This window comes from Ziziphus jujuba, chromosome 4 (genome assembly GCF_031755915.1).
Source record: "Ziziphus jujuba cultivar Dongzao chromosome 4, ASM3175591v1".
NCBI lineage: Eukaryota > Viridiplantae > Streptophyta > Magnoliopsida > Rosales > Rhamnaceae > Ziziphus > Ziziphus jujuba.
Window position 1 is genome coordinate 252,991 of NC_083382.1, and position 72,089 is coordinate 325,079.

The 72,089-nt window shown below is 33.2% G+C and overlaps 2 pseudogenes; both read left to right on the forward strand.

The window, feature by feature from the left end:
- Positions 1–5,263: 5,263 nt before the first annotated feature.
- Positions 5,264–53,243, forward strand: LOC125422197 (photosystem I P700 chlorophyll a apoprotein A1-like; annotated as a pseudogene).
- A 175-nt stretch (positions 53,244–53,418) lies between these two features.
- Positions 53,419–60,072, forward strand: LOC125421800 (photosystem I P700 chlorophyll a apoprotein A2-like; annotated as a pseudogene).
- Positions 60,073–72,089: the final 12,017 nt, after the last annotated feature.

Genomic DNA, 72,089 nt, shown 5'->3' on the forward strand with positions numbered 1-72,089 from the left:
ATATTAAATAGCAACATGAAGCAAAATAGTTAATCTATTCATTTAATTTATTTGTATTTCGATTTTAAATTAATTATTTTTTAAATTAATAAAAATTTTCATAAAATGTATTATTTTGTACTTTAAAAGGATTAGCCAATGCTTTTAACATAAAAAAATGTCGCTTATTGTCTTAATTTTTGGAATTCTATTTAATTTTTTGTCTGATTCATATGTATACAGATATTAAATATATTAATTAGTAATATGAAGTACAACAATTAATCTATTTGTCTAATTTGTTTGTGCTTCAATTTTAAATTAATAAGAGTTTGACAAAATTAAAATTTTATAATTTAAAATCATTAGACGACGCTTGTAACATCAAAAGCACTTTCTATTGTCTTAATTTTTAGAATTTTATTTAATTTTAACTTTTATTCATATACATATAAATATTAAATATATTAATTAGCAATATGATGCAAAATAATTATTCTATGCATTTAATTTATTTATGTGTCAATTTTAAATTAATGATTTTTTAATTTAACAAAATGGTTGATAAATTTAGTTATTTTAAAATAGAAAACAATCAGGCATTGCTCTTAACATCAAAAGTGTCACTGTTAAGTTATTTATTTGTGTTTTAATTATTTTTATTTTTTATTTTATGTATATAAATATCAAATATATTAATTAGCAATACGAAGCAAAATGATTAATATATTTATTTAATATTTTTGTGTTTTATTTTTTAATTAGTTATTTTGTGAACTAATAAAATTTTAGCAAAATTAATTATTTTTTAATTTAAAAGAGCTAGACGATGTAAAATTTAATAAAATTTTTGAAATTGTATTTAATTTTTTGTTTTATTTATATGTATGTAAATATTTGTTAAATATATTAATTTGTAATATGAAGTAAAATAAGAAGAGTTAAATAGTCGGGTTAGCTGCTTTTCTGGGTTTCTACTTTCTTTTACCTTTGTCACCGTCAACGAGCACATATCACTGATATTTCTTCCATTTTTGATCATCAGTCATACTGGATTCACTAATGATGAGAACCCACCCGTACCTATACAATCAACTACTCGCTGAAGTGCTGATCCTATGCAATTGAAGACCGAATCAATTACTAGGGTTCAAGCGAAAAGGTTTAAGAAAAATCTTGTTAGCTTCATACAAAATGTAATTAAATCTCAAGAAGGCGTATTAATATCAGAAGATTCTAAGCTCGTGTTGAGTATCCAAGTTATAAAGGCAGAAATGGACCCAAGAAGCTGTTTGCAACATTTGAGGACTCCTGACAGTAAGGGGTGAGCTTGTTGGCCTATGAATGTGTTTGAGCTCATCAAGAGGCCATGAAATCATACCAGGATAGAAGCAAGGGCATCCAAGTATGTCATTAGCGTCCAAGCTTCTACATTAGCTGGATTTAGCTAGTTTGGCGTTGGGAAGGAGCTTACTTGCATTCCAAGCAAGCTTTGATAATTTCAATCAATGATAATGTGTGGGAACCAGTTCTAGTCCTACCAGGCATCCTACATGGCATGTTGAATCAGATTTGGAGCCTAAATTAGCTAGAGATTGGACAAGTACAGCTTATTTGAAAAATTAGTCAACTACTTTCCAAATATGAAATTTAACTATTATTTTGGGAAATAGTTTTTAATTTTTAATTTTTATTTAATTATTTACTCGAAAAATTAATTTAGGAAGGTTGAATTTTAATATTTGTGATTGTAAATTAATTAATTCCTCTTTAAAAGTTAAGGAATCAATTAATACAAATTAGATTAGGAAAGACATATAACATTCGGCCACATCTTTTGTTTAGTTTTATTGGCTGATTTTCACCTATGTTTTAGGATTTTGATTTTGTCACTTTAGCCTATTTAAAGGCTTATTTCTCAATAAATGACACTACATTATTCATTCAAAAAAATTACTATGAAAAGGATTTCTTTTTGTTTTCTTAAAACATCTAAAATACTGAATAAAGAGCGAGTGTTTAAGTTTGAATTATCAATAGGACAATCCATAACCTATTGTGACGTCTTCGACATATACCAAAGTTTTTAATCGCAGGATGATTAGAAAATCTGAACTTAATTTTTATCCAAACTAATATAATACGGGTTTAGGAGTGAGTCGACCCAGGTTTGTATCATTTGGTATCGGAGCTAAATTTTGTTTAGGTTTGATTTATCATATTTGCTTTGTTTTATTTTTGTGTTATTCTACAATTTTAACATTAGGTTAAGATTGTTTCTACCCATACATGTGCTGCATATTAAAAAAAAAATTAAATCTTCAAAGCCTAATTAGGGTTTCTTTTTGTTTAGTTAAATTTTTGTTTGCTTCCTAGTTTGTTGGTTGGTTTCGTATGTTAGTTCTTAGTAATTTGGTATATTGTTGATTTTTCTTTGCTGTTTTTAATTGTAATTAGTTGCACTTATATATTAAAAAAAAATAAAAAGGAATTTCGGAAAACATATTGCAAAACCTTAAATTTTTTCAATTTGTTTTGTTTGGAAGGTGTATTCAAATTTGAGAAATTGCTAGGCATTGGAGTTGCATTTTTTTGGTGATTGTGCTGCTGGAAGTTGTGTGATATTATTCGGTTTGTGATATAAAAAAAAAAAAAGCCGAAGTTAAAAAAAAATTGCACAAAAGGCCGGTTTTGAGAATTGCAAATTTGAGTTTGTTTGAATTTGGGAAAAAATCAATTGTGATAGTTGGATTTGTTGTTTATTCAATATTGGTTGTTGGATATTGGAATATTGGTGTTAATTGATTGGATTAAAATTGGTTTAAGGATTTGAAACAAAAACCTAAATTATGAGAACTACAACCAACATCTATCTCATATTTTGTTTGAATTGTGTTCTTGTTAATTTTTTGAACCCTTTTCTAAATTTTATCCTTGAATTATGGTCTTTTAATATTTTGGTTTGATTCCTTATTGAATATGAAAATTGCTTTAATACTTTTCCTTGTTTTTGGATAGTAAAGCCGAAAATTAGGTTTTCTAATTCACTAGGAATTTGCTTGCTTCTTCCTTCTATTTATTGATAGGTTTAATTAGGACATACTTGTAATTTAGTTGCTGATTTTAAGTGTGTTTTATTAGAATTTTGAGATAATATTTGGAGTGAAAAAAGGCAAGAGAATGTGAGCTTATAACAGGGTTAAAAGCCAAAACTAGTGTGAAACATGAGTGAACGAGACCTTATTTGAGTGATACACATGAAGGAGTGAACTTGGTGAGATTTCTTGCATTATTTTACTAACATGATATTCATGATTACAAAGAGGAGGTGATTCTTTAAGAGAACTTGGAGAGGATTCTATGGGGTTCAAAGGAGAGTCTAGAGCATCAGGGAGTTATGCAGAACCTACTAACATGCAGGTGGTGTTGGAGCAATTGTAAAGGATGAATGCTCTGTTTGATCAATTCAATCAAAGGATGGACAAGTTTGAGTACCAATAGAGAAGGCCAAACCCTAGGATGGAACCACAAGGAGGACGTGGTTGAGGAAGAGGAGACCGTGGACGTTATCGGGAGGAAATTGAAGAAGAAGACTTTAGAGACAATTTTGAGGAGGATTTCAAAGACATATTTGCACTCCAAGGAAGGCAAATGTGTGGTAGGCACAACGAGGAGGATGATGATTTAGGTAATATCAAGGTTAGTATACCACCATTTTTGGGAAAGAGTGATGCGGAAGCTTGATGATTTAGGTAATATCAAGGTTAGTATACCACCATTTTTGGGAAAGAGTGATGCAGAAGCTTACTTGGAATGGGAAGAACGTATGGAGATGATTTTTCATTGCCATAACTATTCAGAGGCAAAAAAGGTTAGCTTAACAGCCTTAGATTTGGGATATTATGCTTTACAGTGGTGGAACAATGAGCAAAATATCCTAAAAGAGAGTTAGTGACGAGTTAGAAACAACTTAGAGATAAATGAAAGGAGCAATGAGGAAAAGATTCGTACCAAGCCATTATAATAGGATGTTGCATTAGAGATTACAATCTTTATCTCAAGGAAACAGGTTGATAGAGGATTATTACAAGGAGATGAAAATGCTCATGATGAGGTTGTGTTTGAATAAAGACTGAGAGGTAACAATGGCTAGGTTTCTTGGAGGGCTTAATCGAGAGATTGCAAACTAAGTGAATCTACAACAATATATGGTGTTGGAAGAGATGCTACAAGCAGCGATCAAAATTGAGCACCAACTCAAGAGGAGGGGTAGTAACACATGGCATGGAGGAGCTTTAAATAGTTGGAGGACCAGTTCAACTAGTTGAAGAAGCAATCCTGCATTCGAGCCAAGACCAAAGTCGAAGCAAGAGGAAAGAAGTGCCGTTTGGCCAAGGAGACACAACTAGGTTGAACCTGTATAAGCACCAAAACCAAAAGGTAAGGATGATCCTAAACCATCTATAGCTCATGATATTGTGTGTTTTAAATGTCAAGACCGTGGACATATTGCCAACCAATGTCCAAATAGAAGAATAATGGTGTTGAAGGATAATGGAGAGCTGAAATTAGACAATGAGGAGTTAGAAGCTGAGATTGAGCACAATGAGGACAAATCTGAAGAAGAATAGCATGATGAACCTGTGACTTACAAGGCTTCAAGGGTTGAGTTAAGTTTTTTGGTACATAGAGTCTTGACCATGTATAAGGATGAAAAGTAAGTGTAACGGGAAAATATTTTCTACACACTCTTGTGGTGGAGAAATTAGGGTTAACAACAATCAAACATCCAAAACTATATAGACTTCAATGGCTTAATGACAGTGGAAAGATGGTAAATAAACAAGCCAAGATAAAGTTTAGTATTGATAACTATGTGAATGTGGTTTTATGTGATGTTGTACCTATGCATGTAGGACATATTTTATTGGGAAGACCGTGGAAATTTGACAAGAATACTATACACTATAATCGGAAAAATTCCATTATGTTCCTATTTAAAAGTAAGAAAGTTAAGCTTAAGCCATTGACACCAAGGGAGGTGTTTAGAAATCATGTGCAAATACAAGAAAGAAGGGAGGCCGAATAGCAAAAGGAGAAGACCATCATGCCACCCACAACTTCAATAAGCAAATAAGAGGGCAAGGCCGAGCCGCATCACTTAGGTAAGCTTTCTAAACCCGAGAGTGAGAAGCAAAAGGAAGAGAAGAAAAAGATCAACTTTTATCTTAGTCAAGGTGAGGTTAAAAAGGAATTTTTAATTAAGAAACCTATGCTAGTCATGATGTATAAAGTTACATTTTTAAATCATCTAGCTAACCCTGAAGAGCCTGCATTGCCGAGCTCTATTTCTTCTCTTTTGCAAGAGTTTGATGACATTTTTCTAAAGGAGATTCCTAGTAGTTTACTACCTATTCAAGGAATTGAACACCAAATAGATTTCATCCCCGAAGCCACAATTCCTAATAAGCCTGCATACAAAAGTAATCCCGATGAGACAAAGGAGCTTCAATGCCAGGTAAGTAAATTGCTAAACAAAGATTACATTAGAGAAAGCATGAGTCAATGTGCTATACCTTGATTGTTAATGCCTAAGAAAGATTGATCTTGGAGAATGTGTGTTGATTGTAGGGCCATTAACAACATAACTATCAAGTATAGGCATCCTATTCCTAGATGAGATGATATGCTTGATGAATTATATGGTGCTTACATGTTTTTGAAGATTGACCTTAGGAATGGGTATCATCAAATACGAATGAACGAGGGAGATGAATGGAAGATTGCATTTAAGAGAAAACATGGTTTGTATGTGTGGTTAGTAATGCCTTTTAGATTAACTAATGCACCTAGTACTTTCATGAGATTAATGAACCATGATATGCACCAATTCATTGGAAAATTTATGGTTATTTATTTTTTATGATATTCTTGTATATAGTAGGAATTTAGATAACATGTAGAACACCTTAGATTAGTTTTAGAAGTACTTAGGAAAGAAGGATTGTTTGCTAATCTCAAAAAGTGTAATTTTTGTCAAGATGAGCTTGTGTTTCTAACATTTGTTATGAGTGTTGCAGGAATCAAGGTTGACCAATCCAAGGTCAAAGCAATCCAAGATTGGCTGAAACCTATTACTATTACCCAGTAAGAAGTTTTCATGGTTTGGCTAGTTTTTACAAGAGAATTGTCAAGGACTTTAGTACTATTGCAGCACCATTTATTGAAATAATCAAGAAGAGTGGGATTCCAATGGGAAGAGACACAACAAAAGTCTTTTAACTTGTTGAAAGAAAAATTAACCAATGCTCCTCTATTGATTTTACCTAATTTTTCTAAGACTTTTGAGATTGAATGTATGCTTCAGGTGTAGGTATTGGAGCATGTTGATGCAGGAAGGAAAACCTATAACATACTTTAGTGAGAAGATGAATGGGGCAGCATTGAATTATCCAACCTAGGACAAAGAGATGTATGCTTTAGTTTGAGCTTTGGAGACATGGCAACATTACTTGATGCCAAAGAAATTTAGGATTAACACAGATCATGAATCTTTGAAGCATATTAAAGGCCAAAATAAGCTTAATTGATGGCATGGAAGGTGGATTGAATTCATTGAGACTTTTCCTTATGTCATACGCTATAAGAAAGTTAAAGAAAATGTGGTAGTTGATACTTTATCCCGAAGGTATGTTTTATTTTCAACCTCAGATGCTAAATTGTTTGGTTTTGAACAAGTACGGAAATTTATGAGCATGATATTGACTTTGGTAAAATATATAGAAATTGTGCTAAAACATGGTTATAGTAAATTCTATATATTTTATGGGTACTTGTTTAAGGAAAGTCAACTTTGTGTGCCTTGTTATAGCACTAGGAAATTACTTGTTAAGGAAGGTCACGGTGGGGGTTTAAAGGAACACTTTGGTGTAGCAAAAACTTTGTCCATATTACAATAATAGTTTTATTGGCCGAACATGAGGAGAGATGTAAAGAGGATTTGTGAGAGGTATATCACGTGTAGAAAGTTAAAATCTAAGCTAAAACCACATGGTTTGTATATGCCATTACCTATTCCTTCTTATCCTTGGGTAGATTTATCTATGGATTTTGTATTGGGGTTACCTAGGTTAAGGATGGGTAAGAACTCTATTTTTGTGGTTGTTGATGATTTTCTAAGATGGCACATTTCATAGAATGTAATAGGATTGATGATGCATCTCATGTAGCTAATTTGCTCTTTAAGGAAGTAGTGAGACTTCATGGCATGCTTAGGACTATTGTTTCAGAAAAGGATGCTAAGTTTTTAAGTTATTTTTGGAAAACATTATGGGCTAAGTTAGGTACTAAAAATTTTATTTTTCACTACTTGTCATCCACAGACTGATGGATAAAATGAAGTACCTAACTTTTCAGTACCTACTTGTCATCCACTTTTCCAAATATGAAATTTGATTTTTGTTTTAGGAAATAGTCTTTTATTTACTGGGCAAATTAATTTAGTGAAGGCTAAATTTTAATATTTGTGATTGTAAATTAATTCATTCCTTTTTAAAAGTTAAGAAATTAATTAATACAAATTATATTAGAAAAGACATGTAAAATTCAGCCACACCTTTTGTTAACTTTTATTGGCCGGTTTTTGCATATTGTTTTAGGGTTTCGATTTTGTCACTTTAGCTTATTTAAAGGTTTATTTCTCAATAAATGACACTACGTTATTCATTCAAAACAATTACTGTGAAAAAGATTTCTCTTTTCTCTCTTTAGAACACCTAGAACACGGAATAGAGAGTGAGTGTTTTGGTTTGACCTATCAAGAGGACAATCTAGAACCTATTGTGGCATCTTTGACATATACCAAGATTTTTAATCATAGATTGATTAGGGGTTAAGGTGGCCATTAGAATCTGAACTTAATTTTGACCCGGGCTAATATAATATGGGTTTAAGAGCAAGTCGACTTAGGTTCATTTCAACTGGTGAGTTATATTTTTCACCCACTTTTTGTTTTTTTGTTTTTGTTTTTGTTTTTGTTTTTTTTTTTTTTGGTTAAGTTACTGTCATTGCTGGGTTTCTTAGTGTGTTTGTTGTTGGTTTACTGGGTTGCTGTTTTGCTGGATTGTAAGTTACTGCTTGCTGTATTACTGTGTTACACGGGTTGTAGGTGGAAAAAACTTCAGTCATGGGTTTTTTTTCAAATTTAACCGGAGGTTTTTCAAAAAATTTTTAGGGTTGATATTTTGTTTGTGATTTTTCTTGGGATTAGGGTTTTTGTCACAATTGTGTTTAGAATTAGAGTTTTATTCTTGATTTTGCATTGGGCTTAGGTTTTCATTTTGATTTTGGTCATCATTGTGCAGTGGTTTGGGTTAGCACAGCAATCGAAGTTTGCTCAATTGGGTGATCAACTTGGCCTCAAGTTGTGTTTGGGTTTGGTTACTGGGATTGTGTTGGATTTGGCATCATTGAAAAATGTACCCTTAATTTTATTTTATTGGTTGATAATATGAAATTAAATTATTATATGAGTCTGAATTGGATAAAAATATTCATTTTGTATATTTTTATTATATGTTTATAATTTTAAATTAAAGCGATAGTTGTTATAATATGCACGGGAAATTTGAGTTGTAATTGTTTCCATGGAGGAGTTAAAATTGGTAGGATTGAAATCTCATGATTTTCATACATTGATGCAACAACTTTTGCCTCTTGCAATTTGCTCAATCCTTCCTAAAAATGTGAGACATACAATTGCAAGACTTTGTTTTTGCTTTAATGCCATTTGCAAGAAGTCCATCATTCTTATTGAATTGTACATAATCCAAAATGATATTGGTAGAACTTTGTGCCGGCTAGAGAAATTCTTCCCACCATCATTTTTCAATGTAATGGTTCATCTAACTTGCATTTAGTATGAGAGATTAGATTGTGTGGACCAATACATTTCAAGCAAATGCACCCATTTGAGAAGTATATTAAAGTATTAAAAGGTTATGTTTGGAACAAAAATTGCCCAGAAAGTTATATTGTTGAGAGCTATATTTGTGAGGAAGTGATTAAGTTTTGTATTGAATATAAAAAATGATTAGATGTAATTGGAAACATCATTGGTAGGTATCAAAAACTAAATGATGAGGATGATGTTGGTGCCCTGTTAAGGGTGGAAAGACCCAATCAATTAACCAACAACTTTAGGAACAAGTCCACCTATGTGTACTATCGAATGTCCAGGAGGTGGAACCGTACATGAGATACATATATCCATGTTAAAGTATAAATTAGTAATTATTTTGAATATATTTATTAAATAAAAAAACTTTTGTTTTTTTTAGAATTCATTTGGAAGCCTCGATGTTAAGAAAAAAAATCAAGGAAAAAAAGCAAAATGGTTTCAAGATGAACACAAACGTACATTTATATATTGGTTACATGATAAGGTAAGTTCAAAATAAACTGTTAATATTAAGGTTTTAACTTTAGGTTTAGTGAGTAAATAATGTATAATTGTATTTCCATTTACTAGATTGAACAAATGCAAAGTCAACCAAATCATATAGTTTTCGAAACATTAAGATAGAATGTACATGGTTCGCAATGGTTGGTAATGAAACATGAAGGATATGAGATTAAAGGAGTTCGATTCAACACTTTGGATAAGGATAATAAGCGAGTCACCTAGAATTGTGGGGTAAAGGTAGTTGCTAAAAGTGAGCATTTTGCTAGTGCTAAGAACAATAATCTTATTTTAGCTGAGATGACATACTATGGGGCAATAATAGAATTATGGGATGTCAATTACATTGTGTTTCGAATTCTCGTATTCAAGTGTGATTTGGTTGACAATAGTGGTGTGAAAGTTGATGAGATGGGCTTTATATGTATTAACTTAAATAAATTGGATATAAATCTGACCCATTCATTATGGCTTCACAAGTTCAACAAGTAGTTTATGTTGAGAATAAACTTGATTCTAGATCCACTACAACATGGTACTTTTGTTGACGATGAATTGGTTGTAGAAGATAGTCTTAGAGATTCTACGATGGTTCACAACCATTTGACTTTCAGTTGACAAGTGTGGTTGAATGTGATAATGAGGAAGAATGTGATAATGGTTATGTTCGTAATGATTGTGAGGGGATATGGCAAAAAAGCATACCATCTACTAAACAAATTTGTAATTAGATTCATTAACTTATATTTAAATAATTATATTTGATTTTTTGTTCCATTGTCATTATATGTTTTCCATTGTTATTATATTTTTTTGTTAATTATGTGTACATTCACAAATGCTTAATTTGCTTAATTAATTTTTTTGTTATTGTTGTCAATTAATTTGTGCAAAATTTAGTTGTGCTTATTTAATTTATGAATTTTTTTTTATTATTGTTTTAATTTATTTTTTATTCTTATCCTTTTGATGTAGATTTATGAACCCATTTGATTAACACGCCCTCCCATATAATGATGATGATAGATCATCATCAAGTAACGAGGTCGACCATATTTTGAGACACTTGAAGTATTTAAGCATCCACCTAAAATGTATCAATTCATAGTCCTAAAGATGTTGAATAGATTTTTAAAATAGAGATTGACAGAAGAGTTCAATATATATTTATAAGTATTTATCAAATGCACAAAAGTTAAGTACTTATATAATTATTTTGTCATTAATTACTCAAAAATATATTTAATTATTTAATTTTCTAATATGTATATGTGTTTATAATTTTGCAAAAACTAAGAAGAAAGTCGAATAAGCATCCCCATAGAATGGATGTGTTGGGATATGCAAGATTGTAAAAAACTATGGTATGTTTTCTATTTTTACTTCCATTTAACTATATATGAATTTTTTATTTTAATCACATGGTATTAGTAAAATTTACATGTAACTTTTGCAGTAAATTGAAAGAGGCACCTAAGAATACATAGAACGTGAGGATCTATGGACATGGACACGCATGGGGAAATATGAAAAATATGAAAATGAAGAAATAGAAATTTTAGTGGGAAAAAAACTGTGAGTATTTTTATTTACATAAAAATGTATAATTGTAATGTTTAACTATTACTTTTTATCAAATATGATTAATTTTATAGTTTATATATTTTTATGATTGAAATATGGATATTTTTGTTTAGTTTTTTAACTTGATATTTTTATTCATTTACATAATTTTGATTAATTTTATTATTATTGTTGCCATGCAAAATATATTAATTTTTAGTTCAATATTGTAATTAAATATTCATGCAATCATTTAATATATAATGTAAGCATAATTAATTATTTTTTACCACTATATATTGTTATGACTGAAATATAGATATTTTTGTTTAGTTTTCAATTTTATATTTTTATTCATTCACTTAATTATGCTTAAATTTATTATTATTGTTGCCATGCATAATATATTAATATTTAGTTAAATATTGTAATTTCTTAATTATCTAATCATTTAATATACATTGTAGAATGTCCTAAGGAAGAAGGCAAAGGAAGGAGAAATTGAGTCTTTACCTCAGATGATATACTAACACAAGCTTTGGGGATCGATGAGTATGAAGATGAGCTTAGGGGTAGAGGCAAAGGTTATACAATGACTAATTTTTTTCACACACCTAAGTAAAGTTCACAAAAAAAGGATAAGTCCGAGAAGAGTGAGAGAATTACCAAGCTAAAACTAGTTGCTAATGGTCTTTTGGGGATCATTCAAAAGAAAGGCAACATTCAAAAGATTAGTGAGTTAGCATCTGCATGTGGTATTAACCTACAGCTTCAGCCTTATACACCTAGACAACAATCTACGCATGGAAAGGCATTGCACTCTTGTTCTCATACTTGGTCATCACATGGAGACTATGTAGTACATGACAACCATTTTGCCGATCTAAGGCCCTCATCTACTACTAAGCTTGATGCTCCTCCTATTTATCCATCATCTTTGACATCTTCAAAGGTATTATAAAAAAATATATATTTAAATTTAAATTTAGCATTAATATATATGTCTAAATACTAATATTTATATTCATTTTTTTTATGTTTATGTTTGACTTTGTTATCATTATTGCTACAAGAAGTATATATATATATATGTATATATTTCTATATTAATTAGTTATTCTAACTTTGTTTCTAATGCAGAATGTTAAATGCAATATTGCATAAGGCAGTGTTAAAAATATAGTAGTACGTGGTACTTTGGTTCCTTCTATCCCATTGGATGTGTGCCATGATGTTATGCTAGGTGATCGAAATTTGAAAGTCACTGTTGATGAGGTGATTGATGAATTTGCCCCTTTACCTATATCATCATATGATATTGGATGTGTCAGCGATGTAGAAGAGGCATTTATTGCATGGTCTAGACATCTTATTGTACAGTTTGATGCAACTGTATATGATAATTTATATGCATGTGTGAATAATAATTTTTTTTTCTTGTTATACTAGTATTTTATTGGTTAATATTTGTAGGCAAGTTTGAAGAAAAAACATGTTGAGGATGATCAATGTGGTGATGGTGATGCCTTATCAATAGTTACCCCGCCAATCTACAAGTTGTTACATCGAATCGAGGATGTCGAGAGCCATCATTTATGGACATTTCATATGATTGAAGGAGCCATGGGATATAAACAAGATTTATGCATATCAAAGAATGATATAACTGAGTTTTATTACATGCATGAATTATTTTTTGAGTGTATTTTGATTTTCAAAAGGTAACTTAAATTTAAATGTATTTATTTCTAATTATTCAATTCAATTAATTATAATTATCATTATAAAAAATATATTTACTTCTAATTTGATTATGCAGGTACTTATATAATGGACTAATGGATACACAAGCTGAAGAGAATTATTGTTTTATTTATCCCGGTATCATTGCACCAATTGATCATGCAAATCCTTATGAAAGAATGATTAATATATTTAGTAGATGACAACATGCAAGACAATGTCATCTATGGTTCTTTCCATACTACGCAAGGTATGTTGTGTTAAGTTATAATAGATTCTGTTACATAATTAATTTAATCAAATGACATATTAACTAATAATTTATGGGTATTTTTAGTAATCACTAGATGTTAGGTGTTGTTGATCTTTACTGAGCAGTAGTATGGTTTTATGCTTCATTTAAAAATCGTATTAATAAATATTTTAGATCTTGCTCATGAGTAAGTTAATTACCAAATGTGGTTATTATATTATGACGATAATTATTTACTTCATACTAATTAATATTTATTTACTTTGTATATATTTTAATAATTTTTAAACATAATTTTTTCATATGCAGTATGAGGGTATAACTTGGTCACAAGATGACGTCCACCAATTTAGAGCTGAATGGGCATCGGTTATGATCTCAAACCTTTCATCTCAATGAGTATAATAATTTAATTGCTTTTATCTGTACATAACTATATAAAATAGTTGATCAAATAGCAAAATTATTTTATGAATTAATATTTAATTTATTTAAAATAAGTATTTATTATGCAAATATTTATTTGAATTTTGTTGTCTATTAATTATTTTTCATGAAGCTAGCTATTAAACAATTCTAATTAGGCAAAATTAAAAACAAAATTCAAATAAAAAAAAAAGATGATGCTTTTAAAAAAAAGTCACTCTATAATAGAAGGAAAAGAGTCGCTAAATACATGCCAAAAGCTTTGCTAGATATGAGAACAGGTGATATTCTATATAAGGAAATACACAACACTTTTTTTTTTTTTTTTTTTTTTTTTTTTTTTTTTTGTAAAATGTGTTGGCTAGATGTTGAAATAAGAGTCATTTTTTCAAAAGCGTTGCTAGATGTGGGAAGAGACGATGCTTTTTTCAAAAAAGTGTCACTAGATGTGGGAGAATAGGCTACACTTTTTTAAAAAAGCATTACCACATATAATAACAGGTGATGCTTTTTTAAAAAAGCAACGCTATATATAATATCAGGCGATGCTTTTTTTTTAAAAAAAAAAAGCGTAACTAGATATTAAATAAGGCAACACTTTTCTTAAGAAAAAGAGTCATTAAATACCAAAATATGGCAATGCTTTTCTAAAGAAAAAGCATTGTTAGATACTAAATCAGACGAAGCTTTTTTAAGAAAAACCATTGCTAGATACCAAATAAGGCAAAAGCATCGCTAGATACATAATCAGGTGATGCTTTTCTTAAAAATGTGTCCCTAGATAAATAATTAAACAGTGCTTTTTTTAATAAAGAAGAGTTATTAGATTCATAATTAGGAGATGCTTTGTAAAGTGTCAGCTTTGTTTTAATATTTTTAACGACACCATATTAGGCGACACTTTATTAAGGATCGGATTTTATTTTACACGACAAATTAATTGCTTCGCCTATTATTGTTTTTCTTATAGTGATATCAATTATATACATACATATCTCGGTTTAGCAACTATAAATTATACATCTTTATTATTCAACAAAAAGAAAAAAAAATGATTTATTTGTTAATAACGAACCAATTATAAAAAACTATACAAAAGATATATTTCATCTTTTGAAATATTTTTTTGTTTTCATATCTAAAATCAGATACAATACTTTTCGAAGTGATTGTTGCATGGTTAATGAATTTAATTACCTTGCGTAGGTTATCGGGATAGTATCATCGACAAATTAGCTAATAAAATATTATACTAAGATTAATTAAAATGAAAAAAAAAAAATTTTACTCTAGAGCACTGCGTACTCTTTGGTACTTCTCTTATGTTTATTATGAGCAACTTAATTACCAATTTGTATTTAACGTCATGGTGCATGACATCAGCAACATGGAAAAAAAAAATTAATACACATGCCATTAAATTATTGAGTGTTAGAGGAGCAATGAAGTGCATTCATGTGAGGTGCCATGAGGTGCCGTGATTGGTATCCAAGAAAGTATGTTAGAATTTTCTTATGTCTCTTACTGTGTTTGTTTTAATTATTGAAAGTAATTTCTTTCTTGTTTTAGTGTTCCAAATATATAACTTTTGAGTATAATTATAAATGGTTAATTGAATCAATCTAATTTGATATTTCACATTGTTTTAAAACAAAAATATATATGTATTATGAATAAGAATGTACTAGAATAACATCTTTCTTAATAAAATATCAATTCTCATCTAAATAGAAAAAACTGACTAGGAAATAAATAGAGTTTACATGAAGGTAACAATATATATCTTAAATTCATCCTAAACAATTAAACCAATTTATTAAAAATATGGTCTATTAAAAAGTGTGAATGGGCAAACAAAATATTATAATTCTTGGGATTCTTCACTAGAAGCTTCTACTTATAAAATTGTTACATGGTCACCGTGGTACGATATGGTTAATAAGTTCACATTGATATGCCTCATTCTATGCAATTTTTGAATATATGCATAATGTATGCATTCCCATTATGATTATGATCATGTTGATCTAACAGTTTGTATCGTCATTTATCCAACTTTTTTTTTTTAATTTTGACTAAGTTTAATACGGGTTCACTAGGTGAGGGGTTTGGAATTGACTTTTTATTGATATGAGTTTGGGCTTTGACTTTTATATTGCTGCGAAAAGCTCTTCAATACAAGTACATTGTAACACCCCATACAAAATTTATGTAGAAAGTTTTGATTTTTGATTAAATTTGACCATTTGATCGATATAGATACCAGAGTTGACTTTTTATTCTTAGAAGTTATAGCATTAATTTGTGTACCAATATACAATACACGAGGTGAGTTCAAATTTGCGATTCTCATGCCTTAAGCTTCATTTTGGTATATAAGTTGTAATTTCATACTAAGGTTTGTGTATTTCTTCTAGGTGAGCTATATGTTTATTACTCGATAAAAAAAATAGTATTTTAAATATACTTATATTCTTGATATTGCTTTAGACACTCGGGTAAATCTAGGACTGATCCTGTGGAAGATCTAGAGTGATTCACAAATTATTGGTATGTGATATATTTTCAATATTTTCGTGTTATATATATTAATCTATATAAATTCTTGGTTTGACGGTTATATATATATATACACATATATGTGTTCATGTTTATTTGCAAATTTTTATCAGACAGTTTAATATGTTCAAAAATAATTAATTCAAGTTATTGAAATGTCGATTTGAGATTTGGAAATCTATAAATTTTATTTAAAAATTTTGTTCATTTATTTATTAGTCTTATTTGACAAATCTTACTGTTGATGAGAAACATGTTACTATTTATTTTTGAACACTGTTTATAAAATGGATTTGCTAAAAGGTTAGTATGTTTGTATTGCTTCTCACATGCATCATATAGTACTAGTGTTCCCTATTCTTGTTATCATTAATTAGGGCACATATATATTTAGTAATCCTATGGGAGCTAAGATGGAAAAGAGTAGGTAAGTACTTTATGATGTGAGCATTAGCCTATCTCCACTTAGTTGTAGGATATGAGGTTATTAATATCGATGCCTTTAGAATGTCAAAGGGTCGATTGCATATGTCTCTTATCCCTCCTTTTTATCAGGTGGTGTTTAGGACGCTAAACATCCACTGGCAATATTTAGAATATAATATGGTGCATTAGGTGTACATATGGTATTTTATGTACTTTAAATGTTTCAACATGGATTTAAATAATTTATTGGTTTATTTATTTAATTTAATTTAAGCATTTTCAATTATCTTATTATTTCATTTTTAGGATATTTATTTAAACGTTATTTTATCTTATTTTATTTTCTATAAAAATATTTTACAAATGCAGATATAAAAATTATCCGTTTTTATGAAAATATTTTTTAAATAGTAAAACTTTTCAAAATAGGTGGACTAGCAGGGGTTTTGAAAGAAAAACTGTTTTTTGAATATTTATTTTTATCTTCTTATCTTATTATTATTATAATTGCTTTTATTTATTTTTATTAATATTCCTATTATTTACTATTATTATTATTATCATTATTTATACTGTTAATATTAGAATGGTACCATTTACTTGGATAATTAGCATCTCATTTGTTTTCTTTATTTTAGAAACATGTTCTCTTAGGTCCAGGTAGATAGTAGATCGACTATATGAGTGGCACAACCCATTTGACTGCGACGCTCTTTCAGTTGTATCATGCAGTCTTTCCTATCTCTCATACTGTTATTATTTTATTAGTATTGTTTTCCTTTTGTCTGTCATATTTATATTTCAAATATTCTTAAAATGCTCTGATGGCAATTATAGACCTAGGGTATTGTATTTATTTACTTATTTATTTTGTTGCTTACCATTTATTGGAGTACTAAAATTTATGGAAAATTGTAGTAAATGGAAGGAATAAAGTGAATGTATATTTAGAAGTGTGTTTTTTGTGTAGAGAAAATTTTAGGAAAATCCATATCTCAGGGAAGATGCTGTTAAACTTTCTGTAGAATTTTTTATGGTGTTTTTCCAAGTCGAGACCACCCTAGGGTTCTAGTAAGGAATTATGGAAGGGGTTTTAGCATTCATAGACGAGCAACACACTTTATTTGGAGTTATGGATAATAAGTTATGTGTCTGTAAAATTTAATGATTTGTTTTAGTCATATTGGTCCCATAGGTAGTGTTTTCTTCAAAAAAGATAAAAATATAAATTAAAAATGTCTTCTAACCATGCCATGTGTCAAAATTTCAATGATTGACCAACCAGGTTGTCCAAACTATACCCTGACAGATGTTAAATTTGGGTTTGCTATAACTAGTGTTGTTCAAATAACACCCCATGTTGTTTGAACAACTCCCTACTAATCGAGTTAAATCCTAGTTTGGATTGAGAAAAGAAATGGAGAAAGAATGGTGTCAAATAAGACCCATTTTTTTCACCAAGGAAATAACCCTCTGTCGGCCACATTAACCACCTCATTGCTTGCACCACCTTGTTGCCTTCATGAAACATAACCTCTCCACCAAATCCACACTAGGAGGCTCATCGACATACCGAAATCAACATCCAACGTCAAAAGCCATGTCTTGATCCAATTGCTGGATTCAGATAACTTCTAGGTTGAGGGGATACTCTCTCCCACAATTTTCAAACTTCTTGAACATGATTTTAATCTCCTTTTAGCTCGAATCAAGCATGTATGACTGGTAGAGTGAAACCCACTTTGGCGGTGACTTTTAAGCGAGGAATTCATTCACCACCAACCATCTATGGGCTAGGTAAATTCACGATTGAAATACCCATTCCTTTAGCTTCAATTTGGTGTAAAATTTGTAAATTTTGATTGAGTATTGAGTATAAACCAAAATGGGGAAACTTTAGGATAATAACTGGTAAAATTTAGCCTAGAATGCAAAATTAGTTTGTATTTTGTGATGCATATAAGCTTCTAATGGTCATGGAAAATTAGCTAAAGGTATAATTTCATTAGAATACCAAATGCAAGAAAAACTCCAATTTTAGACACCAGATAAGATGGGTTTCTACAAATTCTTGAGGGCTGTGTGCATATTTATATATATATATATATATAAAGAAAATGTATATAAATATTTACGTAGGTTATGGTTAGCCATGATGTTATCAGAGTTAGCGTAATACCTCAATTTTTCAATCTAAAGTATTGCTTCCATATATGCATCTTAAAGGTAATTTAGTTTATTACAAGTTGCCTCACAATTTATTGGTTACTTGTTGAAATGTGGTGATCTCGCCACAATGTGCAAGGTAGTTCAGTTACACTTGCACTCTTTGTTTTGCAATATCAAAGACCAAACATTATTTATGTTTATGCATTTTATTTTATCTTGTAATGTTTAAGAACAATATCTTTTTTGTAATGCCCTAAGCTCATTAACTATAGCTTAGGGCCTTTTTGTCTAGTTGCTGGAATTGTATTTCCAGCGACATAAGTCAACTTCCTTAGATGTCGTTTGAAGAAAGTCTGGGATTTGGATCTGAATTTTGGATATAATAAACTAGAAATGCATAGAAAGCAGTAACAAAAAGAATGGCCCAATTTGGAGCTGGGAAGGCTAAGTTAAGCCCTAAACAATCTGACCCTTGTGCAGTTTTGTTGCCCAGAAATCTGGACAAAACTGCCTCGGTTTTGATTGTTTTTGAATGGGTAAATGGACTTTTTTTTATCTGATTTTTGGCTAGAACATAGTTTAATATTCAAGAAGGTTTCCCTACAATTTTCAAGTCAAATGGAGCTAGTTTTCAAATTCAAATGCCTTAGAAAAGCTGAACTACCCATTAAAGAAGGTTTCTTGCATGCCCAGCACATTGATTAAAGTTAGTTGAGGTAGTTTGGCTTGGTTGGTTACTTTTAATGCTTTTGTATTTATTGCTCAATATGGCAGCATGTCTTATTGTCTTTTTGATGTATTTAAAAGTATGAAAATTGCAATGAAAACGTTGAAGAAGTAATATTCAAAAATTTTGAAAAACAACAATTTTGGCTCTCTCTCTCTCTCTCTCTCTCTCTCTCTCTCAACTACTACATTTGTTTTCTTCTTCTTCCCAAAAGCTAACAACCTTCTCAAGAACCCTAAACCTCCATTAAAACCAAAAACAAAACCTTAACAAACCCAAAAAAACAAAATCAAGAACCAAGAACCAACAACAATCATTCTTGACTAACACCATGAATGATTGTGCTCTAGGGTACAACAACATAAACCTAGGGGTATCTTCATATATTAAGAGAAATACATCAAAGATCTTTTGAAAAAGTTCAACCTTGATGAATGCAAGCCAATGTCAATACCAATGAGCCAAGGAGGCAAATACAAGAAGGAGGATGGCACACCAAAGGTAAACCCGATCCTATATAGAAGCATGAGAGGAATTTTGCTCTATGTATGTTCATCAAGACCAGATATTATGCATGCCACATGTGTTTTGTCTAGATATATGCAAGCACCATCCCAAAATCATTTTGTAGGTGCCAAAAGAATTCTTAGATACTTAAAAGGAACACAAGACTTTGGAGTTTGGTATGATAGGCAAAATGTGATGAGATTAATGGCCTACTCGGATAGTGATTGGGTTGGATGCTTGGATGATATGAAGAGCACTTCGGGGTATCTTTTCTCACTTGGTAGTGGACCATTCTCATGGAATGCAAAGAAGCAAGCAACAACAGCTCAAAGCACCGCCGAAGCCGAGTACATTGCTTGCTCTTCATGTGCAAATCAATGCATTTGGCTTAGGAAATTATTGGAGGACCTTGGTTATACTCAAGAGGGTTTAACCATCATCAAATGTGACAACACTTCAGCCATATCAATAGCCAAGAACCCCGTTCAACATGGAAGGACAAAACACATACCGGTGAAGTATCACTCTTTGAGGGAATTTGAAGAAAATGGAGAAGTAAGCTTGGAATATACCAAGACCGAAGATAACCTTACAAATTTCTTCACCAAGCCACTTCCAAAAGCACAATTTGAGACCTTGAGGAAGCTTCTCAATATTTCAAGCAAGAACACCAAGGAGGAGTGTTGAAATGTGGTGATCTTGCCACAATGTGCAAGGTAGTTCGGTTACACTTGCACTCTTTATTTTGCAACATCAAAGACCAAACATTATTTATGTTTATGCATTTTATTTTATCTTGTAATTTTTAAGAACAATATCCTTTTTGTAATGCCTTAAGCTCATTAACTAAGCTTAGGGGCTTTTTGTCTAGTTGCTGGAATTGTATTTCCAGCAATATAAGTCCACTTCCTTGGATGCTGTTTGAAGAAGGATTGGGATTTGAATCTGAATTTTGGATATAATAAACTAGAAACATAGAGGAAGCAGCAACGAAAGGAATGGCCCAATTTGGAGCTGGTAAGGCTGAGTTAAGCCCTAAACAATCTGACCCTTGTGCAGTTTTGTTGTCCAGAAATCTGGACAAAACTGCCTTGGGTATGACTATTTTTAAATGGGTAAATGGACTTTGTTTTATCGGATTTTTGGATAGAACACATTTTAATATTCAAAAAGGCTTCCCTCCAATTTTCAAGTCAAAAGGAGCTGATTTTCAAATTCAAATGTCTTAGACAAACTGAACTGCCCATTAAAGAAGGTTTCTTGCATGCCCAACACATTGATTAGAGTTAGTTGAGGTAGTTTGGCTTGATTGGTCACTTTTAATGCTTTTGTATTTATTGATCAATATGGAACATGTCTTATTGTCTTTTTGATGTATTTAAAAGTATGAAAATTGTAATGAAAACGTTGAGGAAGTAATATTCAAAAAATTTTGAAAACAACAATTTTGGCTCTTTCTCTCTCTCTATCTCTCTCAACTACTACATTTGTTTTCTTCTTCTTCCCAAAAGCTAACAACCTTCTCAAGAACCATAAACCTCCATTAAAACCAAAAACAAACCTTAACAAATCCAAAAAAACAAAATCAAGAACCAAGAACCAACAACAATCATTCTTGACTAACACCTTGAATGATTGTGCTCTAGGGTACAACAACATAAACCTACACCAAATTCCATCAACAAGAAGGAGGATGGCACACCAAAGGTAAACCCGACTCTATATAGAAGCATGATAGGAAGTTTTCTCTATGTATGTTCATCAAGACTGGATATTATGCATGCCACATGTATTTTGCCTAGATATATACAAGCACCATCCCAAAATCATTTTGTAGGTGCCAAAAGAATTCTTAGATACTTAAAAGCAACACAAGACTTTGGAGTTTGGTATGATAGGCAAGATGTGATGAGATTAATGGCCTACTTGGATAGTGATTGGGCTGGATGCTTACCGATGAAGTATCACTTTTTGAGGGAGTTTGAAGAAAATGGAGAAGTAAGCTTGGAATATGTCAAGACCGAAGATAACCTTGCAGATTTCTTCACCAAGCCACTTCCAAAAGCAAGATTTGAGACCTTGAGGAATCTTCTCAATATTTCATGCAAGAACACCAAGGAGGAGTGTTGAAATGTGGTGATCTTGCCATAATGTGCAAGGTAGTTCAGTTACACTTGCACTCTTTATTTTGCAACATCAAAGACCAAACATTATTTATGTTTATGCATTTTATTTTATCTTGTAATTTTTAAGAACAATATCCTTTTTGTAATGCCTTAAGCTCATTAACTATAGCTTAGGGCCTTTTTGTCTAGTTGCTGGAATTGTATTTCCAGCAACATAAGCCCACTTTCTTGGATTCCCTTTGAAGAAGGTTTGGGATTTGGATCTAAATTTTGGATATAATAAACTAGAAACACAGAGGAAGCAGCAACAAAAATAATGGCCCAATTTGGAGCTGGGAAGGCTGAGTTAAGCCCTAAACAATCTGACCCTTGTGCAGTTTTGTGGCCTAGAAATCTGGACAAAACTGCCTCGGGTTTGATTATTTTTGAATGCGTAAATGGATATTGTTTTATTTGATTTTTCAAAAAGGCTTCCCTCCAATTTTCAAGTCAAATGGAGCTGGTTTTCAAATGCAAATGCCTTAGACAATCTGAACTGCCCATTAAAGTAGGTTTTTTGCATGCCCAGCACATTGATTAGAGTTGGTTAAGGTAGTTTGGCTTGATTGGTTACTTTTAATGCTTTTGTATTTATTGATCAATATGGCAGCATGTTTTATTGCGTTTTTGATGTATTTAAAAGTATGAAAATTGCAATGAAAATGTTGAGGAAGTAATATTCAAAAATTTTGAAAAACAACAATTTTGGCTCTCTTTCTCTCTCTCTCTCTCTCTCTCTCAACTACTACATTTGTTTTCTTCTTCTTCCCAAAAGCTAACAACCTTCTCAAAAACTCTAAACCTCCGTTAAAACCTGAAACAAAACCTTAACAAACCAAAAAAAACAAAATCAAGAACCAAGAACCAACAACAATCATTCTTGACTAACACCTTGAATGATTGTGCTCTAGGGCAGAACAATATAAACCTACACCAAATTCCATCATTATTAACTGTACAATTTATATGTATATATTTCGGTAGACTATACGTTTTAGGATCTGGGATCCAAGTTATCTTTATCCCATGAGTAGGGATTCATCGCTTGATTTTCACTTGCACATGACCACAGAAGTTATTGCTTGATTTCTTGCCTCAATATGACCAATACATAGATGTATATTGGATATGGGTAGAATGCATTTTCGAATTCTAAAGTTTAAGAGTGGTGTAATTTCAACTTTAAACTTTTGATTTGGGTAATTTAACCTTTGAATTTTCAAAACCATTACAAATTGATTCACTTTATAATGGTGGTGTTAAAATTAATGGTGATGATATTAGTTTGACATCATGCTATGTCATAATTATTTTTCAGAAATAAAAAATAATTTAAAATTTTGAAAAAATTACATTTGTTATTTTTCCATTTATGTTTATGGTTTTTTATTTGAAAATTTGTGTCCTTAATTAAATTAAAATACCCACAATCATAATTAAATATTTTTTATCCTAAAATTAGACCAAAATAAAATAAAAATAAAAATAAATTTTTGCTCTAATAAAAAATAATTTTACTAGAGCGAAAATTAAAAATATTTTTCATGCCCAAACAAAAAAAAAAACAAAAAAAAGGAAAATTAGACCAGCATAAGAAAAAAAATTAGACCAATTTTTAAAAAATAAAAATAATTTTTTATTTAAATTACACTAAAAAAATAAAGTTTTCTCATTTTCCTCTTTTCCATCTTCTTATTCTAGAATTCTTTATGGTACCCTTAAACAAAAATCCAAAAAAGAAAAAAAGACCAGAATATGAAAAAAAAAAAAAGGACCAAATTTTAAAAAATAAAAATAATTAAATTTTTTTTTTTAATTAGACAAAAAAATAACGTTTTTTCATTTTCCTTTCTTTTATCTTCTTATTTTAAAACTCTTAATAGTATCAACACGCAATTTACCTTTAAATAAATATGAAATTTAAAAGAGGGGTGAAAATTCTAGATAAATACAATTTTATTAATATTTAGGGAATTTTTATTAAGATGGAATTTATCTATCAAGCCTATTAGTTATCTAGAAGTTTATGTTCGTGCCTATACAAAAGGGGTCTAAGCTTTATTTTTGACACCTAAAAATTTCCAAAAATATCACACTTATTTCTCTTAATTTTAGTTCTTCAATTTCATATTTTTATTTTATTTATTTTTCATTTGATCCATTTATTTCATAGTCAAGTTTCTTTTTGGTGTTTCTATTTTGTCATTAAAATTTTATTTTTATTAAACTCATTTTATTCTTTTGAAGCATTATAACCCATTTTAGAATTCTCTTTCATTGTTTGCTTTTGATATAATTGTAACACCATGTCTCCATAGGCGGATCTGTCACTCTCTACTGATACTATTCCCAATTAGCCACCACACTAGGTGTTAGGATTTTTATTCAGAGTTTCTAGGAGGTCACCATCCTTAGATTATTCTCGAGTAAGCAAGCTTAACTTCGGAGCTTTTTCGAACCCTGAAACCAATTACTTAGAAAAGTCGGTGTTTTGAGAGTGACTATTATTATATTTGAACCATCCTATGTTCCACACTAAATAGCCTACCAATGCTCCGCACTCACGCACACTGATCATCACAATCCATCTCCCTTAAGGCCCAATGTCCTCATTGGTACACTTCTGATTTGGGTACAAGTTTTGACACCATTCGTACTCGTTGGTATACTTTCGAGTTGGGTACAGGCTTTGATACCATTTGTAGCACCCTGCCTTCACTGATGGACCTATCACTCTATGCCAATATTGTTGGCAATTTAGCCATCGCATTTGGTATGAAATTTTATGTTCAAAGCTTCCCAAGAGGTCACCTCGCCTAAGCATGCTTAACTTTAGAGTTTTTTCGAATCTTGAAGCCGACCGCTTTGAAAAGGTCTCAACATTGTGATAGTGATCATACTTATATTTGAACCATCACCTGTTCCACACCTAGGTGATGTGGGATTAGATATCAGGTACCAGTGCCCCATACCCGATCACATTGGTTGTCACACAATTGCCTGATTATGTTATTATTCATTTTATTTTCCTTCAATTTAATATTTAATTTGAAGGTGGAATGCCCTATACATCATAAAGATTGCTTAATATGATCAATGTCAAGACCCAACCAAGAAACATTTTAGAGCTCCCAAGTGGCCATATCTAGGGAAAGTTCTACTAGAGATTCAATAGAACATGCTGGCAAAATCCCCGCTACAATACAAACATTCCCAAAAATACAATCTTGCTATTTAAAAAACACTTCAATATAAATATACCAACTTAAAAACTTCCACAAATACAATTCCACAATTTGGTTTTTATGAAGAATTTTTATAAAATTAATTTTATCCCTTTACACATCTATTTCATATGGAAAATCATATTTTGGGTTTTGTGAAGATAGTTTTATAATGGGAATTCAAATCAAGCCTTTGTGTGAGTTTTTCCATGAAAAATAAATTTCGAAGGTTGAATTTTAATTTATTACATATACATATATGGATTATTATTATTATTATTATTAACTGGGATGTCTCCTTCACATATCTTTACAAGTAATCTTTTTCTATTATTATTATTATTACTATTAATGTTATTCACCACTCACTAGGATGTTTATTATCTCACATTTTTCTTGTTTCAAATCCTATCCTCCTAGGTTTTGGTTGATAGCTAGTTGTTTCTTTTCCCTTCCATAACACATCTTGCGTTCCCATGCCTTACAAAATATTCTACCCTTTTTTGTCTTCTTTTTTTTTTTTTTTTCCAATTCTATTGTTCAATATTTCTATTCAGATTAATCTAATTCTTTACTTTTGACAAATGTTCATATGATAGTATGGACTTAGGGTGTGTATGTGATGTGATATCTAAAGTGTTGCAAATTGTTGAATTGTATTTATGGAAGTTGTGGAGTTGGTATATTTACATTGAAGTGTGTTTTAAATAGCAAGGTTGTATTTTTTGGAATGTCCATATCATAGCGGGGATTCTGCCAGCATGTGCCATTGAATCTCTAGTAAACGTTCGCTAGATATGGCCACTTGGGAGTCCTAAAAGGTTTCTTGGTTGGGTCTTGACATTGATAATATTAAGCAATCTTTGTGATGTACATGGCATGCCACCTTCAAATTAAATACTAAACTGAAGAAAAATAAAATGAATAATAAAATAATCAGGCAATTGTGTGACGACCAATGTGATAGGGTATGGGGCACTGGTAGGCTACCTGGTATCTAATCTCATATCACCTAGGTGTGGAACAGGGGATGGTTAAAATGTAAGTATGATTACTATCACACTGTTGAGACTTTTTCAAAGCGGTTGGCTTCAAGATTCAAAAGAACTCTGAAATTAAGCATGCTTAGGCGAGAGTGGTTCAAGAATGGGTGACCTCTTGGAAAGCTCTGAACAAAAAATTTCAAACCAAATGTGATGGATAAATTGCCAACAATATGGGCAGAGAGTGATAGGTCTGTTAGTGAAGACGTGGTGCCACAAATGGTATTAAAGCCTGTACTCAAATCGAATGTTTAACTTGAGTATGAATGGTATCAAAACTCGTATCCAAATTGGAAGTGTACCAATGAGGACATTGGGCCCTAAGGGAGGTGGATTGTGATGATCAGTGTAGGCGGGTGTGGGGCATTGGTAGGCTATCTGGTGTGGAATAGAGGATGATTCAAATATAATAATAGTCACTCTCAAAACGTAAATATCAACTTTTCAAAGTTATTGGCTTCAGGGTTCGAAAGAGTTTCAAAGTTAAACTTGCTTATGCAATAGTAATCCAAGGATGATGACCTCTTGGAAACTCTGAACCAAAAACCTTATGCCTAGTGCGGTGGCTAGTTGGGAACAGTAACAGTAGAGAGTGACAAATTCACCTATGGAGGCAAGGTGTTACAATTATATCATAAGTAAACAACAGAAGAGAATTCTAAAATGGGTTATAATGCTTCAAAAGAATAAAATGACTTTAATAAAAATAAAATATCAATGACAAAATAGAAACACTAGAAAGAAACTTGTCTATGAAATAAATGGATCAAAAGAAAAAATAAATAAAATAAAACTAAGAACTTGAAGATCTAAAATTGAGAGAAAGAAGTGATGATATTTGTGGAAATTTTTAGGTGTGTCAAAAATAAAGCTTGGACCGCTTTTTTATAGGCACCAACATAAGCTTCTAGATATCTAATAGGCTTGATCAGATAAATTCGACCTTGATAAAAATTTCCTGAATATTAATAAAATTGTATTTATCTAGAATTTTCATTCGTCTTTTAAATTTCATATTTATTTAAAGGTAAATTTCACTTTGATACTATGAAGAATTTTAGAATAAGAAGATGAAAGAGAGGAAAATGAAAAAAACATTATTTTTTTTTTGTCTAATTTAAAAAAAAAATACTTTTTTTAAAAAATTATATATATTTTTTAAAATTTGGTCCTTTTTTTTTCATATTCTGTTTTTTTTTATAATGTTTATTTAAGGGTATCATAAAGAATTTTAGAATAAAAAGATGGAAAAGAGGAAAATGAGAAACTTTTTTATTTTTTTAGTCTAATTTAAGAAAAATTTATTTTTATTTTTTAAAATGTCTTTTATTTTTTTTTTTCATATTCTGTTTTTTTTTTCTTTATGTTTATTTAAGAGCACCATAAAGAATTTTAGAATAAGAAGATGGAAAAGAGGAAAATGAGAAAACTTTATTTTTTTAGTCTAATTTTAAACTAAATAATTATTTTTATTTTTAAAAATTTGGTCTGATTTTTTTTTTCTTGCTCTGGTCTAATTTTTGCTCTAGTAAAATTTTTTTATTAGACCAAAAATTTTAATTTAATTTTTATTTTTATTTTGGTCTAATCTTAGGTTCAAAAATATTTAATTATGATTGTGGGTATTTTCATTTAATTAAGGACACAATTTTTCAAATAAAAAACCATAAATATAAATGGAAAAATAACTAATGTATTTTTATAATGGCTTTAAAAATTCAGAGTTTCAATTACCTAAATCAAAAGTTTAGAGTTAAAATTACACCACTCTTAAACTTTAGAATATTGAAATGCATTTTACCCATATCCAATATACATCTATATATTGGTCATACTGAGGCAAGAAATCAAGCGATAACTTATATGGTTATGTGCAAGTGAGAATCAAGCGATCAATCCCTTCTCATGGGAGAGAGAATTTTGACATTCCTTTTGCATATTCTACATTAATTATTCCTATTACTATATTTTATCTTTTGTAAGCTCTACAAATAGAATCCATTGGTGTTTATATGAGCATTGATCAAAGACTTTAAGTAACAATGAAAATATTTCCGTTTCTTATTCTCTTATATTTTGTTTACCTTTTCTATAAGCTTCTTCAACTTTCTCTCATGGTTGGAAAAATACATAATGGCAAAAAAAAAAAATAAATAAATAAATAGTACGTACATGTATAAATCATTTAATTTATTAAAAAATATGGAGAAAAGATTAGTAGAAGAATATGTGAGTGGGGAGTTTATAAAATTGATACATACGTATAATATTTATTATAAATTAAAAAATACATGTACAAAATGTACATTAAAATTATTTATTTTTATTATAAAATTATAAAAATGTAACCATTTGATAATAATAGTTAATATATTAAAAAAATAAAAATAGAAAATACTAAAAAGAATAAAAGACTAAAATAAAAAATCTCTTTTATACATATTTTTTTATGCTGTCGTAAAAGAGAAAATAACTAATTGAAGATATTTAATTTTTCGAAATTTCATGTTTTTTTTTTTTTTCATTTCTGCAATATGTTTAATACATGTTTTAAAATTTTTCTTAAAAAATGATTTTTTTTTTTTATACATTTGAAATTGATACAAAAAATGAATTTTTTTTTTTAAATGCTTATTATTTGCAAATTTACTGACTAGGCTCTTTCTTAAACTTTTCTTCTAAGAAAAAATAAATCTACTATCTCCTAAGGTTTGGCACTTAAATATAATTTAATCCTTTTAATTTCAGAAATACCATTAGCCTTCTGTTATGTTTTGAAAAGCTTTATCTTTTTCCGCTTATTATGTCATTCATATCCTTGATTTGGATTAGTATTACCCGCATCTTTTACGAAAATGCATTTCTAATTTTAAAAGTCTAATAACTTAAATTGTAATTATTAGAAACTGCAAAGATCCAAATGAAATAAATTTTAAATTGGTGATGAATTTCACAATCATTGGCTATATTGCATGCAAACGTGACATACATAACAAGAATTAGTTCTCGCAAAAAAAAAAAAAAAGGAATTAGTTCTGGAAATATTTGAAGATAAAAGGATAATATAATTTGATAAATATTTTATTTGTAGAAGCATAGCATATATTTGAGAAAATTAACATAAAGTTGCAATGTAATAACCTGTAATGACATTATTACATACCATACACACAGACATGTCAATTATGACTGCATCAGTTAGGTAGCCATCTCCAATAGGTATGTGAATTATTATCTGTATGTGATACAAAGGTTGAAAAATCTTCTAATCTCTATGGCATAAATATTTACTTAATAGTCATTCAACCTAAAAGTTATTCTTCAATTGTTTTTATGTAAATCTTAATTAATTGACGATATGTTTATATGTATTGTTCTCTTTAGAAAAATAATAATAATCAATAACAATTTATTCATCTATTTTTTCCTTTTGAAAAATATTTTGATGAATCATACTATCTAATAAACTATCTACAATGGATAATGTCTTTGATAATGTCCATTTATTTTTCCCACATCAGCTTGATAGAATTCTAAAACAAAATTGTTGAAGAGTTTTTTTTTTTTTTTTTATCTGTCATTATTTTTAATATGGCAATACAAATATAGCAATTCATAAATTTATTACACCCAAATTTATCTTACAGATATATACAATCATAAATAATATAATAAAATTAAAGATTGATTTTGTATCTCCAATTTTAATCAAGTGAAATCAAACCCTCACTACTGATGAAGACAAATGAAATAAGCTTTATACTATATTGATAAAAATAGTATTTTTAGCTTGTTACAAAGGTGACTCTCATAGCATTATTTATACAACATTGCAGGGCATTATAGATACAAGAATATACAATAAGGATTATTAATGACTGATAACTACAAATAACCTTTCTCAAAGCTTTGTCACCTGATAATGTTTATCCCTCACTGTTTTTAATAACTTGAAGATACCTTTTATCACTTGGAGTTGTCTTATCTAAAACAAACTCTTGCTAGTATTTGTTATATGATGACATGGATTTACATTGATATGGCTTTAAGACATGCACATCTAGCTTATCATCTTCCTCAAATTGGTAAGTGGAAGCTTATGAACTCTCAGTTTGCCTTGAAAATAAACAAACTGAAAATGACTGAGGGGTTTTATGAACAGATATGCAACTCGATGAGTAGATGGAAATTACCATGTGTTTGTATCTTCGGATGCAACTTTCTCTCGAATAAAATGATAGTCTAGCTGGATGTATTTGGTTCTATTATGAAAGACTGGATTAATGGTAAGATAAAGAGCACTAATGTTGTCACAGTACAATTTGATCGGTTTTGCATCAGAGATTCCTATCCTTTGTAGTAAGTATGATATCCAAGCAAGTTTAGCTGCAGCTGAAGTCATTGCTCTATATTTTGATTCCTTACTTGAATGGGAAATAGTAGGTCACTTTTTTTATGACCAATAGATTATGTTTGCACCAAAATAAATGCAAAATCAAGTGGTACTTTGTCGTGTTAAAGGGCAGCCAGCCCAGTCACATCAGAGCATCCTTGAAATGAATTTGAGCTTTGCTTTAAGAAACATATACCATAGTCCATTGTGCCATAAACATACCTTAGCATATGTTTAATTTCTTGAAGATGCTACTATGTGGTATTCTGAAAATGTTGACAGACTTGATTCATAGCATGCTAAATGTCTAACCTTGCGAACGTGAGATATTGAAGTGCTCCCACTAGGCTTCTATATTCTATAGCATTAACAAGAAAATGATCATTGCTACATACAACTTGTTTAACAGGGATTGGTGTTGCCATATGTGTAGCTCCTAACAAGTTTACTCTTTTTAGGAGGTCATGAGCATACTTTATGATATGAACCTAGAACGACCTGCTCCTAAACCCTGTATTATATTAGCCCGGATCTTGATTAACTTCAAGTTCTAATGGAATTGACTTCAACTCATAACCAACCTGTGGTTAGAAACCTTGGTATAATGTAGACGCCACAATAGGGGATGGTAAACTTATTCATAAGTCAAGCTAAAACAACCAATTCTCTAATGGTGTTTTAGGTGTTCTCAAAGAACAAAGAGATAATTAATCTCACAAGTATTTTCTCAATCAAATTAAAGTTGTATTCTTATTGAAAAATAAGCCTTTAAATAGGCTTTAAAAGAAACAAAATAAACCCTAAAAACCCTAGGAAAAACTGGCCACACACATAAAGAAACCTAGTTGGCCGCAACTATACTTCCTTTCCTAATCTAAGTTTGATTAATTAATTCCTTTATATTAAATTAGGAATTAACTAATTTACAATAAAATAAAAACCTTCCTAAAGTTATTTGTCTAGAAAATAAATAAATAAAAACCCAAAAAGAAATAAAGTCAATCGCAAATTAGGTAACGAGTTGACTTTGACATCTAGGCTGAATTATGTCTTCAACCGAGCTAACTTATGTCTGCCTGATGTTCGAGCTAACTTATGGCCTATCCGAGCTAACTGATGTCTGTCAGAGCTAACTTGTGTCTGGTCGAGCTAACTGATGTCTATCCGAGCTAAGTTGTGTTTGGCCGAGCTAAGTTACATCGGATGTCCGAAGTCCGAGATCAGATGTCCGATATAGTTGATAGCCGAGGTGGAACGTTATCCGAGGTATAAATGTGCTGTTGATGTCCAAAGGAACTGGTGTTGTCCGAGACATGGATGGACTGATGTTGTTTGAGGTAAAAATGCTCCCCGAGTTGTGGATGTGCTCCGACGTATGGATGCCCTCCGAGGTATCCGAGGTATGGTTGCCCTCCGAGGTATGGATATCCTCCGAGACATGGATGGATGTGTGGGCGCAGGTAGAATCACATCATTCCCCTCAAATCAAGAGCATCACCTGTAGCAAAAAGAGATAAGTCAGCAACATTAAATGTAGTACGAACATTATACTCACCCGGCAAATCAAACCAAATCAAATTTCCATCTCAATGCAGCATAAGCTTGGACTTCCCTTGCTCGGGAAACCTTTCCTTTCTTAGGTGCAAATCTCCTAGATCAAACACTATCACAACAAAAACTAAAAATACATGCTCATTATAGCAATAATTACTTTCTTTGAAGTTAGCAAATAATCTTTTCCAAATTTTTGAATTTCCATTAAGTAAAGCTTTCAACAATGCAGATAAAGTTCTACGCAATAAAGACATCTTTAAATAAATATCTTTGAAATTCATGGTCAGCAATGATTGCTTATACATAATCACTTTATTAACATCACCAAAGCTAAGATAAAAATTTATATTTTTCCTTTCTTGTCTTCCTTTTCCTTTTTCATTCATGGTCATCTCACCTTCCTCACTCTCGACTTTTGCACCAAATTTCTCACTCTTGGTTTTATTAAAATCTCCCCACACAACCTGAGTATTATAAGACTTACCTTGGACAGCAAGCTCGCCTTTTCCCTCTTGACTGGATGGTAGTCCAAGTGGACTTTCATTTGGGAAGACATCTCCAAATTCCTTCAAAAGAGAAATCATTGAACTTGGCAATTCAAGTTCTTCAAAGTTAGTTTGACCATTAAAATAATTTTCTTTATAAATCATGACCAACAAGGGTTTTGTACATTCAAAAGCTTTATTAATATTCCTAAAACTCAAATAAAAATTCTGGTTTTTCCTCTCTTTTCTTTCTTTTCTTTTTCTTTCCTTGGTTTGGCTCTCATTGGCGGAAATGTCCAGATTTTTTGTGCTCTCGGGTTTGCTCTCGTTTCTCACCCCTCTCTCAGCTTTTTCTTGGTTCTTCAACTCAATTTGGGTTTTAGAAAGCTTACCTTGATCAGTAACCTCAATCTCACCTTCTTGAAAGGATGGTGAAGTTGTTGGTGCCATACTTGCTTTTTCCTTGAGCTTTTCGGCTTCTCTCCTTTGTTGCATTTTTAATTGGTCTTTGTAAACCTCCTTAGGAGATAATGGCTCCAGCTTGATTTTCTTCCCTTTAAACTTGAAAACAATACTATTTTCTTGACCAAAATAAGTAGCATCTTTATCAAACTGCCGTGGCCGACCTAATAGTATATGTCCAGCAATCATGGGTACAATATCACATAAAACTACATCCTTATAACTACCTATATTAAATTTTACTTTGGCTTGTCTGTTTACTTTCATCTCACCACTATCATTAAGCCATTGTAATCTATATGGTTCAGGATGTTTTATTGTTTTTAAGCCCAATTTATCAACTACAAGGTTACTTATCACATTGGTACAACTCCCACTATCTATAATCAAGCTACAAATTTTACCTTGTATTTTGCAGCAAGTGTGGAAGATGTTCTCACGCTGAATTTGTTCTTCATCCTTGTAGACAGCAAGTACCCTCCTCAAGACCAAATTTAGCTCAACATTTGATGTGTTTAATGGTTCGGCCTCTTCATCAAGTCCTTCATCTTCTTGTTGAATTTCAGCCTCACTTTCGGATTCCACCTCTCCATTATCCCTAATTACCATTATCCTTCTATTTGGGCATTGGCTGGATATATGTCCTCTTCCTTGGCACTTGAAACAAATAATTTCTCTTGACTTTTGAGGTTTAGGTTCAGATTTTACCTCACCTTTAATGGCTTGGACAAATTCGATTTTAAATTCTTTCCTCGGCCGGTTGGTAGCTTCTTCACCAAGTTTCAGCTTCAGCTTGCTTTCATAGGTGGAATTGTTTTCCCAGCCACTTGAACTTGTCCTTCCATTGCTAGAAACTCCTCCAAACCGTGTGCTAACACCCCTCCTCTTGAATTGTTCTCAAGCTTAATTGCTACATGCAACATCTCCTCCAATTCCAAGTATTGTTGTAATTCAAGTTGGTTGGCAATGTCACGGTTCAAACCACCAAGAAATCTCGCCATTGTTGCTTCCCTATCCTCATTCATATTCAGCCTCATCATTAACATCTCCATGAAACAAAGATTGAAGCCTTTGATGCAGCAATCTATGGTAATGGGATGGCACAAACCGCTTTCTCATGGCTCCTTTCATTTGTCGCCATGTTGTAATCACTCTCCTTCGGGTGCTTTGCTCATTTTTCCACCATTGGAGTGCATAATGGCCAAAATCCATTGCTGCCAACTTCACCTTCTTACCTTCCGAATAGTTGTGGCAGTCAAAAATCATCTCCATTTTTTCTTCCCACTCCAAATAAGCTTCGGGATCACTTTTTGATACGAACCTAGGACGACCTGCTCTTAAACCCGTATTATATTAGCCCCGATCTTTAATTAAGTTCAAGTTCTAATGGAATGGACCTCAACCCCTAACAAACCTGTGGTTAGAAACCTTGGTATAATGTAAACGCCACAATAGGGAATGGAAAACCTATTAATAAGTCAAGCTAAAACAATCAATTCTCTAATGGTGTTTTAAGTGTTCTCAAAGAACAAAGAGATAATTAATCTCACAAGTATTTTCTCAATCAAATCAAAGTTGTATTCTTATTGAAAAATAAGCATTTAAATAGGCTACAAAGCCATGAAATGAAACCCTAGAACATAAAGAAAACTGGCCACCACACATAAAGAAACCTAGTTGGCCGAAACTATACTTCCTTTCCTAATCTAAGTTTGATTAATTAATTCCTTTATATTAAATTAGGAATTAATTAATTTACAATGGAAAGAATAAAATAAAAACCTTCCTAAAGTTATTTGTCCAGAAAATAAATAAATAAAAGACAAAAAGTAATGGTAGTTTCCTAAAACAAAAAGTAAAAACAAATTAGGAAACTAAAAATGCTAGCTTTTTGATAAAGTTGACTTTGATCAATCTTTGACCTGCTTGAGCTTCAAATCAGCTTCTAGATTCTTTTTAGGATGCCAAATAAGCTGAATATGAAGTCCCACACGTTGCCCATGCTTGGAAAAATAAGAAAAGGCAAATACAATAAAATACAGTAAAGCCAGCAAGCAATACAGTAAATTCGGCCAAATTGTTGATGCTGTCCGTACAAGCCCTTTTTGATTGAATTTGAGGCTGCTTTAACTTGATTCCATGACCTCTTAGGCATATTTATTGAACCCATAAAGCATTGGAACCATTTCATGCTTCCCGAACTCCAAAAATGTACCAAAATAGTCACCCGGGTCCGTATCGGCTTCCACCACTTGGATGCTTCGAATAGGCTTTGTATCTTCAAGTATGGACAAGCTCTATTGAGATTGATTACCCTTTGTATAAATACTCCCAGGTTGCCCTTAAATCTCTTAATTTGAGCTCTTGTGATTGGCCTAGTCTTCATCCGTGTCGAGTCAACACCCCAGCGGGTTATCAGTGGAGCGGGCTCGGGCAGAATCACATCACTTTTACCCATAAAAGATGGGATGTTATGATACGAACCTAGGACGACCTGCTCCTAAACCCGTATTATATTAGCCCGGATCTTTAATTAAGTTCAAGTTCTAATGGAATGGACCTCAACCCCTAACCAACCTGTGGTTAGAAACCTTGGTATAATGTAGACGCCACAACAGGGGATGGAAAACCTATTGATAAGTCAAGCTAAAACAACCAATTCTCTAATGGTGTTTTAGGTGTTCTCAAAGAACAAAGAGATAATTAATCTCACAAGTATTTTCTTAATCAAATCAAAGTTTTTTTCATTATTGAAAAATAAGCCTTTAAATAGGCTTGAATGAAACAAAATAAACCCTAAAAAATAATTCAAAACCAGACTCCTATAGGAATTAGGAAACTTGACCGAATTCTAATATGTCTTAAACTAAGTTTCCTAAACTAAAATTTGATTAATTAATTCCTTTATTCTGAATTAGGAACTCTCTATGGTCTCCTCCTTTCTAATGGCTCTCCTTTGTTCGGGTGCTTAAAGAGCATTGATGAGCTCGCTCAAGGTTATTTCACTAAGATTTTTAGATTCTTCAAGGGAGGAAATCTTAGCTTCAAACCTTTCGGGTAAGCTCACCAATACTTTCTCTACTACCCTTTGATCGGTCAATTGGTCACCAAGGACCCAAATTTGATTTACCACTTTGAGCATCCTTTCTGTGAAATCCTTGACAAGCTCATTCTCCTTCATCTTCAAGGTCTCAAACTCTCTTCTTAGGTTTAAAACTTGCATTTGCCGAGTTCTAGTATTTCCATGGAACTCCTCTTGAAGCTTTATCCAAACCTCTCTAGCACTTGTGCATGACATTATCCTTGTAAAAATGGAATCACTCATGGAGGAGTGCAAGGCAGTGAGGGCCTTGAACCCCTTGGCAACTTTGGCCTCATGTGCATTTCTTTATGCTTGGGTTGCATTAGCTCTCAACTCTTCCACTACATAAACTTCTTCTATGACTTCCCATAAACCAAAGGCTTAAAGGTATGCTTTCATTTTTGTACTCCAAATGGAATAGTTTTGGCCTTCAAACTTAGGTGGTGTTGGGGTTACAAAGGATTGTGAGGCCATTTGAAAAAATGGTTTTTGAAAAGTTTTGAAAAATGGACACAAGAACAAGCTCTCAGATGGTGGTGTTTTGGTGAGTTTGAACTAGTGTTTTTGGGAGGTTTTGGTTTCGGTTGGAAGCCTTTAGGTGGGGGATCCTCTCATAAATAAAATGGTCTAGGTTGAAAGCTCACAAGGTTCTAAGAAATTACACTATGCTCTGATACCATGATGGAATTTGGTGGAGGTTTATGCTGTTGTACCCTAGAGCACAGTCATTCAAGGTGTTAGTCAAGGATGATTGTTGTTGGTTCTTGGTTCTTGATTTTGTTTTTTTTTTTTTTGGGTTTGTTAAGGTTTTGTTTCTGGTTTTAATGGAGGTTTAGGGTTCTTGAGAAGGTTGTTAGCTTTTGGGAAGAAGAAGAAACCAAAATGTAGCAATTGAGAGAGAGAGAGCCAAAAATGTTGTTTTTCAAAAACTATTTTTTGAATATTTTCTTTCTCAACGTTTTTCATTACAATTTTCATACTTTTAAATACATCAAAAAGACAATAAGGCATGCTTCCATATTGAGCAATAAATAAAAAAGCATTAAAAGTAACCAACCAAGCCAAACTACCTCAACTAACTCTAATCAATGTACTGGGCATCCAAGAAACCTTCTTTAATGGGCAGTTCAGCTTGTCTAAGGCATTAAAATATGTTCTAGCAAAAAACCAGATAAAACAAAGTCCATTTACCCATTCAAAAGTAATCAAACCAGAGGTAGTTTTGCCCAGTTTTCTGGGCAATAAAACTGCACAAGGGTCAGATTGTTTTGGGCTTAACTCAGCCTTCCCAGCTCCAAATTGGGCCATTCTTTTTTATGCTGCTTTCTCTGCATATCTAGTTTATCATATCCAAAATTCAGGCCCAAATCCCAAATCTACTTCAAACGGCATCCAAGGAAGTGGACTTATGTTGCTGGAAATACAATTCCAGCAACTAGACAAAAAAGGCCTTAAGCTAGATAATGAGCTTAGGGCATTACAAAAAGGATATTGTTCTTAAACATTACAAGATAAAATAAATTGCATAAACATAAATAATGTTTGGTCTTTGATGTTGCAAAATAAAGAGTGCAAGTGTAACCGAACTACCTTGCACATTGTGGCAAGATCACCACATTTCAACAAATGGGTCATTTTGGTGTTTTAAAAACTCTATCCATGCTGCAAGAACATTTTTATTGGCCTAACATGAGGAGAGATGTTGAGAGAATTTGTGAAAGATGTTTAAAGTACCAAAAAACAAAATCAACATTGAAGCCGCATGGATTGTATAAGCCTTTGCCGATTCCTACCTATCCTTGGGTAGATTTGTCTATGGATTTTATTCTTGGGTTGCCTAGGTCAAGGACAGTTAAGGATTCAATTTTTGTTGTAGTAGATAGGTTTTCTAAGATGGCACATTTTATTGCATGTAACAATACTGATGATGCATCCAATATTGCTAATTTAATTTTCAAGTAAATTGTGAGATTGCATGGAATGCCAAAAACTATTGTTTCGGATAGGGATGCTAAGTTCTTAAGCTATTTTTGGAAAACTTTGTGGACTAAATTAGGCACTAAGATTTTATTCTCAACTACTTGTCATCCACAAACTGTTGGACAAACTGAAGTAGTAAATAGAACCTTGTCTGCATTGTTGAGAGCATTAATTAGTAGAAATTTAAGAACTTAGGAAGAATGTGATGTGATTTCGCCCAAGCCCGCTCAACCGATAACCCACTGGGGTGCTGACTCGACACGGATGAAGACTAGGCCAATCACAAGAGCTCAAATTAAGAGATTTAAGGACAACCTGGGAGTATTTATACAGGGGGTAATCAATCTCAACAGACCTTGTCCATACTTAAAGATACAAAGCCTATTCCAAGCATCCAAGTGGTGGAAGCCGATACGGACCCGGGTGACGATTTTGTTACATTTTTGGAGTCCAAGAAGCATGAAATGGTTCCAATGCTTTATGGGTTCAATACATATGTGTAATAGGCCATGGAATCAAGTTAAATCAGCCTCAAATACAATCAAAAAGGGCTTGTACGGACATCATCAACAATTTGGCCGAATTTGCTATATTGCTTGCTGGCTTTACTGTATTTTACTGTATTAGCCTTTTCTTATTTTTCCAAGCATGGGCAACGTGTGGGACTTCATATTCAGCTTATTTGGCATCCGAAAAAGAATCTAGAAGCTGATTTGAAGCTCAAAGAGGTCAAAGATTGATCAAAGTCAATTTGATCAAAAGGCTAGCATTTTTAGTTTCCTAATTTGTTTTTACTTTTTGTTTTAGGAAACTACCATTCCTTTTTGGCTTTTATTTATTTATTTTCTGGACAAATAACTTTAGGATGGTTTTTATTTTATTCTTTCCAGTGTAAATTAATTAATTCCTAATTTAATATAAGGGAATTAATTAATCAAACTTAGATTAGGGAAGGAAGTATAGTTTCGGCCAACTAGGTTTCTTTATGTGTGTGGCTGGTTTTACCTAGGGTTTTTAGGGTTTATTTTATTTCTTTCAAAGCCTATTTAAAGGCTTATTTATCAATAAGAATTAACTTTGATTTGTCTAAAAAAATACGTGTGAGATTAATTATCTCTTTGTTCTTTGAGAACACCTAAAACACCATTAGGGAATTGGTTGTTTTAGCTTGACTTATCAATAGGTTTTCCATCCCCTATTGTAGCGTCTACATTATACCAAGGTTTCTAACCATAGGTTGGTTAGGGGTTGAGGTCCATTCCATTAGAACTTGAACTTAATTAAAGATCCGGGCTAATATAATACAGGTTTAGGAGTAGGTCGTCCTAGGTTCGTATCATTTGGTATCAGAGCTAAATTTTGTTAAGGTTTGATCTATCTTTATTTTCTTTATTTGTTTTTGTGTTATTCTGCAATTTTAGCATTAGGTTAAGGTTGCTTCTATCACCATACACGTTCTGCATCTTAAAAAAAAAAAATAAAATTCATTCCTAATTGAATTAGGATTTCCTAGTTTTACCGTATTTTTGTTTCCTAGTTTGTTGGTTGTTCTCCATCATTGTTCTTGTTAATTTTGGTTTTTGTTGATTTTTCTTTTTTTGTTTTATTCTTAAATATTTGCATTCATATATTCAAAAAAAAAAAAAAAAAAGAAGGGTTTGCAGCAACATATATAAAAAAAAAAAAAAAATTGCACATTTGTGTTTATTTGCAGATCACGGGTTTGGTGAATTTCTGGAGTTGGAATTGCAACTTTGGTAATTATTCTTGCTACTACAGTTGTTTATGTTCTGTGAGTGAAAAAAAAAAAAAAAAGAAGAGGTAAAGCCGAATAAAAGAAATAATAATAATAATAATATTTCGGTTTGTTGGAGTTTGACCTGTTTGCTGGAAATTTGTTGGAGCTGCTGGTTTTTTGATTATTTATTCAATATTTGAGTTTTTGGGGAATTATCTTTGCTGCTGGATAATTGGATTTTGGGTGCTTAAATTATTTGGATTAAAATTAGTTAAAGGAATTGATACAAAACTTGAATTACAAGAACAACAACCAACACTTTTCTATATTTTTGTTCTCTTTGATTCTTGTTCGTATTTGAATTTCTTTTCTTGGAATTTTATTCTTGAACTCGTAATCTACTACCATCTGGTCCAGTTTTCAAAACTTCCAACGTTTTCCCATTATTTTATGTGTTTTCTTGTCTAGAAAGCCGAAAAATTAGGATTTGTTGGATTCTTTCGGTATTGCCTACCTTTTGCTTGCTATTTGTTGATGAGTCTAATTAAAATATACTAGTGATCTAATTGCTGTTTTGTGGGTGTTTTGATTAGAACTTTGAGATAATTCATTGAGTGGAAAAAGGCAAGAGTGTGTGAGCTTAAAAGAAGGTAAAAGCCGAAACAAGTGTGCAAACACGAGTGCCGAGTCCTCATTTGAGTGAAACACGTAAGGGAGTGAAATTGTAAGGTCCTATTTTATTTCTATTGCATTATTATACTAACATCACAGAATCAAGAATGAGGAGAGGAGAGCCACCCTTGAGGATCAATCAGGAGGAGTCCGTAGCATTCCATGGCGATGCCCGAACTACCGAGAGCGGAGACCAAGTGGACATGAGAGCTGTTTTGGAATCAATACAGCGGGTTAGTGCTCAAGTTGAGCATGTGAATCAAAGAGTGGGAAGACTAGAAGCCTCACAAGGAATGCCAACTGCAAGAAATAGGCAAGAATTCCATGGAGGACGAGGCCGAGGATGAGGAGGCCGCAAGAGACTGAGAGAGGAATTTGATGAGGAGCCATTCGGTGGAGACCTTGAGGAAGGTATGGATGAAAATTTTTCTATCCAAGATAGAGCTGGCCGTGGAAGATATAGGAGGGAAGATACAGATGTTGATTTGGGAAATATCAAGGTTAACATCCCACCTTTTATGGGTAAAAGTGATCCCGAAGCTTATTTGGAGTGGGAAGAAAAAATGGAGATGATTTTTGACTGCCACAACTATTTGGAAGGTAAGAAGGTGAAGTTGGCAGCAATGGAGTTTGGCCATTATGCTCTCCAATGGTGGACAAATGAGCAAAGTACCCAAAGGAGAGTTGGTGATGACTTGATTACAACATGGCAACAAATGAAAGGAGCCATGAGAAAGCGGTTTGTGCCATCACATTACCATAGGTTGCTGCATCAACGGCTTCAATCTTTGTCTCAAGAAAGTAGGTCCGTGGAGGATCATTACAAAGAGATGGAGATGTTATTGATGAGGCTGAATATGAATGAAGATAGGGAAGCACCCATGGCAAGGTTTCTTGGTGGTTTAAATCGTGAAATAGCCAATCAACTAGAGTTGCAACAATATGTGGAATTGGGGGAGATGTTGCATGTGGCTATTAAATTAGAGCATCAATTCAAGAGAAGGGGTGTAAAATCATGGTGTGGAGGTGTTTCCAATAGTGGAAGGTCCAATTCAAGTGGCTGGAGGAACAATCCCATCTATCAAAGCAAGCCAAAGCCGAAAGTCAAAGAAGAAAGTTTAAACTGGCCAAGGAAGGAGACTAGAACCGAATCTGTCCAAGCACCAAAGAATGAGGTAAAATTAGATCCTAAACCTTCTAGAACTCATGATGTTGTGTGTATTAAGTGCCAGGGAGGATGACACATCACTAGCCAATGCCCGAATAGAAGAATCATGGTGTTAAAGGGCAATGACAAGCGAGAATCGGAAAGTGAAGAAAGTGAGGATGAAGCCAAGCAAGAGGAGGAGGACTTGGAGGATGAACCCGAAACCTTGCAAGCATCCAATGCTGAATTAAACTTGCTTTCTAGGAGAAGACTTGCTGTATACAAAGATGAGGATGAAATTCAAAGAGAGAACATCTTCCACATCCGATGTGAAATTCAAGGTAAGATTTGTAGTATGATTATTGATAGTGGAAGTTGTACAAATGTAATTAGTAACATTGTAGTTGATAAATTAGACTTAATAACTATTAAACATCCAGAACCTTATAGATTACAATGGCTTAATGATAGTGGTGAAATGAAAGTGAATAAACAAGCCAAAGTAAAATTTAATATAGGAAGATATGAGGATGTAGTTTTATGTGATATTGTACCCATGATTGCTGGACATATACTATTAGGTAGGCCATGGCAATTTGATAAAGATGCTACTCATTTTGGTCTAGAAAAGAGTATTGTTTTCAGGTTTAAAGGGAAGAAGGTCAAGCTGGAACCATTATCTCCTAAAGAGGTTTACAAAGACCAATTACAAATGCAACAGAGGAGAAAAGCCGAAAAGCTCAAGGAAAAAGCAAGTATGGCACCAACGACTTCACCATCCTTTCAAGAAGGTAAGAATGAGGTTGCTGATCAAGGTAAGGTTTCTAAGACTCATATTGAGTGGAAAGATCAAGGAAAAACTGAAAGAGAGGGGAAAGAAAGTGGCAAACCCGAGAGCTTGGAGAAGGAAGGGAAATCCAAAGGTTTACGCCAATCCAAGGGGGAAAAAGAAAAAGAAAGGTCAAGTAGCAACTTTTATTTGAGTTTAGGTGATATTAATAAGGTTATTGAGTGTAAGAAACCTTTTCGGGTCATGATTTATAAAGAAAACTATTTTAATGATCAAACTAACTTTGAAGAACTTGAATTGCCAAGTTCAATGATTTCTCTTTTGAAGGAATTTGGAGATGTCTTCCCAAATGAAATTCCAAGTGGACTACCATCCAATCAAGAGGGAAAATGTGAGCTTGCTGTCCAAGGTAAGTCTCCTAATACTCAGGTTGTGTGGCAAAATTTTAATAAAACCAAGAGTGAGAAATTTGGTGCAAAAGCCGAGAGTGAGGAAGGTGAGATGGCTGTGAGTGAGAAAGGAAAAGGAAGACAAGAAAGGAAAAATATAAATTTTTATCTTAGCTTTGGTGATGTTAATAAAGTAATTATGAATAAGAAATCATTGCTGACCATGAATTTTAAAGATAATTATTTAAAGATGTCTTTATTGCATAGAACTTTATCCGCATTGTTGAAAGCTTTACTTAGTGGTAATTTGAAAATTTAGGAAATATTGTTTGCTAACTTTAAACAGTGTAATTTTTACCATAATGAGCATGTATTTCTAGATTTTGTTGTAATAGTGTTTGACCCAGGAGAATTGGTTTGGTTTCACTTACGAAAGGAAAGGTTTCCTAAACAGAGAAAGTCAAAGCTTATGCCGCCTATGGATGGACTTCTTCAAGTTTTGGAACCGAATAACAAGAATGCCTACAAAGTTGATTTACCGGTGAGTATAACATGAGTACTGCATTTAATGTTGCTGATTTAACTCCTTTTGTTGCAGGTGATGATCTTCATTTGAGGACAAATCCTTTTCAAGAGGAGGGGAATGATGTGATTTCGCCTGAGCCCGCTCAACCGATAACCCACTGGGGTGCTGACTCGACACGGGTGAAGACTAGGCCAATCACAAGAGCTCAAATTAAGAGATTTAAGGACAACCTGGGAGTATTTATATAGGGGGTAATCAATCTCAACAGAGCTTGTCCGTACTTGAAGATACAGAGCCTATTCCAAGCATCCAAGTGGTGGAAGCTGATACGGACCCGGGTGACGGTTTTGGTACATTTTTGGAGTCCGACAAGCATGAAATGGTTCCAATGCTTTATGGGTTCAATACATATGTGTAATAGGTCATGGAATCAAGTTAAAGCAGCCTCAAATGCAATCAAAAAGGGCTTGTACGGATAGCATCAACAATTTGGCCGAATTTGTTGTATTGCTAGCTGGCTTTACTGTATTTTACTGTATTAGCCTTTTCTTATTTTTCCAAGCATGGGCAATGTGTGGGACTTCATATTCAGCTTATTTGGCATGCTAAAAAGAATCTAGAAGCTGATTTGAAGCTCAAAGAGGTCAAAGATTGATCAAAGTCAATTTGATCAAAAGGCTAGCATTTTTAGTTTCCTAATTTGTTTTTACTTTTTTGTTTTAGGAAACTACCATTGCTTTTTGGCTTTTATTTATTTATTTTCTGGACAAATAACTTTAGGAAGGTTTTTATTTTATTCTTTCTATTTTAAATTAATTAATTCCTAATTTAATATAAGGGAATTAATTAATCAAACTTAGATTAGGAAAGGAAGTATAGTTTCGGCCAACTAGGTTTCTTTATGTGTGTGGCCGATTTTACCTAGGGTTTTTAGGGTTTATTTTGTTTCTTTCAAAGTCTATTTAAAGGCTTATTTATCAATAAGAATTAACTTTGATTTGACTAAAAAAATACGTGTGAGATCAATTATCTCTTTGTTCTTTGAGAACACCTAAAACACCATTAGGGAATTGGTTGTTTTAGCTTGACTTATCAATAGGTTTTCCATCCCCTATTGTGGCATCTACATTATACCAAGGTTTCTAACCACAGGTTGGTTAGGGGTTGAGGTCCATTCCATTAGAACTTGAACATAATTAAAGATCCGGGCTAATATAATACGGGTTTAGGAGCAGGTCATCCTAGGTTCGTATCAGAATGTTTGCCACATGTTGAATTTGCGTACAATAGATCTTTGCATTCAGCAACTAAATTTACTCCATTTGAAATTTTTTATGGTTTTAATCCTTTGACTCTATTAGATTTAACACCTTTACCTTTAAGTGAGCATGGTAATCTAGATGGAAAACAGAAAGCTAATTTTTTAAAGCAGATTCATGAGAAGGCACGAGCAAATATTGAGAGGAGGACTGAGCAATATGCAAAGGTGGCTAATCAAGGCCGAAAATCAATGGTGTTTGAACCTGGAGATTGGGTGTGGCTGCATTTAAGGAAAGAAAGGTTTCCTGAACAAAGGAAATCCAAACTCATACCGAGGGGCGATGGACCTTTCCAAGTTTTGGAGAGGATAAACGACAATGCTTACAAACTTGATTTACCGAGTGAGTATAGTGTTAGTGCCACCTTTAATGTTGCTGATTTATCTCCTTTTGCTGCAGGTGATGACTTCGATTTGAGGACAAATCCTTTTCAAGAGGAGGGGAATGATGTGAACCCGCTCGAGCTTACACCACCGACAACTCGCTGGGGTACTGATCCAATACGGATGAAGACTGGACCGATCACTAGGGCTCAAGCTAAAAGGTTTAAGGATAACCTTGCTGCCTTTATCCAGAGAGTAATTCATTCTCAAAAGGGCTTGTCCATACCTGAAGATAAAAGACCTATTTTAAGTATCCATGTGGTGGAGGCTAATACATCGGATACTCATATATCGGCCATTTTATATCGGACACCCTTGTCTCGGACATCGGAGCCTTACCTCGGACATCTGGTCTCAGACATTGGAGCCTTGCCTCGGACATCTGATCGCGGACTTTGGACATCGGATGTAACTTAGCTAGGACAGGCATCAGTTAGCTCGGCCAGACACAACTTAGCTCGGACAGACATCAGTTAGCTCGGTCAGACACAAGTTGGCTCGGACAGACATGAGTTAGTTCGGACATACATAAGTTAGCTCGGACATCATGCAGACATACGTTAGCTCGGTTGAAGACATAATTGAGCCTAGATATCAAAGTCAACTCATTACCTAATTTGCGATTGACTTTTATTTCTTTTTGGGTTTTTGTTTATTTATTTTCTGGACAAATAACTTTAGGAAATTTTTTATTTTATTGTAAATTAATTAATTCCTAATTTAATATAAAGGAATTAATTAATCAAACTTAGATTAGGAAAGGAAGTATAGTTACGGCCAACTAGGTTTCTTTATGTGTGTGGCCGGTTTTTCCTAGGGTTTATTTTATTTCTTTCAAAGCCTATTTAAAGGCTTATTTTCCAATAAGAATACAACTTTGATTTGATTAAGAAAATACTTGTGAGATTAATATCTCTTTGTTTTTTGAGAACACCTAAAACACCATTAGAGAATTGGTTGTTTTAGCTTGACTTATCAATAGGTTTTCCATCCCCTATTGTGGCGTCTACATTATACCAAGGTTTCTAATCACAGGTTGGTTAGGGGTTGAGGTCCATTCTATTAGAACTTGAACTTAATTAAGATCCGGGCTAATATAATACGGGTTTAGGAGCAGGTCGTCCTAGGTTCGTATCAAACAAGTTCCCAAACTCAAATTTCAACACCAAATTCAACAAACCCTAATTTTTTTTTTCGGCTTTACTTTTTTTTTTCCACTCACAATACATAAACAACTGAAGTAGTAAGAATAATTACAAAAATTTCAATTTCAACTCCAAAATAAACACCAAACCCGTCACCTCCCAATCAAAAATTAAAATTGTGTGATTTTTTATTTTATTTTTCTTCTGCAAACCCCACTCTTCAAATTTTTTATTTTTTTATTTTGCATATGTGAATGCAAATATTTAAGACTAAAAAAGCAAAGAAAACTCAACAAAAAACCAAAATTAACAAGAACAATGATGAAAAACAACCAACAAATTAGGAAACAAAAATACGATAGGACAAGGAAAACCTAATTTGACTAGGAATGAATATTTTTTATTTTTTTAAGGTGCATAATGCATATGATGATAGAAGCAACCTTAACCTAATGCTAAAATTGCAGAATAACACAAAAATAAATAAAGCAAAAAAATATAGATCAAACCTGCACAAAATTTGGCTCTGATACCAAATGATACGAACCTAGTACGACCTACTCCTAAACCCATATTATATTAGCCCGGATCTAATTTTGTCCAAGTTCTAATGGTCACCTCAACCCCTAACCAACCTGTGATTAAAAACCTTGGTATATGATGAAGATGCCACAATAGGTGATGGATGTCCTATTGATAAGTCAAATTAAAACACTCCTTCACTAATGGTGTTTTAGGAGTTCAAAGACAACAAAGAGAATGCACTCTCACAATTAATTTTCTGTATAAAATTCGAGCTTGATTTCTCATTGAAAATAAGCCTTTAAATAGGCTAAGATTACAAAGCTAAAACCCTACAAATAATTAATTCAAAACCGGAATCAAAGTGTGGAGAAAAAGAAAGTAGAGAAAAGGAAAGTGCCTAATTTTTCCTAGTTTCCTAAACTAATTTGGAATAATTAATTCCTTTATTTTGAATTAGGAATTAATTAATTTACAATTGAAATACTAAAATAATAACTTTCCTAAACTTATTTTTCCAGAAAATAAATAAATAAAAATCAAAATAAAAGACTAATTTCCTAAAACAAAAAGTAGAATCAAATTAGGAAACTAAAATACTAGCTTTTTGACTAAGTTGACTTTGACCAATTTTTGACCAAATAACCTTCCATATACTTTGTAGGATTCCAAATAAGCTGAATATGAAGTCCCACACATTGTCCATGCTTGGAAGAAAGAGAAAAAGCCAACTCAGCAAAATATAGTAAAACCAGCACAAAATAAAGTAAAAACAGGCCAAATTTGAAGCTGTCCGTACAACCCCTTTTTGAATGCCTTTGAAACTGGATTGAATTGATTCCATACCCTCTTAGACATATGTATTGAATCCATAAAGTTTTGGAACCATTTCATGCTGCCCGATCTCTATTTGTGCACCAAAACCGCTACCCGGGTCCATACCGGCCTCCATCACTTGTATGCGTAGGATAGGTCTTGACTCTTCAGATATGGACAAGCCCTTTTGAGTATGAATTATTTTCTTGATAAAAGCAGCAATATTTTCCTTAAACTTCTTAGTTTGAGCTCTAGTGATTGGCCCGGTCTTCCTCCGTATCGGGTCAACAACCCAACGGGTTGTCGGTTGTGCAAGTTCGGGCGGAATCACATCAACTATTATATTACAACTATATTTATATTAGTATATTTTACTATATTTACATTTGAATGAAATATAATCGGATTCAAATATTTCTTAGTTTTTATTGACTCGTGTGAAAAGAAAAGAAAGAATTTGAGTAGAAGGTCTTCTTTTTTAATGAGTCTGTTTTATGTTATTTCGTATTGTCCAATTCCCTTTGTTTGGGGATTATTTTCTCACAACACGAAGCGTAATTCAAAGAAATTATAGAATGGACTTTTGCTGATGTCTAGATCTAGGATAAATGGAAATTTTATTGATAAGACCTTTTCAATTGTAGGAAACATCTTATTGCGAATAATTCCGACAACTTTGGGAGAGAAAAAGGCATTCTCCTGTTACCGAGATGGTGCAATTTGATTTTGTTTTTTTACTTATTATTGTTTTCTTTCTTATTTAGTTATTATATTATAAAATATTATGTTATAATAAATTAATTATGTTATAAATAAAATAATTACATTATAATAAATTATGGTTAATAAATAATATATTTATTATTTTTATTTAATATATTTATTATAATTATAAATAGTTATATAATTATAATAAATTACAATTATCAATTATAAAGTTATAAATAAATTTTACTCTTTTTTTATATATATTTTTTATTTTTATTTTTTCTTTTTTAAAGTTATACTTTTTTATTTTACCGCTCTCAATCTTAGGAGAAAGACACTCAAAACAGAAAGAAAAAAAATTATTGAAATAAATCTACGCTTGTTGAAGGTGAAGTTTGTAAATAAAACAAGCCTTTCTATCGTGTATCCCTGATTAATGCAGCTTCGGATGCTTCAATTGTCGATTTTAGAATTTTGAGCAAAAGGTTACCCTATAGGTTAGGTCAAACCAACTCCACTAGTACCAATAGGGGGCATAGGGGAAGAGGCACTACTCCTAGGAATCAACAACATGAAAACTTTTGGTATAAATTATACCTTTTCTTTATCAGGATCGGGACTAAGAAGAATGGTTGGGATAACAAACATCCATCTCATTCATATTTTGGATACCCATATAATAACCATCAAAGACTATTAAAGTGACTAATTCCTGGAAATTAAGATGCGTTGAAGACAAAGAAATTGTTGGAGTCATCTTTTTTTATTTTATCTAGCACCAACATCCTTGATGTTGAGGAAAGGTTTTTTACAAGAAGGTTGGCTAGAGATTTCTTGTAAAAACACTAGCCCCACTCAGTTTATAATGAGATTATTTCATTTCAATTTTTGTGGATTCCCTGTATTATTCTCATTATGCACATAAAGGATGAGCCATATGAGATGAAAATCTCAAGTGCGGTTCTGAAATGGAGATTCTTTGAATTGAACGACGACCGTAACGGATGTCGACTCAATCCAAAGGAAATTATACGGAAGCTTTATAGAATTATTATAAAGCTATCCGATTAGAAATCGATCCTTATGATCAAAGTTATATACTCTATAACATAGGCCCTATCCACATAAGGAACGGAGAACATATGAACGCTTTGGAATATTATTTTCGGGCACTAAAGCAGAACCCATTCTTATCACAAGCTTTTAATAATATTGCCGTGATCTATCATTACATGCGACTATCTCCACAATAGAAAGGGAAAGAAAGAGCAAATTCGTTAATAAATACTAGAAAAAATAGGCTTTCTACATATGTATTGTTCAAAACAACAATTTTTATCAGTTGTAGTAAAGAAATGCACCTCATAGAAGTGGAAATATGACTAAATTGGTATGCCTAGATACTTCATTCTATGGATAAAGGGTCTAATTGGAAAGGAAGCGCCGTAAAGATCAATTCGCAAGATTTTGGACCGATACAATAACAACTGCTTACTTATGTCATGATATGAGATAAAAGTTAGGAATCCACTTATGTAATAGAGTTGATCCCTTAAGGTATTGAGCAGCGATATAGCATTAGATCCTAATGATAGTAAGTCTTTTCCTTCTTATGAAGAAAGTCTTTTTCAAAGATACCATATAAATGTATATATGAAACTGAGAAAGTTATCTTTTAGAAAATTCTAATGATAGCAGAAATACCTATGCTTTATGAAGGTGGGAGAAAAGATAAAATTGATTAAATCATTAAGCAAAATTAAAGTTTGAAACTCATAACCTCTTTTGGTTAACTCGAAAGAAAAAAAAAAAAGGGATAGATCCATAAGAAATCTTATTCAATTATACATGGTAGATTAAAAAAATGAGATATTAAAAGAATTTGACTGCTAAGCCATATAAGGTCGGAAACTCTTAAGTACGATTCTAAGGGAAGGAATTTACCCGCCTATTCCGATCAGGGAGAATAGGCTATTAGACAAGGAGATTTTGAAATTGCAAAGGCTTGGTTCGACCAAGCTACCGAGTATTGGAAACAGCCTATAGCGCTTACTCCTGGGAATTATATTGAAGTGCAAAATTGGTTGAAGATCACAAGGCGTTTCGAATAAGAACACTATTTTATTCTAACTATTTTTTTTTTTAATTTGTTATAATGAATTGTTTGTTGTCTCTATCAGTCAAATAAAATGGAACATTTCTTTGGGAATAACCAATCAAAAAATTTCATTATATCCCTTCTCCTTCTAAGATCGTTCTATTTAGTTTGTTATTTCGTAGGGATAAACGATATATAGATAAGTTAGAAAATATATTTCTTTTCTGCTGTTAATAATAATAACTAATAAAAGTAAAAGAGACCCTCGAATGACTAAATAGAAATATCGGTATGCCTCTTAGTAATGACTAATGACTGTTCACACGGTTTGGAATAGAGTAATGGTAATATATTCTATGTAAGACATAAAATGTCTTCATTTAGGAACTTCTAATTGAGATATGAATACACTAAGTTCCACAGGAAAGAATTGCATCAATTCCAAGCCCCCTAAAAAAATTTTATAAGATTAAAAAGGTCCATTAAGCACCCCCCGGGAATGTCATAATAGATCTGAACACTTGCCCAGGATCAACTTCCAGATCATAATTGCTGTAGTGAATAACTAAAGAAAATAGATAGATGGGAGATAGAAGATAAAAAACCAAGTCTAAACATCTCTCATAGGTTCACTAATTACTTAAGTATTGGTGGGTCTCTTTGTATGTGTTCTCCAGAAAGAGGAGGACTCAATGATTATTCATTCTCCGGAACCAAAAGTTAAAATTTTGGTAGATAGGGATTCCATAAAAACTTCTTTCGAGGAATGGGCCAGACCAGGTCATTTCTCAAAAACAATAGCTAAAGTACCAGATACTACCAGTTGGATATAGAACCTACATGCTGATGCTCACAATTTCGATAGCCATACCAATGATTTGGAGGAGATCTCTCAAAAAGTATTTAGTCCCCATTTCGGCCAAATCTCCACCATTTTTCTTTAGCTAAGTGGTATGTATTTCCATGGTGCTTGTTTTTCCAATTATGAAGCATGGCTAAGTGATCTTACTCACATTGGGCCTAGTGCCTTGGGGTTTGGCCAATAATGAGTCAAGAAATATTGAATGGTAATGTAGGCAGTGGTTTCCTAGGAATACAAATAACCTTCGATTTTTTTTGTCAGCTTTGGCGAGCATCTGGAATAATAGTGAATTACAGCTCCATTGTACTGCAATGGGTGCATTGGTTTTTGCTGATCCTTTTTGCTGGTTGGTTCCATTATCATATAGCTACTCCAAAATTGGCTTGGTTCTAAGATGTAGAATCTATGTTGAATCATCATTTAGCAGGGCTACTAGGACTTAGGTCTCTTTATTGGGCGAGGCATGAAGTACATGTATCTTTACCAATTAATCAATTTTTAAATACTGGAGTAGATCCTAAAGAGATTCCACTTCCTCATGAATTTGTCTTGAATCTAGATCTTTTGGCTAAACTTTATCCCAGTTTTGCTAAGGGAGTAACCCTTTTTTTCTTGTTGAATTGGTCAAAATATGCGGAATTTCTTACCTTTTGTGGAGGATTAGATCCAATAACCGGGGGTTTATGGCTAGCCGATATAGCACACCATCATTTAGCTATTGCAATTCTTTTTCTAATAGCAGGTCACATGTATAGGAACAACTAGGGCATTGGTCATCGCATAAAAGATATTTTAGAGGCTTATAAAGGTCCATTTACCGGCCAGGGTCATAAAGGTTTGTAAGAGATCCTAACAATGTCATGGCACACTCAATTGTCTATTAACCTAACTATGTTGGGCTCTTTAACCATTGTTACAGCTCACCATATGTATTTGATGCCCCTTTATCCATATCTTGCTACTGACTATGGTACACAACTTTCATTGTTCACACATCACATGTGGATTAGTGGATTCTCATAGTTGGTGCTGCTACGCATGCAGCCATTTTATGGTAAGAGACTATGATCCAAATACTCAATACAATGATCTATTACATCGTGTCCATAGACATCGCGATGTAATCATATCACATCTCATCTGGGTATGTATATTTTTAGGCTTTCATAGTTTCGGTTTGTATATTCATAATGGTACTATGAGCACTTTAGGGCATGCCCAAGATATCTTTTCAGATATTACTATACAATTACAATCCATCTTTACTTAATGGATACAAAACACCCATGCTTTAGCACCTGGCACAATGGCCTCTGGTTCAACAACAAGTACTAGTATAACCTGGGGGGGTGGTGATTTAGTGGTCGTGGGGGGCGAGGTTACTTTGTTACCTATTCCATTAGGAACCGCCTATTTTTGGTACATCATATTCAGGCATTTATGATTCATATGATGGTATTGATACTTTTGAAAGGTGTTCTATTTGCTTGTAGTTCACATTTGATACCAGATAAAGCAAATCTTGGTTTCTGTTTCCCTTGTGATGGGCCAGGAGGGGGGGGGGGACATGTCAAGTATTCGCTTGGGATCATGTCTTCATAGGGTTATTTTGGATGTATAATTCAATTTTGGTAGTAATATTCCATTTCAGTTGGAAAATGTAGTAAGAGGTTTGGGGTAGTATAAGTGATCAAGGAGTAGTAACTAATATCACAGGAGGCAACTTTGCGTAAAGTTCCATTACGATTAATGGGTGGCTCTGCGATTTCTTATGGGCATTGGCATCCTAGGTAATTCAGTCCTATTGTTCTTCATTATCTGCATATGGCCTTTTTTTCCTAGGTGCTCATTTTGTATGGGCCTTTAGTCTAATGTTTCTATTCAGCAAGCATGGTTATTGGTAGGAACTTATTGAATCAATCGTTTAGGCTCATAATAAACTAAAAATTGCTCCTGCTACTCACCCTAGAGCCTTGAGCATTGTCCAAGGATGTGCTATAGGAGTAACCAATTACATTCTGGGTGCAATTGCCATAACATGGGCATTCTTCTTAACAAGAATTATTACAGTAGGATAATGGCTAGGAGGATTTGAAAGGCATTATGGCATTAAGATTTCCAAGGTTTAGCCAAGGCTTATCTAAGGACCTTACTACTCGTCGTATTTGGTTTAGTGTTGCAACTGCACGTGACTTTGAAAGTCATGATGATATTACCGAGGAACATCTTTATCAAAATATTTTTGCTTCCCATTTAAAGCAATTAGCAATAATTTTTTTATGCACTTTCAAAAATCGGTTTCGTGTAGCTTGGCAAGGAAACTCTGAGGCATGTGTACGAGACCCTTTACGAGTAAGACCTATTGCTCATGTAATTTGGGATCCTCATTTTGGTCAACCAGCTGTGGAAGCTTTTACTCGAGGTGGTGCTATTGGCCTAGTGAATATCGCTTATTCTGGTGTTTATCAATGGTGGTGTACAATCAGTTTACGTACTAATGGGGATCTTTATAATGAAGATCTTTTGCTATTATATCTTTATGCTATATCTTTAATAGCTGGTTGGTTACACCTACAATTGAAATGGAAACCGAGCATTTCATGGTTTAAAAATGCTGAATCACGCCTCAATCATCATTTATCAAGACTATTCAAAGCAAGTTCCTTGGCTTGGACAGAACATTTAGTTCATGTCGCTATTCTGGGAGCCAGAGGGAATACGCTGTTGGAATAATTTCTCAGATGTATTGTCGCACTCCCAAGGATTAGGTCCAATTTTTACAGGTCAGTGGAATCTTTATGCTCGAAACCCCAATTCAAGTAGTCATTTATTTGGTACCTCCCAAGGGGCTGAAATTGCCATTCTAACCCTTCTCAGAGGATTCCATCCACAAACGCAAAGTTTATGGCTAACTGATATTGCTTATCATCATTTAGCTATTGCATTTATTTTTTTATTGCTAGTCATATGTATAGAACTAATTTTGGGATTGGGCATAGTATAAAAAATCTTTTAGAAGCACATATTCGTCTGGGGGGGTGATTGGGGCATGGACATATAGGGTCTTTATGACACAATAAATAATTTAATTCATTTTCAATTAGGCCTTACTCTCGCCTCTTTAAGGATTATTACTTCCTTGATCGCTCAACACATGTACTCTTTACCCGCTTATGCATTCATAGCACAAGGCTTTACTACTCAAGCTGCTTTTTATAATCACCACGAATACATTGCATGATTCATCATGACAGGGGCTTTTGCTCATGGAGCTATATTTTTTTATTAGAGATTGCAATCTAGAACAGAGTGAGGATAATGCATTGGCAAGAATGTTAGACCATAAAGAAGCCATTATATCCCATTTAAGTTAGGCCAGCCTATTTTTGAGGTTCCATACTTTAGGACTTTATGTTCATAATGATGTAATGCTTGCTTTTGGTACTCGGGAGAAACAAATCTTGATCAAACCTGCATTTTCCCAATGGATACAATCAGCTCATGGTAAAACTTCATATGGATTCAATGTATTTTTATCTTCAATGAATGGTCCCGCGTTTAATGCAAGTCGAAGCATATGGTTGCTTGGTTGGTTAAATGTTGTTATTGAGAATAGTAATTCACTATTCTTAACCGTGGGACTCAAAGAATTCTTGGTTCTTCATGTTATTGCTTTAGGTTTACATAGAACTACACCAATCTTAGTAAAAAGGGCTTTCGATGCATGTGGTTCCAAGTTAATGCCAGATAAAAAGGATTTTGGCTATAGTTTTCCTTGCAATTGTCAGGACCCGTCCAAAATTCCTCACTGGAACCCTAGACAAGCCCTAATCCCAGGGAACCCTGTCGGACCTTCCAATGGAAAATCCGACAGAACCTCCCCTAAGGGTTGGACTTATCACTAATTTCCTGCACTAAAAACACACTTCTATATACACCACCTTATTCCTCCCATCTTACTACAATTTGTTTCCACAAATGTACAGCACTCCAAAATAATAACAGGGAATTAATGCGGTATTTAATAAAATGTGTTCAATACAGTATACAGAGCACTATACAAGTAAATATGAAATTAGTACAATGTCAGATGAAGCAATACAAGATGCAGAGGAAAAAGGGAAGAAATGCTTCTTGGACTTTCTGCAATGAATTGAGACGTCGAGCTCGCCCCAGATGATCAACGTCTCCCAATCCTTATACCTAGGGGAACAGAATTTAGAAATATGATATGCTAATCATCTCAGTGAGTGACCCTATCTACTGTACAATTATAAAGCAACGATAATTATAGTACATTTGGTTAATTAAGAATAAATAAGTAAATAAATAATAATTAATTGAAAATAATATTTTCTCTCAAAACCCTCACCATTCACTCCGTTGGAAAAGTTTCCCTTTTAAAACATTTTCACAAAACCCAATATTTTATGCCCCAAAAATCAAGGAATAATTAATTTAATAAATAATTAAATAATCCAAGTACGAATAAAATGTAATAAAATAAATTTAGAATACCTGCATTAAAGGAATATAACATAAAAGAGAAATTCAATACATAGTTCATAAAATTTGATCTCATAAATCAAAATTAACAGTACCAAAAATATAATTTAAATAATTACAAACAATCATGTAAAATAAGTGGTAGAAAAATACTATAATATTCATTTTGAAATATTTAACAAGTCTATATAATATTTTTATGGCAAGATGCATTTTAAAAACATTAATTTATAATAAGTGACATAAAATATGAATAAATACATTTTAGAAAATACTAATTGGAAATAGATGATAAAACAAATTAAATACATTTAATTTAAATGCTGCTTTAAAACTTTAGGATTTGAAATTTATATCAGAAAAATAATACTTGACACATCACACTATATACCGATGATGCTCTACGATACCTAGCGTTCCGAGCACCGTCCGGTGGGAGGTTAAAGAGAGAAACTTACACACGTTTGCTTCGGCGTCCCGACAGTACCGCTGCTTAAACTGTCAACCCGGCCATGGAGGGGGGCGGTTTATGGCCAATATCAAACTTGTCTGCCATCGGTCCGATGGCAACTCATGGGAGACATTATAACTTGCGCTCTTATCCACATACACAGTACAGAACACCAGTACCGTATGAGTGCGTCTAGAACAAATAACCAAGTTTATTATTAAAATATCCAATTTTTCCAAAATTCACCGTCGGAATTATACCATTTTTAAATTCACAATCCCACATTTTTTCTTTAATCGTCATTGGCATAAATCCATCGATAATAAATTCCATAATATTTAAATACATAAAAATATTTTTGAAGCATAATACTTTTAAAACAAATAATTTTCTTCAAATCCTTAAAATCAAGCTGATACAAATCTAGGACGATCTGCTCATAAACTAGTATTATATTAGCCCGGATCTCAATTAAGTTCAAGTTCTAATGGAATGGATCTCAACCCTTAACCAACCTGTGGTTAGAAACCTTGGTACAATGTAGACGCCACAATAGGGAATGGAAAACCTATTGATAAGTCAAGCTAAAACAACCAAGTCTCTAATGGTATTTTTGGTGTTCTCAAAGAACAAAGAGATAATTAATCTCACAAGTATTTTCTCAATCAAATCAAAGTTGTATTCTTATTGAAAAATAAGCCTTTAAATAGGCTTTGAAAGAAACAAAATAAATCCTAAAAACCCTAGGAAAAACTGGCCACACAATGAAGAGTTCTAGCTTGACCGAATCTTTCCTTTTCCTACTCTAATTAATTAATTCCCTTATTTTCAATTTGGAATTAATTAATTTACAAACAAAATAATAAAATAAAAACTTTCCTAAACTTATTTTTCCAGCAAATAAAAAAAAAACCCAAAAAGAAAAGTCAAATGCAAATCAGAAAACGAGTTGACTAGATTGACACCTAAGCTGACTTATGTCTGATGTCCAAGCTAACTTATGTCTGCTTGATGTCTGAGCTAACTTATGTCTATTTGAGCTAACTTATGTCTGTTCGAGCTAATTGATGTCTGTCCGAGTTAACTTATGTCTGTCCGAGCTAACTGATGTCTGATCGAGCTAACTTATGTCTGTCCGAGCTAACTGATGTCTAATCGAGCTAAGTTACGTCTAATGTCTGAGACATGGGTGTCCGATATAAAATGTCTGATGTATCAGCCTCCACCACTTGGATACTTAAAATAGGTCTTTTATCTTCAGGTATGAACAAGCCCTTTTGAGAATGAATTACTTTCTGGATAAACGCAGCAAGGTTGTCCTTAAACCTCTTAGCTTGAGCCCTAGTGATCGGTCCAGTCTTCATCCGTATCGGATGAGTACCCGAGTGAGTCGTCGGTTGTGCGAGCTCGGGTGGGTTCGCATCACAAGCGGTACCAAAAATGATATTAAAAACTATATCAAATCCGAATGCAATTAAATTTATATAAATCACCATCATAATGCCAACATTAAACTTAACAATAATTTAAAATAAGTATTCCTTCAATTACTTAAATTCCAAAATATAATTAAATCACATGATAAACATAACAATTATAAAAGAAAATTGAAATCACAATTTCTTTTAATTCCCAAATATATTTTTCACACCCAAACATATATTAGAACAACATAGGTTGACAATATAATTTAGATGGAAATTCTCTTAATATTAAATACATAAAACATATTTACCAAATATTTAATTATGAAATATTCCGACAATGAAATTTGATAATAATTACCAAAATCTCAAATTCCTTAAAACCAAAATATTTTATAATGCATAAATATTTAATTCCATTCAATTTTGGCATCAAAATTCCAAATATAAATTTACTAAATATTCAACACATCAAACATATTTTTCAAATAACCAATTAACACAAAATATATATATTTTAACATCCCAAAATAATTTTGAAGGTGGGTCACTCACCTCGAGCATGCAATTAACCCAAGATCCTCCATGGGATAAATTCCACGATGCACATGTGCTCCTAGAACAACAATATTACACAACTCAATTAAATTCATATTTTATTAAGGTAAATAATACCTGGTACCCGGGGTTTAACACAAACGTTAACCAAAATTTGTGAGTAATATACTGAAACGAAGCTTATGGAACGAGGATCACAGATTGAGGCTTACCTCCTGGAGATCGGACCCGTGGTGGCCAGAATCTCCCCGGAAAGCTCATGGATTTTAAGTCCTTGATTCTCACAATCTGTTAAGAATTGAGGAAAAAAGGACACCGAATTTGGATTTAGAGGGTCAGAATTAGTGAGAAAGGAGGGGCGGTGCAACTAGAAACTCGCCGGAAAGTCGATTTCTCGATGAGCCACCATAGTCACTAGAATCCACTACCGCCGGCAGTGCGTCCGGTGGCCACTGGCCTTGATTTTTGCTGGAAAGGTAGATCGGGGAATGGGTGACTCAACGAGACCGACGGTGAGGCAAACAAAGGTTGGAATATGGAGAAATATGGGTTTGAAGTAGTCGGCGCCGCCACCGGAAAATGGTGGGGTGGTGCATGTACTGTTCTGGTGGTCGAAAATGGGTGAACGGCGGTTGGCCGGTTGTGTTTCTCTCTCTCTCTCTCCTCCTTCTCCTTCTCCCTCCTCCCTCCCCTTCTCAGCCAGTCAAAACGCCGGTGGGTGCCACTGTGCACTCATGGGTGGATCCATTTTTTGACACATGGCATCACTGTTCACTCAAGTCAAAATATATTAAAATATTACGGTATTCGGAAAACTTTACATGTTCATAACTTTTTAACCAGATGTCCAATTTAAGCGTGCTGCTAGCCTATAAAAAATATATTAAAATATTACGGTATTCGGAAAACTTTACATGTTCATAACTTTTTAACCAGATGTCCAATTTAAGCGTGCTGCTAGCCGATAAACTCGTATCGACGAGTACTTCACAACCATGCGTGAGTCAAAGCTCAACTTTGCATGAACAAAAAGTCAACTCCGGCACCTCTTGGACAGTTTGGACCTCAACTTTTTTTGCTCATAACTTTCAAACCGTAGCTCCATTTTCAACGTGCTACTAGTCTATGAACTTGTGACAATGTGTACTTCATAATGGTACCTTGGTTAATGTGAAATTCCATTAGGAGCAAAAAGTCAACATTTGACCCCTTCTCGGTCAACGACAATCAAACCCGGTCAACCTTGGTCAAATTTTAGAAATTCCAATGTACTTCCGGACAGGGTGTTACAATGGTCCGAGACAAGATGGTACTTTTGATATTTCTGCTTGGGACGCATTTTATTTGGCGGTTTTTTGGATGTTAAATACCATTGGATGGGTGACTTTTTATTGGCATTGGAAGCATATCACATTATCTTAGGGTAACGTTTCATAATTTAATGAGTCTTACACTTATTTGTTGGGATGGTTAAGAGATTATTTATGGTTAAGCTCTTCATAGCTTATCAATGGATATAACCCGTTTGGTATGAATGGTTTATCGGTTTGAACGTGGATGTTTTTATTTAGACATCTTGTTTGGGCTACTAGGTTTATGGTCTTAATTTCCTGGCGTGGATATTGGCAGAAATTGATTGAAACATTAGCATGGGCTTATGAATGAACATCTTTGGCTATTTTGATTTGATGGATAGATAAATTGGTGGCTCTTTCCATTATGCAAGCAAGATTGGTTGGGTTAGCCCACTTTTCGGTCGGTTATATATTCACTTATGCGACTTTCTCGATTGCCTCTTCATCAGGCAAATTTGGTTAATTCTTTTTCTTTATGTGTTGTACTATCCTCAATAATATCATTTCTTTTAGTGGAGAAAGGGATTTGCCTTCTTATATTTCTACGTCAAGGATCTGACTTCTATCATTGAAACTAAACCAATAGGAATTGAACCATTATGGCAAGAAAAAGTTTGATTTAGAGGGAGAAGAAGAGGAAAAAATTGGAACAAAAATATCATTTGATTCGTCGATCCTCAAAAAAAGAAATAAGCAAAGTTCTGTCGTTGAGTGAAAAATGAGAAATTCATGGAATGTTACAATCCCTAACTTGTAATAGTGCACCTACACGCATTCATCGACATGTTTTTCGACCGGAAGACCAATAGCTAACTATCGAGACTTCGGTCTATCTGGACACAGAAGACCAATAGCTAACTATCGAGACTTCGGTCTATCTAGACACATACTTTGTGAAATGGTTTATGCACATTTGTTGCCCGAAGCAACAAGATCGAGTTGGTAAGGATTAAACTTTCTCTTTGTTTTACTATTCATTTTTATGATCGATCATCATAGAGGGCCCCTTTACCATTCTGTATAAATGGGCTATCCTATTTGTATAGATATGGTCGAGGGGCGCATTCAATCCTTGTTTACCCATTAGTTTCCCACTCATCTTTTCATCACCAGGTAGAGCAGCTTGGTAGCTCACAAAACTCATAATCTTAAGGTCACGGGTTCAAATCTCGTCTCCGCAACATTTTTTTGACAAAAGATTTTAGGTTTAGTTTTGTTAATTTGTTAACTAGTAATTAATTACCATTTTTTTTTTGGGAGCGGGAGAAAAAGAAGGGGGGATAGAACCAATATACTATTGTGATTAACTTTACCTAATACTTTATTCTATTAACTTATTGATCCGGGCAGATAGCAAGAATCAAACTCGCATATTCTCCTTGGCAAAGAGAAATTTTACCATTCGACTATATCCGCATCTTTTTTTTCGTTCTTGATGCGAAATGTATAGATTATATTGGAGCAGAGCTAGGCCAAATACTCTATTTCAATTTATATTTTATGTTATTTATAGTATATATAATTATATATATAATATAATTTTATATAATTTTAAAATTTATTATATATTGTGATATATTGTGAATAAAAAAATAAATAACCTTTTTTTCGTTTATATATCTTATTATATATTTATATATTATATTTTATTTTGATATAATATTTGTTTATATAGTTTATATATAATTTACAATACATATTTATTTCATATTTATATAAACAAAATTTACAAAACCAATACACAAATACAATAAGTTTAACCCCTCCCTCTAATTTTTAGAATTTTTTTTCTTTATTTGTATTTTATTTTTGGGCTGTATATGGAATTTTAATGTGTCTCATAACCTAAAAGAATTCAAGGAAGGGTCAGTTGTAGATCTAAAGTGAATAGGTTCAAGAGATGAGAGAATTAAGTATACCCACCAAAAAACTAATCCAATCCATAATGATGTACCGGAAAATACAACATTTTTATTACCCGCCCAAACATTAGGAAAAGCAAATACAACAGCTACACTGATCAGTAAGATTGATGAAGTAGAAATTAAGGCAAAAACAGCCAATTGGAAAGCAATAGTCGTGTTTCTAATCCTCCACTCTACCAACAAAAGAATTATACCATTTGATCTCTTTATCAACCAAACAATTGTTAAAAATAAAAAATAAAAAATGCATCATAGAAGTATTTTACCATGACTCCATCATCAATTCCATATGACTTATTACAAACTTTTGCCACTTTTTTATTAAGGCATAGAATCGAGGGTGGTTTTTTTACTTTACAAAAGGGCATGCTAGAGCATGCATCTATATATATACAGACAAATAGGCCTATAGATTCATACCTGATATATTTCTACAGATAGTAATGGTATCAACTCATATGTCCATGTTCTATTCAGCAGAAAAAAATAAAATAGAAATTAGTTTTCGGAGAGATAGCCGAGTGGTTGATAGCTCCAGTCTTTAAAACCAGTATAGTTTGAAACAAAGAAATTGAAGGTTCGAATCCCTCTCTCACCTTTCTTGGCTTGGTGAATAGATTTGTTGCTTTTCTTTATTTTATTGGTTTTTCCCTTTCTGTAACATAAAGGGGAATGGCTCGGCTAAGTGGGATATCCAAGACAAAAAAAAAAAAAAAAAAAAAAAGATTAGATATAAATGGGTTGAAGAGACTGGAAAAATGAATACTTTTTAAATCTGACTTGACCCACCTAACCTAATATGTATGGTGGAATCAAATTGATTCCTACTTCAAGCATTAGGCTTCCCGTCTCAATTAAGAAGAGTCATGAAAAGAATAGGTTGAAAATCACTATCAATTCCTTTTTCAAATCCTGCAGCAGCTGCACGAGCCCTTCTCACATGCCATAAATGACTTACGAATACGAAAAATCCTAGAACAAAATGAGAGGTAGCTAACCAACTTATAGGAGAGACATAATTGACTGCATTCATCTCGGTTGATACGCTCCCCATGGAATTTAAACAACCTATGAATCATATATTCCACAGAACGCCATTCTTGCCAAGGCTGGATGTCTTTTTTTGGCCTCCTCAAGTCCAAACCATTGGGGCCCTATAGAGGTTCTAACTAGGGAGCACATAGATCCCAAAAATGCATAGTTTCTCCTCCAAAAATAACTTCCCCAGTCAGGGAGTACATTAGATATTTACCAAAACTGATAGGTCCTTGAACGAATCCCATGTTAGCCCCATGATGTTGGTCTCTAACTAGAAAGGTAAATGCTTGAGCTTGAGAAGCTTTCGGTCCAGTAGGCCTGTAAAACTCACTATGATAAGCGGTATTATTGAACCAGACAAAGCAATAATCTACAAAACCAAAAACAGATAAAGCACCTAAATTGTAAGGCAAGTAAGCCTCTCCAGACTGTACAAGTGCACAACGAGCCCATGCAAAGGGTTTGGTTAAGATATGCCATATTCCACGAAGTATACAAATCAAACCTAGCCATACATGCCCTCCAATTATATCTTCCAAATCGTCCACACTAACAATCCACCCCTCTCCCTAAAAGGAGATTTTAGTAAATAAGCAAATACAATACTTGGGCTAAGGGTCAAGTTAGTAATTTTTCTTACATCTCCACACCTCCTCCCCCCTGGCGTGGAGCCTAGGTATCATATACACCCCCAAAATAAAGACCCTTGAACACTAGAAGAAAAGCACCTATACGTAATAACATTAAATGAATCCCCAAAATTGTGGTCAATTTCTTTCTATCTTTCCCTATGTAACAAAAGAATGTAAAAGATTCTTCAAGTGTTTCAGGTCCTCGATGATGTGATTCTGCCCGAGCCCGCTCAACCGAGAACCCGCTGGGGTGCTGACTAGACACGGATGAAGACTAGGCCAATCACAAGACCTCAAATTATGAGATTTAAGGACAACCTGGGATCATTTACACAGGGGGTAATCAATCTCAATAGAGCTTGTCCATACTCGAAGATACAAAGCCTATTCTAAGCATCCAAGTGGTGGAAGTTGATACGGACCCGGGTAGCAGTTTTGGTGCAAATATGGACAACGGGCAGCATGAAATGGTTCCAACTCTTTATGGATTCAATACATATGTATAAGAGGATATGTAATCAATTCAAGGCAGCTTCCAAGGCATTCAAAAAGAGGTTGTGATGTGATTCCGCCCGAGCCCGCTCCACCGATAACCTGCTGGGGTGCTGACTCGACACGGATGAAGACTAGGCCAATCACAAGAGCTCAAATTAAGATATTTAAGGAAAACCTGGGAGTATTTATACAGGGGATAATCAATCTCAACAGAGCTTGTCCAAACTTGAAGATACAAAACATTTTCTAAGCATCCAAGTGGTGGAAGCCGATACGGACCCGGGTGACGGTTTTGATACATTTTTGGAGTCCGGGAAGCATGAAATGGTTCCAATGCTTTATGGGTTCAATACATATGCCTAAGAGGTCATGGAATCAAGTTAAAGCAGCCTCAAATGCAATCAAAAAGGGCTTGTGATGCGAATCCGCTCGAGCCCATACAACCGACAACCCGCTGGGGTGCTGATCTGTTACGGATGAAGGTGGGACCGTTCACTAGAGCCCTAGCCAAGACGTTCAAGGACAATCTTGCTGTCTTTATATAAGGAATAAGTCATAGTCAAGAGGGGTTGGCCATATCTAAAGAACCAAGGCCTGTTTTACTCATACAAGCAATAGAAGCCAAAACGGGCCCGGGTGACGATTTTGGTACATTTTTGGAGTCCAGGAAGTACGAAATGGTTCAAATGCTTTATGGGTTCAATACATATGCCTAAGAGGTCATGGAATCAAGTTAAAGCAGCCCCAAATGCAATCAAAAAGGGCTTGTACGGACAGCATCAACAATTTGGCCGAATTTGCTGTATTGCTTGCTGGCTTTACTGTATTTTACTGTATTAGCCTTTTCTTATTTTTCCAAGCATGGGCAACGTGTGGGACTTCATATTCAGCTTATTTGGCATCCTACAAAGCATTTAGAAGTTGATTTGAAGATCAAAGAAGTCAAAGATTGATCAAAGTCAACTTGATAAAAAAGGCTAGCATTTTTAGTTTCCTAATTTGTTTTTACTTTTTGTTTTAGGAAACTACCATTACTTTTTGGCTTTTATTTATTTATTTTCTGGAAAAATAACTTTAGGAAGTTTTTATTTTATTCTTTCCATTGTAAATTAATTAATTCCTAATTTAATATAAAGGAATTAATTAATCAAACTTAGATTAGGAAAGGAACTATAGTTTCAGCCAACTAGGTTTCTTTATGTGTGGTGGCTGGTTTTCTTTATTTTTAGGGTTTTATTTCGTGGCTTTGTAGCCTATTTAAAGGCTTATGTTTCAATAATAATACAACTTTGATTTGATTAAGAAAATACTTGTGAGATTAATTATCTCTTTGTTCTTTGAGAACACCTAAAACACCTTTAGAAAATTGGTTGTTTTAGCTTGACTTATCAATAGGTTTTCCATCCCCTATTGTGGCGTCTTCATTACACCAAGGTTTCTAACCACAGGTTGGTTAGGGGTTAAGGTCCATTCCATTAGAACTTGAACTTAATTAAAGATCCAGGCTAATATAATATGGTTTAGGAGCACGTCGTCCTAGGTTCGTATCAGCTTGTACGGACAGCCTCAACAATTTGGCCGAATTTGTTGTATTGCTTGCTGGCTTTACTGTATTTTACTGTATTAGCCTTTTCTTATTTTTCCAAGCATGGGCAACGTGTGGGACTTCATATTCAGCTTATTTGGCATCCTAAAAATCATCTAGAAGCTGATTTGAATCTTAAAGAGGTCAAAGATTGATCAAAGTCAACTTGATCAAAAAGGCTAGCATTTTTAGTTTCCTAATTTGTTTTTACGTTTTGTTTTAGGAAACTACCATTACTTTTAGGCTTTCATTTATTTATTTTATGGAAAAATAACTTTAGGAAGGTTTTTATTTTATTCTTTCCATTGTAAATTAATTAATTCCTAATTTAATATAAAGGAATTAATTAATCAAACTTAGATTAGGAAAGGAAGTATAGTTTCAGCCAACTAGGTTTCTTTATGTGTGGTGGCTGGTTTTCTTTATGTTCTAGGGTTTTATTTCGTGGCTTTGTAGCCTATTTAAAGGATTAGTTATCAATAAGAAAACAACTTTGATTCGATTAAGAAAATACTTGTGAGATTAATTATCTTTTTGTTCTTTGAGAACACCTAAAACACCATTAGAGAATTGGTTGTTTTAGCTTGACTTATCAATAGGTTTTCCATCCCATATTGTGGCGTCTACATTATACCAAGGTTTCTAACCACAGGTTGGTTAGGGGTTGAGGTCCATTCCATTAAAACTTGAACCTAATTAAGATCCAGGCTAATATAATACGGGTTTAGGAGCAGGTCGTCCTAGGTTCATATCATTTGGTACCAAAGCTAAATTTTGTTAAGGTTTGATCTATCTTTATTTGCTTTATTTGTTTTTGTGTTATTATGCAATTTTAGCATTAGGTTAAGGTTGCTTCTATCACCATACACGTTCTGCATCTTAAAAAAATAAAATAAAATTCATTCCTAGTTGAATTAGGATTTCCTAGTTTTATCGTACTTTTTGTTTCCTAGTTTGTTGGTTGTTTTTCATCATTGTTCTTGTTAAAGTTGGGTTTTGTTGATTTTATTTTGCTGTTTTAGTCTTAAATATTTGCATTCATATATTAAAAAAAAAAAAAGAAGTTTGTGGCAACATTTAAAAAACAAAAAAAAAAAAACTGCACATTTGTGTTTATTTGGAGGTCACGGGTTTGGTGTTTGTTTTGGAGTTGGAATTGCAATTTTGGTAATTATTCTCGCTACTGCAGTTATTTATGATCTGTGAGTGAAAAAAAAAAAAAAGGAAGAGGTAAAGTCCAAAAAAAAAAAAAAAGAAAAATATTTCGGTTTGTTGGGGTTTGATTTGTTTGCTGGAAATTTGTTGGAGCTGCTGGTTTTTTATTATTTATTCAATATTTGAGTTGCTGGAGAATTATTTTTGCTGCTGGATATTTGGATTTTGGGTGCTTAAATTATTTGGATTAAAATTAGTTAAAGGAATTGATACAAAACTTGTATTACAAAGAACAACAACCAACAACTTTTCTATATTTTTGTTCCCTTTGATTCTTGTTCATATTTGAATTTCTTTTTCTGGAATTTTATTCTTGAACTCATAATCTACTACCATCTGGTGCAGTTTTCAAAAATTCCAACGTTTTCCCATTATTTTGTGTTTTCTTGTCTAGAAAGCCGAAAAATTAGGATTTGTTGGATTCTTTCGGTATTGCCTACTTTTTGCTACTGCTTTGTTGATAAGTTTAATTAAAACATACTAGTGATCTAATTGCTGTTTTGTGGGTGTTTTAATTAGAACTTTGAGATAATTCATTGAGTGGAAAAAGGCAAGAGTGCGTGAGCTTAAAAGAGGGTAAAAGCCGAAAGTAGTGTGCAAACACAAGTGTCGAGACCTTGTTTGAGTGAAACACGTGAGGGAGTGAATATTGTGAGGATTTATTTTATTTTTGCAGTATTTTACTAATATGGCAGATTCTAGAATAAGATGAGGGGATCCACCCTTGAGGATCAATGAGGAAGAGTCCGTAGCATTCCATGGCGATGACCGAGCTACCGGGAGTGGAGACCAAGTGGATATGAGAGCTGTCTTGGAATTAATACAGCGGGTTAGTGCTCAAGTTGAGCATGTGAATCAAAGAGTGGGAAGACTAGAAGCCTCACAAGGAAGGCCGAATACAAGAAATAGGCAAGAATTCCATGGAGGACGAGGCCGAGGACGAGGAGGTCGCGAGAGGTCGAGAGAGGAATTTGATGAGGAGCCATTCGACGGCAACTTTGAGGAAGGTATGGACGAAACCTTTGCTGTCCAAGATAGAGCTGGCCATGGGAGATATAGGAGGGAAGATACAGATGATGATTTGGGAAATATCAAGGTTAATATCCCACCTTTTATGGGTAAAAGTGATCCCGAAGCTTATTTGGAGTGGGAAGAAAAAATGGAGATGATTTTTGACTGCCACAACTATTCGGAAGGTAAGAAGGTGAAGTTGGCAGCAATGGAGTTTGGCCATTATGCACTCCAATGGTGGACAAATGAGCAAAGCACCCGAAGGAGGGTTGGTGATGACTTGATTACAACATGATGTCAAATGAAAGGAGCCATGAGAAAGCGGTTTGTGCCATCTCATTACCAAAGGTTGCTGCATCAAAGGCTTCAATATTTGTCTCAAGGAAGTAGGTCCGTGGAGGATTATTACAAAGAGATGGAGATGTTAATGATGAGGCTGAATATGAATGAGGATAGAGAAGCAACAATGGCGAGATTTCTTGGTGGTTTGAACCGTGACATTGATAACCAACTTGAATTACAACAATACTTGGAATTGGAGGAGATGTTGCATGTAGCCATTAAGCTTGAGAACCAATTCAAGAGGAGGGGTGTTAGTACATGGTTTGGAGGAGTTTCTAGCAGTGGAAGGACAAGTTCAAGTGGCTGGAAAAACAATTCCACTTATGAAAACAAGTTGAAGCCGAAATTAGGAGAAGAATCTACCAACCGGCCAAGAAGGGAGGTCAAGACCGAATCTGTCCAAGCACTTAGAGGTGAGATAAAATCTGATCCTAAACCTCAAAAATCCAGAGAAATAATTTGTTTTAAGTGCCAAGGAAGAGGACACATAGCCAGCCAATGCCCAAATAGAAGAATCATGGTATTAAAGGGTGATGGTGAGCTGGAATCCGCAAGTGAAGAAAGTGGGGCTGAAACCGAGCAAGCGGAGGATTGCAATGAAGATGAAGCCGAACCTGTAGATACATCTAATGCCGAGTTGAGCTCGGTTTCAAGGAGAGTACTTGCTGTCTACAAAGATGAAGAGCAGATACAAGGAGAAAACATCTTTCACACTCGTTGCGAAATACAAGGTAAAATTTGTAGCATGATTATAGATAGTGGGAGTTGTACTAATGTGATAAGTAATCTTGTAGTTGATAAATTAGGCTTGAAAACAATTAAACATCCAGAACCTTATAGATTACAATGGCTTAATGATAGTGGTGAGATGAAAGTAAACAAACAAGCCAAATTAAAATTTAATATAGGTAGATATGAGGATGTAGTTTTATGTGATATTGTACCCATGATTGCTGGACATATACTATTAGGTAGACCATGGCAATTTGATAAAGATGCTACTCATTTTGGTCGAGAAAATAGTATTGTTTTTAGGTTTAAAGGGAAGAAGGTCAAGCTGGAACCATTATCTACTAAAGAAGTTTACAAAGACCAATTACAAATGCAACAAAGGAGAGAAGCCGAAAAGCTCAAGGAAAAAGCAAGTATGGCACCAACGGCTTCACCGTCCTTTCAAGAAGGTAAGATTGAGGTTGCTGACCAAGGTAAGGTTTCTAAGGTTCATATTGAGTGGAAAGATCAAGGGAAAACTGAAAGAGAGGGAAAAGGAAGTGGCAAACCCGCGCGCTTGGAGAAGGAAGAGGAATCGGCATGTTTGCGCCAATCCAAGGAGAAAAAAGAAAAAGGAAGAAAGGAAAGGTTAAGTAGCAACTTTTATTTGAGTTTAGGGGATATTAATAAGGTTATTGAGTGTAAGAAACCTTTGCTAGTCATGATTTATAAAGAAAATTAATTTAATGATCAAACTAACTTTGAAGAACTTGAATTGTTAAGTTCAATGATTTCTCTTTTGAAGGAATTTAGATATGTCTTCCCAAATGAAATTCCAAGTGGACTACCATCCAATCAAGAGGGAAAAGGTGAGATTGCTGTCCAAGGTAAGTCTTCTAATACTCAAGTTGTGTGGAAAAATTTTAATAAAACCAAGAGTGAGAAATTTGGTGCAAAAGCAAAGAGTGAGGAAGGTAAGATGGCCGTGAGTGAGAAAGGAAAAGGAAGACAAGAAAGGAAGAATATAAATTTTTATCTTAGCTTTGGTGATGTTAATAAAGTAATTATGAATAAGAAATCATTGCTGACCATGAATTTTAAAGATACTTATTTAAAGATGTCTTTATTGCATAGAACTTTATCTGCATTGTTGAGAGCTTTACTTAGTGGCAATTTGAAAATTTGGGAAATATTGATTGCTAACTTTAAAAAGTGTAATTTTTACCATAATGAGCATGTATTTCTAGATTTTGTTGTAATAGTGTTTGACCCAGGAGAATTGGTTTGGTTGCACTTACGAAAGGAAAGGTTTCCTAATCAAAGAAAGTCAAAGCTCATGCCGCCTATGGATGGACCTTTTCAAGTTTTGGAGCCGAATAACAAGAATGCCTACAAGCCTAATTTACCGGGTGAGTATAACATGAGTGCTGCATTTAATGTTGCTGATTTAACTCCTTTTTCTGCAGGTGATGATCTTGATTTGAGAACAAATCCTTTTCAAGAGGAGGGGAATGATGTGATTCCACCCGAGCCCGCTCCACCGATAACCTGCTGGGGTGCTGACTCGACACGGATGAAGACTAGGCCAATCACAAGAGCTCAAATTAAGAGATTTAAGGACAACCTGGGAGTATTTATATAGGGGGTAATCAATCTCAACAGAGCTTGTCCATACTTGAAGATACAAAACATTTTCTAAGCATCCAAGTGGTGGAAGCCGATACGGACCTGGGTGACGGTTTTGGTACATTTTTGGAGTCTGGGAAGCATGAAATGGTTCCAATGCTTTATGGGTTCAATACATATGCCTAAGTTAAAGCAGTCTCAAGTGCAATCAAAAAGGGCTTGTACGGACAGCCTCAACAATTTGGCCGAATTTGCTGTATTGCTTGCTGGCTTTACTGTATTTTACTGTATTAGCCTTTTCTTATTTTTCCAAGCATGGGCAACGTGCGGGACTTCATATTCAGCTTATTTGGCATCCTAAACATCATCTAGAAGCTGATTTGAAGCTCAAAGAGGTCAAAGATTGATCAAAGTCAACTTGATCAAAAAGGCTAGTATTTTTAGTTTCCTAATTTGTTTTTACTTTTTGTTTTAGGAAACTACCATTACTTTTTGGCTTTCATTTATTTATTTTATGGAAAAATAACTTTAGGAAGGTTTTTATTTTATTCTTTCCGTTGTAAATTAATTAATTCCTAATTTAATATAAAGGAATTAATTAATCAAACTTAGATTAGGAAAGGAAGTATAGTTTCAGCCAACTAGGTTTCTTTATGTGTGGTGGCTGGTTTTCTTTATGTTCTAGGGTTTTATTTCGTGGCTTTGTAGCCTATTTAAAGGCTTAGTTATCAATAAGAAAACAACTTTGATTTGATTAAGAAAATACTTGTGAGATTAATTATCTCTTTGTTCTTTGAGAACACCTAAAACAAACACCATTAGAGAATTGGTTGTTTTAGCTTGACTTATCAATAGGTTTTCCATCCCTTATTGTGGCGTCTACATTATACCAAGGTTTCTAACCACAGGTTGGTTAGGGGTTGAGGTCCATTCCATTAGAACTTGAACTTAATTAAGATCCGGGTTAATATAATACGGGTTTAGGAGCAGGTCGTCCTAGGTTCGTATCAGGTTGTACATACAGTTTAAAATTTGGCGTGTTTTTTACTGTATTTTGTGCTGGCTTTACTGTATTTTGCTGAGTTGGCTTTTTCTTCCTCTTCCAAGCATGGGCAACGTGTGGGACTTCATATTCAGCTTATTTTGCATCCTTCAAAGTATATTGAAGCTGATTTGGAGCTCAATTTGGTCAAAATTGGTCAAAAAGCTAGTATTATTGTTTCCTAATTTGATTCTACTTTTTGTTTTAGGAAATTACCATTACTCTTTAGTTTTTATTTATTTATTTTCTGGAAAAATAAGTTTAGGAAAGTTATTAATTTATTATTTTCATTGTAAATTAATTAATTCCTCATTCAAAATAAAGGAATTAATTAATCCAAATTAGATTAGGAAATGAGTGAGAATTTCTGCCACCATAGAACTCTTTATTGTGTGGCCTGTTTTTCCTAGCATTTTTAGGATTTATTTTGCTTCTTTCAAAGGCTATAAAGGCTTATTTTTCAATAAGAATACAACTTTGATTTGATTGAGAAAATACTTGTTGTTCTTTGAGAACACATAAAACACAATTAGAGAATTGGTTGTTTTAGCTTGACTTATCAATAGGTTTTCCATCCCCTATTGTGGCGTCTACATTATACCAAGGTTTCCAACCACAGGTTGGTTAGGGGTTGAGGTCCATTCCATTAGAACTTGAACTTAATTGAGATCCGGGCTAATATAATACGGGTTTAGGAGCAGGTCGTCCTAGGTTTGTATCATTTGGTATCAAAGCTAAATTTTATTCAGGTTTGATTTATCTTTATTTGCTTTATTTGTTTTTGTTTTATTCTGCAATTTTACCATTAGGTTAAGGTTGCTTCTATCACCATACACGTTCTGCATCTTAAAAAAAAAA